The sequence below is a fragment of the Saccostrea cucullata genome, unplaced genomic scaffold (assembly GCF_032062105.1).
Source record: "Saccostrea cucullata isolate Sc308-1 unplaced genomic scaffold, CSIRO_AGI_Scuc_v1 ctg482, whole genome shotgun sequence".
In the NCBI taxonomy this organism is placed as follows: domain Eukaryota; kingdom Metazoa; phylum Mollusca; class Bivalvia; order Ostreida; family Ostreidae; genus Saccostrea; species Saccostrea cuccullata.
The window spans coordinates 253,370-314,317 of record NW_026932110.1 but is presented as its reverse complement, the minus strand read 5'-3'; the positions used below and the strand labels follow the sequence as shown (position 1 = coordinate 314,317).

The 60,948-nt window shown below is 34.0% G+C and overlaps 2 protein-coding genes across 8 annotated transcripts; both read left to right on the top strand.

Moving 5' to 3' along the window:
- The first annotated feature begins 654 nt into the window (after positions 1-654).
- LOC134234466 (hexokinase-1-like) lies at positions 655-24,591 on the top strand. 6 transcript variants are annotated; one of them, XM_062716538.1, is made up of 12 exons: positions 11,894-12,162; positions 16,655-16,817; positions 17,504-17,643; positions 17,950-18,165; positions 18,618-18,705; positions 18,929-18,940; positions 20,956-21,035; positions 21,309-21,421; positions 21,649-21,804; positions 22,137-22,276; positions 22,723-22,859; positions 23,061-24,591. In XM_062716538.1, the coding sequence occupies exons 1-12, from the start codon at positions 12,013-12,015 to the stop codon at positions 23,178-23,180; spliced, it is 1,515 nt and encodes a 504-aa protein (XP_062572522.1). In that variant the 5' UTR covers positions 11,894-12,012; the 3' UTR covers positions 23,181-24,591. The 6 variants fall into 6 exon arrangements, with proteins under 6 accessions (XP_062572524.1, XP_062572522.1, XP_062572521.1 ...); XM_062716537.1 differs by lacking the exon at positions 18,929-18,940 and adding an exon at positions 18,786-18,797; XM_062716540.1 differs by lacking the exons at positions 11,894-12,162; positions 18,929-18,940 and adding an exon at positions 655-793 and having other exon boundaries at positions 18,618-18,717.
- Positions 24,592-29,787: 5,196 nt separating this feature from the next.
- Positions 29,788-40,661, top strand: LOC134234469 (mitotic apparatus protein p62-like). 2 transcript variants are annotated; one of them, XM_062716546.1, is made up of 9 exons: positions 29,788-29,947; positions 30,255-30,352; positions 31,175-31,297; positions 35,001-35,091; positions 35,400-35,563; positions 35,656-35,694; positions 35,879-35,970; positions 36,310-36,337; positions 40,531-40,661. In XM_062716546.1, exons 1-9 carry the CDS (start codon positions 29,917-29,919, stop codon positions 40,585-40,587), a joined length of 723 nt encoding a protein of 240 aa, XP_062572530.1. In that variant the 5' UTR covers positions 29,788-29,916; the 3' UTR covers positions 40,588-40,661. The 2 variants fall into 2 exon arrangements, with proteins under 2 accessions (XP_062572530.1, XP_062572531.1); XM_062716547.1 differs by lacking the exon at positions 35,656-35,694.
- Positions 40,662-60,948: the final 20,287 nt, after the last annotated feature.

Sequence of the window (60,948 nt, the reverse complement as noted above, 5' to 3'; positions counted from 1 at the left end):
AATGGTAGTTACGGCCTTGAAAATGGTGCGAAGATCCATGCATATCGAAAAATGATATTCTAAGAGACAATAATCTTTTTTGCCAGGTCTGAAATGTAAACTATGTATGCTATTTCATCAGTTCATTGACAAATCATAAGGGACCAGGCAAAATTTATCACAATGATGGGACAGATGTTTTTTCATCGAATAAAACCATGGGACAAAACCATTTTTAGCATTAAATACTCATGGGACACAAACTTTTTTCTCAATGACTTACAGTACTAAACCCAAGAGAAATATTCATTATAGTTAAAAAAAAAATCGAAAAAAATCATATCTTTGAAACACCAAGATGTAACCATGGGACAATAACTTTTTCTATAAGTCTCAAGGCATGGGACAGATATTTTTTTTTAAATACCAAAGCCGTGGGACACGTACTTTTTTGAAATAAGGATTTTGTTTTGTACTGGTGACTCCAGGCAAAATTTATCTCAATGATGGGACCTGTTTCAATTAAATTTAATTTAATTGAAACAAAAAACCTATTATATTTAGGAAAATAGTTTAAGAGAAATCGAAAGAAACTTAAGTAAGTTTGTGGATTTTAAATTAATACCCCCCTCCAGTTTCAAATCGGAAAATTATAGATCGACGTTTGCACTGATCAATTATAATTTTTGTTGCACTTCCGGTCTGAGAGTCTGACCCATTGTTTACAGGGATGTCGCACGACAAAAAATGTTCCAAAGGAAAAAGACCGGCATCCAAGAAAGGTTTTTTCAAGCAACCTGTTGATAAACATTCGGTAAGTGGTAAAATGTTTCAGATTATTCTTAGTTGTTCCGCATAAGCAATGAAACATTCCTTGTATGTAAGGAAGACGTGAGCGTTGGCAGTCGGCACTCCTCTATTTTTCCTTCAAAATTGTACAACGAAGTATATCGATTTTCGTAGGAACTTGGTTATTAAAGTGTTGAAATTCATTTAATGGAATAATTTGATGGGATTAGATGGAATATTTTTCTGTTTTGCTTATATATTTAAAGTGTATGAACACTACCCAAGCTATTGAAGTACTTGACTACTTGTTTAGCTGCTAGCTAACAAGTTTGTGAGCATGGGAAGTTTTGTAAACATTCCCAATGATATGAGGAATGTGTAGTCATGACTTTGTACATCTAGGCTTGGCTTTATCCCATTCTGGATTCTGATTACATTTAGTAACAATGTACCTTTTGATAAATAATTTTAGAAATGTAAATTTTAGAAAGCTGGCTGTTATATGTAATGAAGATATTAATTTCAGAAAAATTGAAGTATCTGAGTATTATATAAAAAAAATCTAAACTAAGTTTAACTTGAGTGGTTTTGTGTATGGAAAGTCATGTGAACCATGAACCCAACTTCATGAAGAATTAAAAAACCTCATGTAATCATGTTTAATGAAATGCTGAAAAAAAGATAGGATGAACAAATTGTATCATAAACTAAATCATCAGCCAACCTAATCATTCAAATCATCTGATCTTGGAGCTTATAAGTTTGTGTGTAGATATGTGTATACATGTAAGCACAGACACAGTTTACTTTACTACATTACACAAAGTCTAACAATGCTCCATCGTCGCAAACTATGGCCAAAATGTATGGATCCTCTCCCATTCTGACCGTGGTTGAATGAGAAGAGAATATTTCTAACTTCATTAAAATATTGACCAATGCGAATCATGCATAGTCAGAAAATGAACTTTGTCGTGACCTTTCAATACCCAATCGCAGTTTATGAAATATTTTGGTGTACTGATGATTTCAATTGAGATGGAAACAAAATATTGTCATTGGTTGAACATGACATCATAGCATATATAATAGGTGTAAATATTCAAGATTACGACAATTTATGTGATCAAGCAACCACGGGTAGGAGAGAGCTATCTATGTGAACTCCGAACTGTGGCTTGTGACACTGACAATGCTCCAAAGAGGGCCAGTCCCTGCACTATATATGGAAGAAGAAAACTCTTTTTCCCTCTCTCTCTCTTTCTCTCTCTAAAAATAAATAAAATGTTTGTTTTTTTTGTAGTAATGGTTAATACATTTACAACAACCAGGGAAAATGGAAAAAATTACTATATATAATTTTAATAACTAGCAGTGGTACATGTAATAATTCATAAATGTTTACTTCATTGCAGTACATATAATACTAAAACATGATGGTGAATTACAAATGTTTTCCTTCACCCACACAAATATATTTTTTATGCTTGGTTATATTCATCAGAAAAAATATAAAATGCTACAGGATAATAATAAGTTATTTTCCTCAAGTTTTTAAAGCATTTGTTCACAAGAGTGTTGACGCTAAAATAGGAGAGCAATTGTAGAATGGAAATGGACGGAAGGTCATGTTTTCATTCAATTACTTGAAATAGCATCAACCTTTATAAATTATTATTATATATTTAAATCTGGCCTACTTGAACTATCTGGATAAATTCATTTTTATCCTTTCTTAACCTGGTTATAACTTGTGCCCCTGGAAATATATGTACTTTCTGTAAATTTATATGTCATCTTCTCAAAAAACAAAATTACTAATATCTCTAGTTCACCGTGCATAACCCCACATATGGGGGCGCGGAATGGTGGTACCCGGGGGTGCGGAATTTGAAGCGGAATTTGCAATGTTCGTTGACCTGATTAGCTTTCCTACAGTGATTGAGATGAAAATAATCCTAAATTCACTTACGGCGGAACACAGTGATATCCCAGCTTACTGTTACTCGTTTCCCAGCTCGGAACTCGTACTAGAAATACATGAACACTTCTGCAATATCTGGAAAGAGCTATTGGGAACGCAAATTTGACCATTTCTTTGTGAAAATTGGTGCTTTATATATCACTCAGCTTCATTTGAATTATGTGAGGGACTTCTACATATAATTTTGCTCCAGACACTCTAATGTTTCTGAGAATTCCACCTCAAATAAAGGGTACAGACTTCAATTTAAGTGTGTGGCACTCGGGGGTGAAGATTTTAGTGGAGACTGGGGGAAGGAATAATTTTTATTCATTGTATATCAATCGCAATTCTTAGAATCTACTATGTTTTAATTGTTTAGATCCTGGTATATAAATTAAAATTGGGGCTGTCTTTTTTAAATGAATCGACAAATAGTGCTTTGTACTGTTCATTATCTCCACATGTTCCATGTATATAGAATTGATTTAGAATTATATATAAGCGTGTTCATGCAGTGAAGTTAATTAAATATACTGACTATTGAAAGAAGATGAGCTAACAAGGCGTTCAGAATACCCATAGCTTCAGATATATAAAAATCATACTGTATTCAATTTGTGAAAAGAATTTAGAGTAAATTTTTATTATTGAAATTAAGATAAACAAAACCTTTCTGAGAAAAATTTTCTCGAAAAAAAAAAAAAAAAAATCCAGACTTGTTATTGTAAATGGTATTCGTGGGGTTGGAACCCCTAGCAATAAAAACATAGAGTATCACCACAGGCACTTGTGGGCTGGACCCCCTCCCCCTTTTCCCATTTTTTTTCAATCTGGGATTGACACACTTTTCGAATTTTTTTTTCATATATTGGTAGTATGATACGCATTACTTGATACATAAATTGACAATGTAACCCTTTTGTTTCTATAAGCCTTTTTAAATAAATCGTTTAACTTTTAGACTGATACAGTCGAAAATGATATTGCTACACATCTCCTGATGAAAAGTGGAGTGGACTCTTAACTAAATGGACTTAGGTATTTATCCGAAAAAAATCGAATGTTGTGTCATAGAAATGTATTCTAAAGGATAGTGGGTTTTTGTTAACCAAAAATGTATATTTTACGCAAACTTCCTTTTAAAAAATGGAAAAAAGGCCCATTGTAATCGAAAAATTGTGTTAAAGTATGAGAAAATGATCCCTTTTGGCCTCTTAAGTGTACTAGCATGTATGCTATTTTATTGGCAAATAATTTCAATCTTTGTAAAAAAATTTCAAATTATGGAGATTCTTCAAAAAAATTAATAATTGAATTTTATTATTTCACCTTCATATATGTCACACCGTAGGATTAGCTTGCCATATTCGACTATTTTCCGAAGTAATACAAATGACAATTCAGCTTAACATAGATCTGTTGTTTAAGAATTTGGATAAATATTATAAAGTGTAATTAGAATTAAGTTTCTCGGTTTTTTATTAACTGTATTTTTCATGTATAAAAGTTGAAAGTACGCGCGGTTTCCATGTGAAATCTGTGGAAAGACTTACTCAACAAAATCAAAGTTAAACAAACATAAAATGTGTCATTAATCATCTTATTGATCATTCTGGTAAAATCTTTGCTACAACAGGCACGTAGCAACAGGGGGGGGGTTCCCCCTTTTTTTCACATTACCTTTACTAATGAAAATGTCCATTGAAAGGTTGGTTGGACCCCCCCCCCCCAATTCTCACCACAATATATAGTGATATCAAAGAAATGTAGTATTGTATGCCCCCCAAAAATTGTCCACTATTCCCCCCCCCCCCCCTTCCATGAAATAGGATTTTCAGTTTGTTCAACCCCCCCCCCCCCCCCCCCCCCCCCCCCCTTTTTTTTTTTTTTTTTGCTTATCAACTTTTACAGGTAAGTTAAAATTTTTCTTCTTTGGTTGCCCCCCCCCCCTTTTTCAAAAAACGATGCTATGTTCCTGTACAAAGCACTATTTGTCGATTCATTTAAAAAAGACAGCTCCAATTTTAATTTACATACCAGGATCTAAACAATTAAAACAGAGTAGATTCTAAGAATTACGATTGATATACAATGAATAAAAATTATTCCTTCCCCCAGTCTCCACTAAAATCTTCACCCCCGAGTGCCACACACTTAAATTGAAGTCTGTACCCTTTATTTGAGGTGGAATTCTCCGAAACATAAGAGTGCCTGGAACAAAATTATATGTAGCAGTCCCTCACATAATTCAAATGAAGCTTAGTTATATATAAAGCACCAATTTTCACAAAGAAACGGTCAAATTTGCGTTCCCAATTGCTCTTGCCAGATATTGCAGAAGTGTTCATGTATTTCTAGTACGAGTTCCGAGCTGGGAAACGAGTAACAGTAAGCTGGGATATCACTGTGTTCCGCCGTAAGTGAATTTAGGATTATTTTCATCTCAATAACTGTAGGAGAGCTAATCAGGTCAACGAACATTGCAAATTCCGCTTCGAATTCCGCACCCCCGGGTACCACCATTCCGCGCCCCCATATGTGGGGTTATGCACGGTGTAGTTGCAGAGGTAAAATTTGAGTGTTTGGATTCATTAAGAATTACAATTTTCACAAGGAATGAAAATATATGTCATCATGTTATTTAATGGAATGATTTTTAAATGATGAACTAACCTTCTTAAATGACTTCTTGCAATAACAATTTGAGACTTAAGTCTTACAGATTATAGTAAATGTTCAAATATGTTGATCATCCATTTAACTTTTTAAAACTCTATTCGCAGGAAAATATGCTAAGGTACTATAGGGCAATTCATGTACATGTGACAATGTTCTTCAGGGTCTTGACATCTTGCAGGGAATGTAAAATGAAAGTGGCCATATTAATGATAGCTCAGGTTTATTATAGCTCTTCAATTACATGTACAACTAGAGCCGAGCTCGTTGCAAAGCAACGAGTAGGTCTTCCATCCTGTTTGACCGGAAGTAACTTTTATTTAAAAAAAAAAGAGAAATGACGTCTCTAATGATTTAAATCTTCCAAATCTATGTTGAAAATTGCAAAAGTAAGCCATTTTTGCTACTTCCTGTTCGACCGGAAGTAACGCCGACGGATGGAAAATTAATTTTTATGCTTCCAGTGACAAATATTTCTCAAAAACGTGTCAAGAATGTCAAAAATATGCAAATGAAAGCCTATAAATTTTCGTTTAAAGGGGAATAACTCAAAAGCGGAAGTAAATTTTTGAAATTTTAGACAGCATTCTGATAGAGTTTATTAATGTCTATAACATCTGAAAGTTTGAGCAAAATCCATTGAGAAATGAGTGAGATGTGAGGCCTCAAAGTTGGCGTCTAGGAAAAGGAAAAAAAAAAAAAGAATAATAAGAATAATCTTAATCATCAGAATCAGTAGAAGGTCTTCTGTTGGAAACGGAAGACCTTAATGAAACACAATGTTTTAGGATTTCTAGCTGAGGCTCCCCCCCCCCCCCCCCTCAATCCCTTGTACCTTTGAAAATTTTCACACTTTGCATACTGACTGTGAAATGTTTATATTTGTCATTTAAAAGAAATGAAACAATATCTGCATGCTATATATTTTCCTAAGACTGATGATGATGTTTATAAAACAGTTTGCAAGAGAATAATCTGGAATGTTTTGCAAATATTAATATGATCCATTATCTTAGTGTAATTTATGATTAAGTTGCCCAGAAGGTGTGCAATATTTCATTGTCTTCTGATTAAGATTAAAGCATGAGCAACAAGTGATATATATGCTGTTACACATACTGAAAAACAAGGTAAATTTCCCCCATGAAAAAAGAACTGGTAGAGTCACAGATGCGTTTATGAAGGAACTTGCATTATTCTTAAGTACATGTAGTACATGCGAGAACACCCCCCCCCCTCCCCCCCCATAAAAAAAAAATCTTGATATTCTGCAAAAAGTTTTAGTTTGTTTCTGCAAAAACACTATCCACACATTTTTCTAACTGTATTGAAAAGTGACAAACTTGATATTTTGTGTAAATGCAAATGAATTGAAACAATGTTGCCTGCTTAAAGGCTTAACTTATAAGAACTGTCTGGTAAAAAATTAGTTCCCCAACAAAGTGTGTTTTTTTCAGAAGCCTGAAGGAAGAAATTAAAGAAACAAACTAAAAATGAATCGGAATTGTACTGAAAAAGTTAATCTGCGTCAAATATTAAAAGTACTAGGTGTTAATGTGTAGTACATGCTTGAAAGTACCATTGTTTTGACCCTACATGTCAAACTGATTTTAGAATATAGACTGGAGGAAATACATTTTTTTTAATTTGAAATCTTTGATACTATAGAATGCCTTAAGAGTCAAAAGATTGTTACAAAAGATAGTTTAAATAAAAAATGTACCATGAAATTCTATTTATTTCATTTGACTTCATTGGAGTTCATTCCTCAAATATTTGGTTGACATTTTATGACTAAACTAATACAAACATAATTTAATGTAAAAGAAGTATTTATACACAGATAAAAGCATATACACACACACACTCTCTCTCTTTCTCTCTCTCTCTCTGCCTGCTTTGGCACTTGGCCCCAATTACCTGTTTACAAACAATCAGATTTACATAGTACTCATAATAACTCGTACATTTACCTGGCTTCTGTACAAAAGGTCAAAAAAAGGTGTTCGTGACAACACCAGCGTTAAACTGATTCCATCAATGTTGTAAGTTTAATGCCGATTTAAAATTTGAGACACAAAAGACACTTTACGTCAGTAAGTTGGACATTTGCCTACCAGAATAAACATATGACCTTCACTCAAAAGGGCTAAACGTCTGTTCCAATTTTTTTTCAACTTTGGAGGCAGTGCGCGGTCAAAAAACTGTGACCCAGAAAGGCATTAGAGCATGTCAAGAAGGCTATTATAAGTACCTCTCCATATTAATATGGAATATCAAGACAATGTGACAGTTATGATGCTATTGATAGAAATAACTCATCTACAATAGTTAATTACCGTAACCAAAGGCATGAAATTAAATGTTTAACATTTTATATTTGTGATTTTTATGGAGGGTTTTCCCCCTGAAAACTCATCCCTTACAGGTACCAGTTACCAGGTTGGTTTTTTTTTTCAAAGCTGAAGGAATAGTCATTTATGGAAAGCATTTGTTGAATGAAAAATTCCTAACTACATTTGTTGCAAGTCCATATAATACAGAATCATAAATTTGGTTATTAGTACTCCTGATATAGATGATTAGTACTCCTGATATATAGATGTTTAGTACTCCTGATATAGATGAATCTTAGTTGTGTCTTACTGATGTAAGTTAATAAATTTTTTAGCCAAAATATAAGATATTACTACTACAGTACTAATATGATGAAACCAATAAGAAATGTTTCTTATGTCACAAAGTGAATCAAGGCTGCATGGGGAAAAAACACAATCGTGATAATTAAAATGTGATTTCATCTTCTAGTTCTAGAAGGAAGATCCTTTCTAGAAAGAATTTAATGATTACTCCGAGCAATCGATATATTTTCCTGTGATGACACCGGTGGATAAAGAACCCGACGTAAACAGGACATTTTCTGATGCGTAGAAGTTTGTTATCACATTATATGTCTACAAAAATATTTGCAACTTCAAAAAAGCTTGCACTGCAAATAAGGTTTTATTAAATGCCAAGGTTGCACAATAAATAGTGAAACATGTTGTACTTATATATCTCTATACATAGAAATAATTATTATTACATGTACCATAGGAATTACAAATTGCTCAGTGGTCATTAGAGTTTGGCCAGTAATTCAAAGGTCGCTGGTTCAAGCCGTACTGTGGGCACTTCTTGTTAGGTGTTGTGTTCTTAGCCATTGAAGGCCCTTCATCTGCATTGTCTCAGTCCACCCAGCTGTAATGGGTACCATCTTATGCTGGCTTGCCAGACAGGGGTTTGTCTTAAATGGACTGTCGTAACCCACCCATGGGGGACTCAATGACTCATCCACTAAGCATCAATGAAAAAAAAAAGATATGCACACTACATGACCTTATGAGCCTCATTACTTGCAGAAAAACAAATTTCTTAACATTTATTTGTACATATTTACTCTGTAAGTGTTCTTTATATAGAATCGACACATATTATATGTACAAACAAATTACAAAAATGCCATATGCCATGCAGCACAGTAACAAAGCCATATACCGTAGTCCCTTAAATTGGTATAATTAATTGCAAAAATTGGCCAAAAATTTGAACCTGGTTCTAATTACATACCAGATTACTTTGACTTATAATGGAAAGAAATTTAATTTACATGCATTTACATGTACTATGTTTTCATTGTATATGGAATGAAGCATAAAAAATATTTATGAGAAACAGCAATGATTTAATGAAGGTGTTAATTGTATGTATTAACTTTGTTTAACATAAATATATTTTTTCCAGGAAAAAATCCCATTACATTTGCACTGTACACATGCTATGAAAAATCAAATGATCAAATACATAGAGGGATTTAGGGGTAAAATGATAATATTCTCTATCTGAAGGAAAAAATGAACTCTATAGGCCTGCCTTTAAATTGAACATCTATTCCCCATTTTCAAAAGTGAGTTATCTCCCCTCAAAATCGGAACTCTTCTACACTAGCCTAACTTCCGCGGACTACGCAATACGATAATCCAATAAAATAGTGATCAATTTACACGCTGTATTTAAAAATTTTAAAAGAAGGAAACGGTTTGCATTTTTTTAAGATAATAAATTATTTTATAAAGGATCTGTTAGCCCCCCCCCTTTCTAGAAAGCTATACGAATTAGCCAGACACGTAGCATCGTCTTTAAAAGTGGGGGGGGGGGGGGGTAGCCAAAGAAATATTTTTTTCTTACCTGGAAAAGTTGACAAGCAAAGAAAAACTTTGCCCAATGTTGAAAAAGCTACTTATTTCAGTACCAGTTCCTTGGCATACAATACTACATTTCCCTTATATAACTTTATAGTATTAACTGTGTGTGTGTGTGTGTGTGGAGGGGGGGGGGGTGGCAACCTGTCTATCGAACATTTTCAATAGAAAAAGTAACATTGGGACGAAAGTGGGGTTGGGGCTAAGCCCCTTGACCCCCCCCCCCCCCCCCCCCCCCCCCGTGCGTACAGACAGAGAATGAATACTAGTATGTAAATGGGTTGAACAGTTGAATATGAACCATAGTTGTGAAAATTAAAAATTATTAGAATTATTGTGAATTCAATAAAATTACGTTACATATATTTTTTTCACAGATGTACATGTATGTCAGTTACACGGGGTTGCATCAGTCTCTCTCTGTCTCTCTGATATTGTTTTTTACACACTTTGCAAAAAAGAATAACTTATGAAAATAAATAGATGTACTTACACTGAAAGGATTTAAAAAAGATAAATAACACTTGAGAAAAGAATGTTTTCCGTTAATTAACGAGAAATACGCTAGGAAATTATTGTATCAATTTCGTGTTTCTGCTCTCAATTCTCTGATCTAAAACAAGATGTGTATTTTACTCGGGAATATACATGTACATATGCTTAGATCCTTCTCTAAAACTTTGATTAAATGCAGCTCAGACTTTATACGACATATGTAACACGAATTCAGGTCAATGCTATTTTAATTAGTCTTTCTTCGTTAGATAAGGACATGAGATTAAATCATTCATTTAGAATTCCATTCAAAGTTTTAATACTATATAGTGAATCAATTATTTTACAAATAAAAAATTCTACAAACACTGTTAATTCAAATGAAATAGGACTTTAATTGTCACCAAATGTGTTCTTGTAAGTAAAAGTTCTATGTTATGACATACAATCGAGCAAAAAACGCAGTGCCTTGGTAACTGCTGTATATGCAGCAATTTCAGAGATGGACATGTCATCAGTCACCAAAAAATTCCTAGAGATACAAAGAAAATATTGCTGAAGCAGGCTAGATTAATTCGTAAAAACTTTATAACTAAAAATTTGTTCCGCACATTTTGTAAAAAATGATGAAATATCCACTACCGAAATTTAGCTTATTAGTTTTTTTTAATAGGCCTATTCGAATATGTATCAGCATTTTATCAGTAATTTGTTTCATTTTTTGTAAGGGGGGGGGGGGGTCACACAGCACCTTATTATAGTACTACACAGATTAATACAAATCCAGAAAGAGACTATGAGTGGGCAATTTGAAAAAAATACGAATCAGTTAAGATTTCTTTTTATTCACAAACACAATAACATTTTTCCATATGACAGAGGCATTACGCCATGAACATGTTTACATCAAGAACGTCCGCGGAAGTGACTTTATTAATAGCGCATGCGTATTAAACACAGTAAAAGAGTTCCCTTCAGGGGAAATAACTCACCTTTTGAAAATGGGGAATAATTGCAAAATGCTTATGGGATGTACATGTTAGTCCAATGGAATAAAGAAATGAACTGAAAAAAATACAAATGATTGGTCAGTTTACTATATTACCCAATATTTAATAAACAGTTGTGGTGTGTAAAGTCATTAAATATTTTGTTAATGAATTGAAAATAAAAGAGTCATTCATTTGTGTATCAATGAGAAAAAATTGAATAGAATTTATGTGTCTTTAAAACTTATCCAATGTTCAGTTTATTTCTATGAGTGAGCTTATACAAAGAAATAGCATTTACACCTGCATTTAAAAAAAAAATTCTCCAATATTATGTTGAGGTGAAAGCAGGTACAGAAAAATACAGTTCAATTTATGTTCCTAGATAGCCTTTAGTGTTAATTGTCTCTTTTTGAAAGTTACATGAAATATTGCTAAGACAGTTAAACAAGCATACCTGGAGATCTGCAGGTATCAAGATCACATGACAGGAAGATTTCATTGCTTTTGTGTGGATGAGTAAATTATTGATCAGACCTCTCAATCTCCTAATTGATTGTTTGATAAAGAAATTGATTTTTTCTGGGTTTTGTAATCTTGTGTGGCAGTTTGCTGGCAAACATCTGTGTAGTGTGTTCAGAGTTTATCATTGTACTCAGGATTTATTATTACGACACATACAGTATATACAGGCTTAGCTGGTCATGTGACTATTTTCTGTGACGTTTTTTAATTGTATACATATAAGGCACATTGCCCACTGGTAATCCTTCCTTTAAATAGAAGATTTACTTGGCTGTGGAGGTCTTAAAACATTAAACCGAACACCTTACTGAAGTGAAACTTTATTGGAAAACTTATACAAGGAAACACAAACATGTCTGGAAGTGTAAAAGTCGCCAATGAACAAGCTACAGATCTGAAAAGAGAGGATGTGTTACATGCCGCGAAGAAGATGATGGGGAGGGAGTTCCAGCATGTGCTGGCCGCCCTCCTCAAAATCCTCCCTGACTACGAGGATACTCTGGTAAAGTCACAACAAATTCTCTTCCTCATCTCTTCTTTAGCTGTTTTATATTTTATGTACTAAAAAGTGTTAAATGGACATTTCTTGCATTAACATTAGAAACACATGCATGCATGTTTATGTTTTGAATATAATACCTATGACAAAATTTAGTTGGTAATATAAGGATTAAAGATAGTTTTTTTACACTGATATATGCTTTATATGATATTCTATTTGTCAGTTATATGTAAAATTTCATAAAACATGGCATTTCAAAATGTCACTTGAGGAGGTTGACTGACAGATTTAATGTGCTGTATGTATGAAAACCATCTGTTGCTTATGTTAGATCAGCTAGTGTATATGCCACAATAAGTATGAGTTAGGATTGGTTATTTTATCATTTTTTCAAAGATTCCAAAGTTCATATTCATAGGCTCTTGTGAAGAATTTAAGACATGCTTGTTTACTGTTGACATAAGGTAAATGGTTGTTGCCTGTTTCCTTGAATTTGATTGGCTGATATAGGTGGGTGCGTCTCGATCATTGTTCAATGCAATATTTCCACATCTCGGCAGAGCTGACGCAAGGAAGTATTGATTAAAGAAAACGCATTCAATATTGATGTAAAACATGCACACACACTCTCTCATGATCCAAAATTCTTGCCAAGTTGCTTTATTTTATTATGCCAAGCAGATAATTGTGTGTTTCATAATCTTAATTGCATTCTGATATATATATGTAATGTTGTGAAGTGTCAATGTCTTAAAAGATATTGCTGTTTTTGGAGTCCCAGAAGTTTGCATGGGTTGATACTATAAATTCTTTTTTTGTTTTTGCTTCACTGCATTTTCTATTCAAGAAAAAAAGATGAAATTATAGATAAAATGTGATCCTACTTTAAGATACTTTAAGGGCACACCTAATGTGAAATTAATGTACTTGAAATAAATCTGTTTGAATTGAGGCAGAGTTGAATGACAAGGGGAAAAATGTGTTATGAAATATCAACATAAAATGTACCAAAAATATTTTCATTATTTTAAACTGTTTCTCAAGTTTCAAATTTTCAAAGAATTATTCATGTGTATTGTGACACACAGTAGTAAAATTTTAATATCTTGTAAAAGGTTGTATTTATGTACTGTACACACACAACTAGAAAAACTCAATATTCTTGACCAGGAGTTGAATTAATATCTTTAGATGAACTCAGTTTTCAGAAATTTAGTTTAATTACACTGTAAAACTGTAATTTATTAGATACATATACTACGTTTGTGATATTTACAATTATCGTCATCTAGCTTTGACGTAAAGAAGTGGGTTTATCGAGAACATAGATGAATTATTCGACTTAGGATGTAATGCTTCCTGTTTATATGACAAGCCTTACAGTACATGTTATACTTAGTCCTGTCTTAAGTGTACACACATGTGTAGCTAAAATTTAAAGTCACTTTAATACCCTTGGGATGTATTAAACTGTATATTTTGGATATCTGCTTTGTAAGACCTGAAATGTCAATAACTGAAATCGGCAAAGGATCAACATTCTGTACGGTTGAACGATTTTAAATACATTGCGTCATCATTTCAGGGAACTGATTTTTAAAAGCTTTTTTGGGTGTTATATCAAAAAGGAACTAGCAAGGTGTACTTGGTGTCGAATTCCTGAAACTGTGGTTTGTTTTGGTAAATTTTAATGATAGTTCATTCCTATTGATATAAAAACCAGGAAGTCTAAATGTATAACTGAAATGAATCGTGATTTGTGACTAAATTTGGACATTCCACTTTTACAAGGAAGGAATGCCGGGAACAGCAGATTTACTCCCCAAATCCTCCTCCAAACGGACTCGTACGGTAAAAGCACGTCTTCGTGTTTCTGATTTTATATTTCTGATTCCATGTTCCAATGCCCGGTGTTTGACTCTGAGGGTTTATATTAGTTTTTTATTTCCTTTTTGACTGTTTTTAACCTGTTTACTTTCAGTTTTATTTACAATGTTTATCTTGACCATTTTATCTTTTCTTCTTTTGGAGCTTGTTATTTCAAACACAAATGTGGGTACAATTGAACCTACAAAAGACTTTTCAAGCATAATCAGTTACAAGTATTTTTTTCTGCAATTAATTGGTCTCTGGCCAATATGATTTGCCAAAAAACCCAGACAATAATAGAGATTAGCAATTGGAAAACCTTATCAATGGAAATGCATGCAGGTTTCATTTGTGTGTGCAAATAATGTAAAAGTCAGGTACATTTGTACTTGTTACATATATAAAGGACAGTTTATTTAGACATTTATTTTGATTGCAGAGAAAAAATTAAGAGATAATTTAAAATGGATTGTATAAAGAAAGCAATCCAGAATAAATTCCTACCTTTAAAATAGCATATTTGATGAAAGAGAGGTTAATTATTATGCATGTTATGGCTTACAGTGACGAGAGAGTAGAACTTTTTCTGGATGTTCTGTAACTCATTAAGGAGATTACTGGCAGACTGCCAACCTATACCAGATCAATATATAGCAGCTAGAAATTCCTCTGTTTATTTGCGAAGGTCACCCTGCCAGGACATCTCTTGTATCTGTTCTGTAGCGAGGGGATCATGGAGTCTTAGATGGGGGGTCAAAGTGCACCTGTTCTCTGTCAGGCAAGATATGTGCAGTGCAGTGTATAGTAGATTCTTCGGTATGTGAACCGGATATTGTTTATGACTAACCTTGCGCTCCAAAGTTCATTATTTGTAAACCATGTTGCCAGAGACAAATGCTCAGGTACCGAAGCCCGGTCCGAAAAAACCAGCCAGGAAACGGTCAACCAAGTCTAAGGACCGGAGTCCGGCCACTGTAAGTTCTCTCCACTAGGTCATTGAAGGTTAGCCACTGTGATAAAGGAAAAAGATATGACTGTGTGTAGGCCGGTGAATTTGTTGTTGATTTATAAGTGTACTGACAAGAAGAGTTAGGGGAGTATGTATAGTTATTCCAGGTAAAACTCATTAACTATCTAAAGTACTAGACAAGAATACATTTGAACATGTTGAAAGATGAAAATGACCTAATTGACCCAGGTGGAGTTTTTTGGGGAGTTTTTTTAATGCACTTGTTTACCTGTTGTTTAGTTTATCTGATGTAATTGAATTTCAGTGTGTCAACAACTCTCCTAGGATTTTGGGCAATCCTTGTGTCCCAGATTTATAAGTATTTTTGAGTTTATGCTTCTTTGGAGGTCTAAACGTGTTATAAATTACATTTACTACAGGTAAACCCCAGGCCCACTGGACAGGAGGTGTTATAAATTATACTGGTACAGGTAAACCCAGGGGCCACTGGCCTTGGCTTTTGGGGGTCACTGAACAAATTTTTAGGACATCCACTTTGGGGGTCTAAACTCAGGTGCTGTCAGATTCTTTGTCGCTGGATTAATTATTGTACTGGCATTATTTATGTCTTGTGTCATGTGAAGAAGGGGTCAGTGTGTATTTAATGAATCCATTCAATTAATTTTTAACAATAAGTTGTAAGATATGAATTTATACTAAAACTGAATGAAAGTTAATGTATATCTTTTGATTGTAATACATGTACAAAATGTCATCACTTTTGAAGAGAAATTAACCTTTAGTTGTGAATCATAGTCACACAAGTAGATGTTTATTTACTAATATGCATAACTTCCAGAAGAGCAGTGATTAATTAAATTCTTGCTAATATTCAAATCCAACCTCATTAGCATTGGGAACCTGTCTTTGCATATAAATTTCTAGTTGTGTACAAATTCAATGATTGTGTAACTGTTTACAAATTCGGTGATTGTGTAACTTGAAAGCCTTTGAAGTTCTTAGCGGAACTGTGTTGACGTAAACAGATTGTTGTTATTTGTCATGTCACTGCCTTTCCGTTCCTCAGGGTGTCTGCGACATGCAGTCTCTCGGCTATAATCGTTTCTGCATTACTTCTGGTGATTCTTGTCGCAGTCATTCTTTGATAAAGTACCATAATCGATACTCGCATTCATACCACAGTTAATTGATCACCGAATCTACTATTCCAGACTTTTCTTGCAGTATTCTCATTGATTACTCGAGAGAAAAATTAGAGCAGGCAAATTCATCAAGTCTAGAGGCTGAGAATGAGATATTCTTAGCTGTTTTGCTGTTGAATAATGGTTCTTTGGAAGTCAAGCATAAACATTTTTACAGCTTTAAATGTTAAAGAAATAAACATTTACATCAAATAAAACTTAGTGTATGAATTGCCTGAAATCTTTCCATGTAACATAAGAGAAAAATACCAAAATCTTTGTGCTTATGTACAGTTCAATGAAAATTCATGTTAAAGACAGTTCAATGCCAAATTTTCATTTTCAATTACAATCAAGGTCCTTATATATATTTTAAAAATATGTTTCTGTAATGGTCATGAAAGTGGCTGTTCTTAAGTTACCTATAAGACTGTGTAAGAAAGTGTTTGAATGGTTTTCTTTATCTTTTTAGGTAGAAAACCTTGTCAGACCATTTATTCTTAAAGATGAAGACTACAAGCACCTCATGGATATCATGTTACAAGAATTTAACAAGGGACTGGGCAAAGACACCAACCCCACAGCCAAGGTCAAAATGTACCCCACATACGTCAGGGACGTCCCCGATGGGTCAGGTAAGGCTAGATATCATAAATTGGGGGTGTTTAACAGACCTCCACAAACAATAAATTGTATAGATAGAAAAAAATTTATAAATATTGATAAAAAAGGTTGTTTTAATTGATATAAAATGTAAAGGGGGTAGAGATACATATAGAAGACCCTATACATGTATATAGAAATATAGAGGGTCTTGGAAGCAGCGTTGAAATTTGGGGTATATCTGGAGAGAAAAAAATTCTTTGAAAAGAATACTGTACTTGATAGAAAATTTGGGAGAGGGGAAATCTCAAATAACTTTTCCTTTTTTACTTCCTAGAAGATGGGACTTTCCATATTCTCGGAAATAAAATATTTGAAAAAAAACATACAAGAAGATGAGATACATCAAGATTTTATGAAAGGGAGGAAATACACTTGAAGATATGAACATGTTTCTACTAGTTAGCCTCTTTTGTATTTATCTTCCTTTTAGACTTGAGCTTTTTTTACGTATTTGATATTCAGACAAAGTACGTTATATTTATAAACTTTATTTCAAGCAAATGCATGTTAAATATAGTGCTCTAGTTATTTTATGCCCAAGAATGTGGTTCATAGATCAAGGAGGACATATTTTTCAAATGTAATTTGTACATCATATCGTCATTCATTTGAATCCTTTTATGCAATCTGTTGATAGTTCCATTTTGTTATTTAGAGGATGGAAATTACCTAGCCCTGGACTTGGGGGGTACAAACTTCCGAGTGTTGTTAATTAACCTTAATGGTCAGGAAGTCACCATGGAGAGCAAAATCTACCTTATACCCCAACACATAATGACAGGAACCGGTGTACAGGTTAGTACTTAGTACTACAGCACCTAATGACAGGAACCGATGTACAGGTAAGATCTTAGTACCCCAACACATAATGACAGGAACCGGTGTACAGGTTAGAACTTAGTATTACAGCACATAATGACAGGCACCGGTGTACAGGTAAGAAGTTAGTATTACAGCACATCATGACAGCCCTGGTGTACAGGTAAATACTTAGTACCACAGCTTATTATCCTGTGATATTTCATTGAGCAGATTAATAGATTGGTGTTAGATTTTCGTATTTGCTAGGACTAAGAAATAATTTCTTTGTCTTTTTTACAGCTATTTGATCATATAGCAGAATGTATCTACAAATTCATGAAGAACCACAATCTCCTAGACCAGAAGATTCCCCTGGGTTTTACGTTCTCCTTCCCCTGTAAACAGATGGGTTTGAACCACGCCGTTCTGACGCAGTGGACAAAAGGCTTCAAGTGCGAGGGAGTGGAGGGGGAAGACGTGGTCAGACTTCTACACGAGGCCATCAAAAGGAGAGGGGTACGTGTACACTGAGGGGTGGGGGGATCTGTCAAAGGGAAATCTTAAATGTTTAGGTGTTTTAGCTTGTCTGAGCTGAGGTGGCCCAAGGGTTCTTATTTTTAATGTGTCAAAATTACGCATGAAGTAGAGTAAAGGCTATTTAATTTAATCAGGAATTAGCCTACTTCATGTTTGTGTATTAATTCTTTGTACTTAAATCTCTTAATTTTGATTTAAAAATAATTAATGCATTCACGATTGCACCAGATTTGCCTTTACATAAATACAAGGTTTATAATTACATTGTATTTGAAAAGATGACCTTCAGTTTTCAAAACATTTTTCTGATGTTGCAATTAAAAACAATGTCATAATGGTATTAAATTTAAGCTGTATAGATATTTTGTTTTGGGGTCCTTGTCAATTGATGGTATGTAGGTATTTTCTATTTTGGTCCCGTATTTTGACAGGATTTAGACGTGGAATGTCTAGCTGTGATAAACGACACGGTGGGAGCCCTGATGTCCTGTGCCCACAGTGACAGAGAGTGTGCAATAGGTCTTATTCTAGGTAAGTGTATCCCCCTCCCTACCCCCACCCCCTACAACACACACGTAGTGACAGAGAGTGTGCAGTAGGACTTATTTTAGGTAAATGTATCCCCCCTCCCAAACCCCACAACACACACATAGTGACAGAGAGTGTGCAGTAGGACTTATCTTAGGTAAATGTATCCCCCCACCCCCACAACACACACATAGTGACAGAGAGTGTGCAGTAGGACTTATCTTAGGTAAATGCATCCCCCCTCCCTTCCCCCCACCCCCCAATCTCCCCTCAACCACCGCACCTCCCCACCTCCACACATACACACACATTTTCTTGAGCAGAATCTAAATTCATGCATTTGTCACACCAATTTTTGTCTGTGAAGGAGACAACATTGACTGATGGGTTACTGTAAATGTATTGTATTAAACGTGTACAATATTTGGCGGAAATTGATTTTTGAACAAGTTAGCGTAGATTTGATTTAGCGGATATCTTAATGATATTATTTATGTGTATATTTACAAAACATTTAGCGTTGTACTTGAATTAGCAGTTCCTTTCCGCCAAAAAGCGCAAAAAAGAATACACACTCAGCCAAATGTAATATGTTTACAGTAACTGCAAGTGGTGTAACATTCTTTTAAACATGTGAAATTTTTTATTTAGTCAATAAAACACCTCCAAGGCTTGCACTTTGACAAAGTGGGACAATGTTAAAAAATGTTAGACTAGGAAATTCCACTAACAGCTTACATATTCATTGTACATTGTAATTTTTTTTTTGATCTTTCAAGAATTACTCAAAAAACAAATGTAAGCATCAAACATTTATCATTATTCAGTAATTTGCGACATTAGTCATAAAAAGAGAACCATAAAATATATATTGATATTTTATGAAAAATCAATACATGATTAGAGCAGTGTATCTTGTACATAATGCATATGCACTATAAGCCATTCATCTCTACAGAATTCTCTATGAAAAAAATCCAAGATTGTCCTATACAGGGTCTATATACGGCATTTGTTTTGATGTCCTTTATTTATATAAAAGTGAGAGCCTGCTCTATCTTTGGGCAGCTGTTCACATCTACCTACTCGTAAAATTGTGACGTACATTTACCTCAGCCTGTGTATTGTCAGAAAATATAAAGCTACATTGATCCATTTCTCGTTAACATCTGGTGTCATAATACACATTTTGTATGTAGGGTTTAATTTGTGTTATCCACAGGCTGACTTCAAAACCCATTGTGCCCTTTCTGAATAAACAAATTCATGGAAACAAAAGAATAAGGAAATAAGATATAAATAAACAATATGTTTTGTTTTGTGTTTTTTTCAGTACACCCCAGATCAGCTGACTGGTGGTGACCTCTATTGGTTGTTTTTGTTTACATTCTTATCATTCAATTTTTAAAAAATTTCCCGAATGAGACCGAGCGGACCATTAATTTAAAACATTAAATTACGCAGTTAATATTGATACACTTGTATTTATTAGTCTCCTGAATATGACTTCCTCACTAAAAAACTTTTCCTGAAGAATGTTTTTTTTTAAATTCATTAATGAAAACCAGTAAGTTCACTTTAATGATGTTCTGTTGTATATGGACACAGATCCGAGAAATTCTTATCATCAGAGATGAAACAATGAAAGCTTTTAAAATTTGCTCTCTGGTGAAATTTTTTTATCACTAAAATAGGGAATAATGCCCCTCCATACACACATAAAAATAAATTTTGTTTTCAAAAAACATCTTGTAAAGATATAAATATTGAGTTGACCACTATGAAATAAAGTAGTCAAAAAATAAAATGCTAAGAATATTTGAATTGAAGGCAAATTGATTAATGCACCATAGATCAAAGGGCAGATCACTCCAACTGCATAAAAATACCACAGAAGTCAAGCTGTGCAAGTTCTAGAAGTTCCTTTAGTTTTTTCATAGCAAATCACCTGTTATGGCCCCCTTTCAGAGAAATCTTTATTCCCAATTAAAACCAAGCAAACACAAATTCTCCTTTTTGCACTGATAAATTGTCAACATAGGTAGGCTAATTACTAGAGAGAGGAGAAAAGAAATGAAGAACACATGCAGTGAGAAAATGTGTTTTTATTCTCTACAGAAATTACTGAATACTTGTCTTCCAAAGCCATTATATAATGTTTTTTTTTTTTGCCTCAACCTATTGATAACATTGATAGTAGATTAGTTTGCTGTCATCTTTAACTTTGTACTCTGATTTCAGGAACAGGAACTAATGCGTGTTACATAGAGAAATTAGAAAATGTGGAATTGTGGGATGGGGACGATAAAGAACCCAGACAGGTATTTAATCTTGCACAGATAAAAAGTTATTTATTTGCATTATACTTTCTAGGTTACATTACAAATACCTGTAACTGTTTGATAATAATGGAGAATTCTAGAAACATTGAATTTTATTTACAAATTATTTAATATTGTTTAATCTATGTACTATTTTGCTTGAATTTGCTATAAAAATTATTATTTTCATCAAGGATTGTTGACCTAAGATTATATACATAATGATATACAAGATAATATAATTTTTGTAAGTTAATTGTTCTCGTTGCCCAGGTAATGATCAATACAGAGTGGGGAGCTCTGGGGGACGACGGGTCTCTGGACTTCATCAAAACCGAATACGACAAACAAGTCGACAAACACTCCATTAACCCCGGCAGGCAAACGTAAGTCAGGGGTCAAGGTCACACAGCTAAAGTAGATGTCTGATCTTGTCAATTAAATCAATTTTATGACATTCACATCATTGTACATACATGTATCTTAATTTTTTTCAAGTGTGCAGTAAGATAAAATATACATCTAGATTTCTGTATGTCCACCTGCATTTTTACAAAATTTTAAATTGTTTAGTTACTCTCTGTGTATATTAATATATGTGTTTTTTCTTCAGATATGAGAAAATGATTTCTGGTATGTACATGGGAGAAATTGTGAGACTAGCTCTTGAAAAACTACGAAAGAGTGATCTTTTATTCAAAGGAAAAGGATCAGAAGAATTATCCACTAGGGGGCGCTTCTACACCAAATATGTATCAGAAATTGAAAGGTAAGAGTCAGGATATTGCATAACACTGAAAGAAAGTAAATAATGGTATTTTTAAGCAATCTCTGTTAATATTCAGGGAATTATAATATTAGCTCTCATACCTTATTCAAAAGTTCAAGTGAGCTTTTATGATCAAAGTTTGACTTCAGGTTGTACATTTAAACAAAAAATAGTTGGTAACAGTCTCAGAGAGAGATTTTTGTCTATTCCTTTGTTTGGACAGTCGTGCGACTCAGGTGAACTCTGCGGACTTAGAGCCTATTGTTTCTTTATCAAACTAATTCAGCTCATTTATTGAAGATTTGTACAACTTTCTGTTTTGTGAATTTCAGTGATGTAGATGACCACTTTAAGAACACCAAACAAGTGTTTGACGAGTTAGGACTTGAGAAATATTCCGATGAGGACTGTAGGATCGCCCAGTACGTGTGTTCTCTGGTCTCAACGAGGGCAGCCTTCCTAGCATCTGCTGGTACGTACGCTCTTATCAGGACCCTAGACACAATGGAGTTGTCTGATATACAGTATAGATACAGGCACTGTATAATGAAAAAAGTTGAAGAAAACATCATTCAATCTCCAGGGCTCAAAATTAACATTCATCCAGCTCATTTTGTGATTGGAAAAACCATCTCCACAAACAAGTGTGAATAAAATTTCCACAAAAAGTTTTTGGTCAAGTAAACTTTGTAGGCAACTTGTTCAAAGGACGAGTGGATATTTTTATCAATATTTAGCCATAATCTCCTTATTTAGCAGTCACATTCACTTGTTCACTCAGAAGCCAAAGGAACGTATTGAAAATGAAAATGTCAGATTAACACAATTGTGTACTAGATCGAGAGACACTTTCTAAATTTTAGTTAATCTTTCTGGTCTAACACGTCCTTATATCTAAAGTTTAACATTCTTCTGTAGGTGTCGCCACTCTTTTGAACAAAATGGATCGACAGGATGTGACGGTAGCTGTTGATGGTTCCTTGTATCGCTTCCATCCTCATTTCCACGATCTCATGGTAGAAAAGATCGAGCAACTCGTCAATCCAGGAATCAAGGTACAACAAAAAAGATAACCTCATTTTTAACAAAAAATGGATGTAATTTGAAAATGGAGATAACAAAGTCTTTGTTGGATGAGTGCATAAATAATATTTGTAAACCAAGATATTTTACATGTAATTTTCAATACTGAGAAGAAAATCTAGTGCATTTATTTTTAATTGAGGTTTATTAATCTGATATTTGTTAAATTGTAGTTCAAACTGATGTTGTCTCATGATGGAAGTGGAAAGGGGGCGGCCATTGTAACAGCTGTGGCTCATAGACTACGAGAAGCTGAGAAAAGTAGTATAGGACAAAATGAGATAGAAAACTGAACATTTCATCTCTGTTACCCTCGTACTTCTTAAAACACAAACCAAAATCAAACTTTATAGGTTTACGTGGGAGGATCCTTTCCTGCCAGTATTTGTAGGAAATGGATCGCTTCCCATTATCCTATATCTCAAATGACACTGGTCATGTTGTCGACTTTTTGTCAAAGGGTAAACTTGCTTTCATTTTTGGAATTTTAAGGGATACCCATGCAAAGGCAATTATTTTCTGGAACTGTAATGCTGTTAAAATTAGTGATAGAAGAAGCAGCAAAATTTTATTTTAGCTGGTATGTTAGCTATTAAAAAGGGGTACATTCTGTGGTTCTTAGAACTCAGTTGTTATGCAAAAAATGAATACAGTTGCTTATATGAGCAGTGTACTTCAATATAGGAATAAAGAAAAGCATAATAAAGTTTGCTTTAGTTTGTGAACAGTTAAACCAAACTTCAGATGGAAGTGTTTACATTGTTTTTACTTTCAACCAAAATTCTGTGTTATTTATATATTTTTAATGCCATTTTTTTTTTGTTCAACCATTGCTATACATATATTTCATGATATTGGAAAAAAAAAATTTACACTAGCTGCTTTTATTGAGATTGCAATATTATTTCCTTTTGATTAAAGAAGAGGATACTTGCTTATAACAAACAGAGAGATAGATAAAGAAAATGTCCAGAGGAAAAAAAAAGAATACTTTGTCACGTCCATGTACTTAACATTCATATAAGTATAATAGAAAGGAACAAGCTTTTTTTCTATTCAATCTGAACTTCAGCCTTTCAGGTTAAAAGTCAAAAGTCTTTTGACTCAATGCTTTTCAGCTCATTGTTGACACACATTTTTTTATGTGTCTTATATTTCATGTCATGTCTGTGCTTCTAAATGCATATAAAAGTAGAAAATGAAGTTATTTTTCATTTTGTTTTTTGAAATTTTGGCCAGAGTGCTTTCGTTACCTCCATAACTGGTTTGCTTTTACTGTGAATAAGAATAGTAAACTGAGAGGGTGTTATTACTATAACACCCATCCTTGGTCCATTGTACTGTTTGTGGTTCATTGTAGTCTTTTCATCGCACTGTCTTCTACAGAATTCTTCATTGGGGGCATTAAATATTGTAAAGTATTTAATTTGAAATCTGTAAATTTTTCTTATCTTCCAATGAACTTTTCATGAATTTGAGCAATTTCAAAGATTGTATTTTTTACAAAGTGTTAAATTATGTTATGTATGATATGTTTTATCTCTTACTTTATTATACTTGCCCCTCTCACCCGCTTTCAGAGATAAAACATTACTTTTCATTTCTTCATGCCTGCTGTGTGTTCATTGGTCAAGTCATCAGTGGTGGCTTATTGTTAATTTAAACATGAAGCATTTTGAATAAACAGAAATATTGAATCTCAAATTGCTTATTGTTTTCAATAGTCATAAGGCTTTGTCATATTGAAATGGCCAGGTATTTGGTGAGAAGTATACACAATATGTCATTAGAGCGTGCATGTACAGATATAAGAGATGGGGTGTTGGGTACTGTATGTATCATGCAAAGACTTTGTACTGATATTCGTTAAAGGGAATTTCTCTTGGGAGTAATCAGGGGCATACATGTAGCCAGTGATGTGTATACATACGAGGGGGGGGGGGGGGCTGCCAAGATTATGAGGCCCCCATAAGGTCCAAGGTGAAGGGGTGTTCAGAAGCATAGGGGTTGTACCAAATTTCATTCATTTTCCTGAAAGAAATTGCTATTTCACTTTCCCATTGAAAATGAAAGACTTGATTATATTGTTGTTACCACAAAGTAAACACTTGAACAATTGAGACTTATTGAAAGGAATAATGCATCAAGATTCTAGGCACTGTGAAAATGAAACTAATTATTAGGGCCCCGCAAGGATTTGCGGATGCCCTATAGTAATCACTCTGTCTGTCCATCTGTCTGTCTGTCTGTCTGTCTGTCTGTCATTGTTTTCTGTTTTTTTCTAATAACTTTTTTATGGTTGCCCAATCAAGTTAAAATTTGATATGGTAGTTCAGTAGGCAAAAATACATATTTTGATGCTAAGTTTGGTTCTCTATGTCTTCTGGTTTGGAGCTGGGGTGGTGGGGTAGATTCCTTAACTATGCATAAGAATGAATGGGCAACTTTTTTTATGGTTGCCCAATCAAGTTCAAATTTGGTATGGTAGTTCAGTAGGCAGAAATACATATTTTGATGCTAAGTTTGGTTCTCTATGTCCCCTGGTTTGGAGCTGGGGTGATGGGGTACATTCCCTAACTTTATATAAGAATGCATTGGCAAAGAGAGATAACTGCTGAAGATGTTCCCATTGTAAACTGAATGCTGCTATATGAGTCCCTTGGGATTTTTCCTCCTGAAGAAAATCCAGAGCATTATCTTTATCTGTCACATTGAGATGAATTACCACCTCTGTCTGCAAATGAAGTTTGTTTTGAAGTTAAGTCAATTTGGAATGCTATGAACACTCTGAAATGTGGATTTGAATATAAATTTTCATAATTTATTTTTGTTTAATTGTTATGATTTCATTGAATTCTAAAAACAAGAAATAGATTAAAAAAGATTTTTTGATTTACTTTTGTTACTTATGTTAATTAAAGAATATTATTAATTTTTAAGGTAGTTGTATAAAAACCCAATTCTATCATTAATACTGAAAAAGTTCTTAGGCCATTGCAAGTTTTTTCTCTGTTTAGCGTCCACCTATCTTTCAAAAACCTACCTACCTATTCACAAAAAACACACAAGCCAAAACATAAAACGCAGGCTTAAAAAGTCATAAAAATCAAACCCTTCAAATGATTTGATCTAACTAACCTGCTTTAATAGAAGAAATATCTATTCTTAAGCAAAAACAAGGGATTAAATGCTTAAAATACACCCAATATAAGTTACTGTACAGAATTATTTGGAGAAATTGACAAAATTCTAAAATTTCGACTAAATTAATCAATTTCAGGACTCCTGATTTTGTTTGTTTTTTCTGACATGGGGTGTCAAAAACCAAGGCGCACGCGGACGCTAAACGTAGAAATAACTTGGTATGGCCTTATTGTAACTTTAAAAGAAAATGATGAGAGAGGTACAATTAATCCCTTGGGATTAATTATCTAGCCTGCTGCAGAAAATTTAGTAGGCTTTTCTTTATCTGTCTTTAAGATTAATGAAAACCTTTGTCTGCAACTGCTGTTTGTTTGAAGTTAAGGTCAAGCCTTCATGATATTTGCATTCATTGAAGGCTGGATTTTATGTAACACAAGCTTCATAATTGTTTAAATATACATTCAATGTTAAGTCATTCTTTACTGCCTAATGTAAGTACAAGGATATTATTTTCAGGTTTTTGAATGTTCAGGAATTATCTGACAAACCAGGATCAGTGAAGAGGGGGGTGAAATTTTAAGAATACAGTTGCTGTTGCTTATTCTTCGTACATTTTGAATCATTCCGTAAGCTGCACCCTTTTAATTTTACCCCATGGCGGGGCCCTTGCTGACTGGTCAGTTTTCTAGTTGTCAAAGTTTTTCATGCCTCATTCTTGTTTGAAGGGAATTTGAATACAAGTTGACCAAAACGGTTTCACTTGCCACTTTTTAAGCCAAAGGTTCAAAGGATTTTTTTTATTGAAAGTCTGTCATTTTCTTTGTCATATAAACTTTTTACTTGTAATCCTCTTCTCCAAAACCACTGAGCCTATTTTAATCAAACTTGGCAGAGAGTACTGTAGGATGAATGGGATTCTACATTATCTAAATGAAGAGCTTTGTCTAATTATCTCCCCTCGGAAGAAGTTGTTACCTTTATTTTGAATAAACTTGAATCCCTTTTACCCAAGGATTCGCTAATGCCAATTTTTGTTGAAATTGCCATGCAGCCGGAAAAGAGGATGAAAATGTGAAAAGTTTTTGACAACAATGACAGAAAAGCTAGCTTGAGCCTCCGACGTAGGCTTCATGCATTATTCGAACCCCACCCCACACCCCTCCATAGCTCAATTTATTCACTTAAACACCCCTCCATATATATTACAAAATTTTTTGAAACCAACACAAATAATTATGGTGGACAGTCTTGTTTATATATATATATATATATATATTATATTTTTTTAATATGTAATAATAAATATGATTACATGTATATTTCATTGCAGTGAACTTGGTATTTTATTATTATTTTTTTGTTTCTTCATATTGTATTATTATTATTATATTATATGTAATGCTTATATTTCATTGTGAACTACCCTGGTATATCAGTACTTCAAATCTGAGAACTTTCAAGTGAGGATCAAGTCAATTTTGTATTGTTATAATCATGATTATATTATTTGTTTCTTAATTGTGTATATGCCCCCAGAGGGCCCTTGATTGGTGAATAAATGAATAAAAAAAAATGAAAAATATATTCTCATTATTTATGTAGCTGCACAGTTAAAATACCATGGAGTCAGCAGTTGACAACCATTCCGGGGTTGAGGAGTGGGGGGGGGGGGTGGTACATGTACAATATTTACTAGATTTAGGAGGATACTTTTCTCTGCAATGTAAGTCAATTTAAACGCGTTGGTTACATACTAGATTATTTTCATTTGATACAGAATGGGTAAAGAATTTATTTTTCTCAAATAATTTTGAAGATCCATTTTCCACTTTTAAATGTGATTTTAACAATAAATTATCGACCATTAAATTATTCACTAAAAGTAATAAATGGGGAGCGTTATTAAAATGACATTAGCGAAAAAAATAATTTGAAATAAAAAGTTTGTCCATTTACTTTGAAAATATAGATTGTCTGAGAGCGGGATATGTCCTCGCCTTATACATGCCCCATTCTTTCTCTTCCTGGCTCAATGCCGACGATATTTATTAATGAACCGTGTTAATAGAAATTATATGTAGATCCTATTTACCCATCAAATGCTACCCCAATCTTATTTTAATAATAACACAGAAATTTTTATTAAGTTGCTCAAGTCTGGGAGTAAAAGTTAACGGAAACAAACCAAGCATATACACAGGCAAAAGTGGCTCACATAAATTTCATGTGACACGAAAAACAAGACATGTGAAATTTATGTGAAAAATTCATGTGATTTTTACATAAATTTCATATGAATTTTACATGAAGAGCATATCACATTTCATGCAAAGAAAACTTCACATGAAAGTTAAAAAAAAAAAGATTGGTGTGAATATCATATAAACTTATATTCACATGATATTCACATGAAAATATATTTATATAATTTTCATAATAATAATAATTTTCACATAATTTTCAAATAAAAAGATAATCACATGAATATCACGTAAGCCACTTTTCCCTGTGTATGGTGAATTAAAATTGGTAAGCCCCCCCCCCAAAAAAAAGCAAACTTAAAAAATAAATGAATTACAAATAAAGCAAACAAATAAACAGAAGAAAATAAAGATATAAGACTGATAAATGGCTTTTATCCACGATGCAGAAAACATTCTTGCTTTATAGACCATGAACCCCACCCCATCCCTTTTCGTTTATTAAAAATGTGCTAAAACCATAGACCCTACCATATATTTTGTTGAATGACTAATAAATAGACCTTTTATAGTAATTCGGTTATTTTATAGCACAGAGTAGTCCCGTAAGCCTACAAACCATGATCAGTGAAGAGGGGTGGGGGGGGGGGGGTCATTCTCTATCCAGAGTTGTCGTTCCCGCTTCTCTCCCACATACACCTCTGTCAACGCTTGTTATACAAGATTCTTGGAAAAATTGTTTTTGATTAAAAGTTGTATTTATAATTGTGTGAAATAATATTTCTTATCGGAAAACATAATTTATTTTAATTTGTTACACCTTAAAAGAATTTTTTAATTAAGATTTTAATTTTTACTCCGCAAAATAGTTTCCTAAAATCTTTGAAAATAAGTCGTTCTGAGTGATTATAGATTTAAAATAGATAATGAATTACAGTGTATCATCTTTATCAATATTTACAGTAATTAATATCATTTAAATTTCGAATCTTCGCTGTTTAAAATTTGTACAAGAATCTTGTACAGATTAGCTTTGACAGATTTTGTTAGCGTTGCGAACAATTTCCTGGAAATATTTTTTGTTTTATTTAAGTGAATGAATTTAAAATTTTTTTTCCATTTAAACGTACGAAAGAATATTAAATCCGTTTAAACAAACCCCTTTTGTCCTTGGAAATGGCTTCATTCCGACACAAGCTTTTAAGGTTTTTGCAAGCTGTTTACTTTTTTGCAGTTTTTTGTTTGTAAAAAAAATTCTAAAGTTTGATTTGTTGGAGACCCCACCCCCCTCGCCCTCGGAATTTTTTATCTTTTCAAACAAGGAACCATTACTTTAAATATTTTGTTTGGAACGATTTCCTTGAAATATTTTTTTGTTTTACATCTATTTGTCAACTAGTTTGTAGATACACCCGTTCAATCTAAACGGTTGAGAGAGAGAGAGAGAGAGAGAGAGAGAGACTCTTTATTGCATTTGGTTTGAGATTTTTTATAATCCCACGTGTTTGTGTTGACATTGAGCATACGGAATTCCTCCGGACTTTTCATCTTGGTGAATCCTACAAGAAGAGGTCATTTTCGCGCCACATGGTGATCTGCACGAGAAATTCATTCGAACAAGAAGCAGTTTTGTCGCATTAGGCCACGACACACGGACAAGGGAAGACGTGCAATAAAACGAAAGATGGCAGACCAAGCAAAGGAGTATGTCTGGGGTAAGATAATAATAACTCTAAAAGTTTAATATGCTCTAATTTTTAGAATTTCCAATGTGAATTTCCTTTGAAATGAACAGACGACTATTTAGCATCGATGAGTCATACATTGTTGATGGAAAATGTATTTTGCCTCTTGATACAGCATCTAAAGATGGCACAAACCTCATTTTGTTGTTGAAATAGTTATATAATACGAAAGTAATTTTAAAATGCAGAACATTTTAGAGGGATTCATTACTTAACTAGACTTCGTTATTTGTATAAAACGGAATTCGTTTTAACTGTGGAATTCTTTGATTTGCAGCATGCGAACTGAGCAAGGAGAAGCCAACTTTTGTTTTCTCATTCAAAGAAGAGGACGAAGATGAAGACTACCTCATCCACACCTTATTTCTTAAAACCGTAAGTCATGTTCATTTGTATACACATGGCTGGTACAATCACCAGATTCATAACTACAGAGCTTGTTAGCTTGTACAAGAGCTTTATTTGCCAACCCTAGCTTTAAAAAGCCATCTTAAACAAACTTATTTCTTCACAATTTTTTTCAGAATGTTTAAAAAGTTGCACTTTGATGCAGTGATTATTTTAAACTTTTGAACTGTTCTGAAAACATTTTATGAAAAAGATACTCTTGAAGATGTGACTGTCTTCAATGCAATGAAGATGTGTCTTCAATGTAATTGCAACCTAAGTCCAAAAAGATTTGGTGCTTATATATACAACTGTTAATTTGTGACCACACAGTTTCTTGTTGAATGAAATTTCAAAAGAGATTCGCTTGTTTAACATGAGAATTGGTAATTATAAGTTACATAATCATCTTTATCCTTGCCTCGCTGCATACAGTTAAGGTGTTGTGTGCAATGGAAACAGCTTTTAGCATTGATGCTTAGTTTTCAGAAGCAGCAATGTTTAAATTATAGTTTAAGTTGATTTTTCAAAACTCCCTTGTCTAAGTATTTGTGATTTTTTTGTCTTAAATAAAAAGCAAAATTAAGAAATCTGGCATTGAAATAACTAAATAGAGCTACTAATACTTCAAGAAGCTAAATAAAGCTGTGGTGAGTATAATTCATTAGCTAAGTAGCTATAATGTACTGATTGATTGTACTAGACATCTACACAGAATGCTGAATATTTATGAAGGAATTGAAATATAGTTCTTTATTTTGTCAAGTTTACTTACAACCACCATACTTAGTGTTCTAATTTGTGTTATAGGCAGTCCTAGGGATTTCAGCAGTAGAAAATGAAAGAAACCTCATACAAATGGAAACAAAAGACTCCTACAGAAAAGATCTCAAGGCTCCTATAGCATCATTAACTCGAGGAAAATCAGATATGGTAGGTGTTAACATTGATTATGCCTCACTTCAAAGAAGTAAGGGCGTATTGTTTTGCTGCTGTCTGTTGGTTGGTCTTTCGTTCACAATCAGTTTCATTCATTTTCTTTGCAGAGGTTACACATATTGAAATGAAATTTGGTCAGGTCCAGTCCAAAGACTATTTCTACCTACGTAGCTATTAATAGCTACCTAGGTATTAAAAGCTACCCAAAGTAGCTATTTTTACCTACTTTCTGCTTTACTTGCATTTTGTGGCCAAATGTAGGAACGGCGCAACATGGTGAGCACAAAATTTCTTTATACAGTTGCACTGATGATGGATATGACAAAAATTTGGCCAAAAAATGATTACTTCGTATATTATCAATTTTGCATAGAAACTAATGTAAAATTGCCGATTTAGGAAGTAATCATTTTTTGACAAAAATTTTGTCGTATTCATCATTAGTGTGACTGTATCAAAAGATATGGTATTCACCATGTTGCGCCATTTGGTCTTTTTGCTGCAAAATGCAGAAATTGTAAAAAGACTAGGTGAAAATAGCTACTTTGGGTAGCTTTAAATACCTAGGTAGCTATTAATAGCTAAGTAGGTAGAAATAGTCTTTGGACTGGACCTGTTGGTATAAAGATTTATCATAAGAATATCTAGGCCAAGTTCTGTTTTGGGCACAATCGGGCTATTTTCTACAAAGTTATGCCACTTGGATTAGGATTAATTCCAATAATTTGCCGTTTCCATTCATTTTCTTCGCAGAAGTTGCACATATTAAATGAAATTTGGTATTAAGATTTATCATAGAATATCTACAGTCCAGTCCAATTCGAAAATTCGTAATATTACGAAAAAATGTAAGATTACGAAAAAGCGTAATATTACAAGTTATCGTAATATAAAACTTGTATTACAATTTTTCGTAATATAGATAATTACGAATACGCGTAATATAGCAGATTGTAAGAGACTACCGTAATTTTCGGATAATAGGTCATACTTTTTTTTCAGAAATTCGCCCAATAACGAATTCGACCTGTATAAGGCATTTACGAAAAATGCCCCAAAATCAATAAAATTTACGTCAATTTTAAAGCAAATCGTTGCCACTTTCATAACTTTTTTCATTATTTTACGCAGAAAAATTATTGCCCAGGTAAACAATAAAATATTTATTCTATAGCTTTCTTACAAAATAAATTGCATTAATTATCCATTGATGACAAAGGAAAACTACATTGCTTCATCTATTAAATAATTCCTCAATGTATTATCCATTAACATCATGCGGTATCCATCTTGTGAAGTTAGGAAGTCTACCGTTTACTAAAAGTAAAACCTTCAAAATTTAAAATTTAAAAATTTTTAAGATCACAACTGTAGTGTTTTTACCATTTATTAGTAGTGATAAATTGAAATAGTATATTAAATATTTTTTATTGTCTTAAGCAAAGAATTAGCAATAAATACGGGTGACAGAAATATAATTTACATTGATTTACCGGCATACAAAGATTGGCTTCTAACAGAATTTTAATTGTCTGAAAGATAAAGGGATTTACACTGTGTACGCAAAGGTGTAACTCCTGTGTTGGTTTAAATGCCTGCGGGGCATGATTATAACAAACCCACGTGCCGTTATAGGGTATTAGTGTTGCACATCATTGAACAAACAAAGCCGTGAAATTCATGTTGACAGTCAAATTGTGAATGTACTCTCAATTAAATTTATAAATTAAACTTATTATAGAGTGTTAATATGATTTCAATTCTTTACTGTTGCTTGATATATACATTCAATGGTCATTTGCGTGTTTTAGCGAATCCCTGGAGAAGAAAAATAAAAATGGCGGACATCGAAGTAATTGTCGTCCACCGGTAAATAATGTCTGAATAAAATTAATAGGAATGTGTCCAAGTTGTTCTTAAATCGGAATTACTATTCTTTGGTCTCGGGTATTTCCCGAATATTATAGCTGTAAAATAATAATGTATTTACATGTTATTTATGCCTTTGATTTAACAACGGTGTGAAACTACGGAGGCATTGAACAGGCAAGTTGGAAAAAAATAAGTAGTAACACAATTTAAAGAAGTTTTAACTACTTTTTTAAAAAAAAACTTAATTTAAATTCTGTACTCATTAAAATACCTGTTTCATTTCTTGATACCTTTATGTCACGGAATAAACCCCAGAAATTCTAGGGGTTTACCTGTTCTGATAAGTTGTATCTGCGTAAGAATCTTTAGAAAACGGGAAACAAAGCCTCGTTCTATATAGTAAGTTCGTCCTATCTTAGGATTTTTCAAAAATTAAGGCTGAAATTGAGCCTTTCGACCTATATACCCCATCGACCTATAACCCAAAAATTACGGTATATTACGAGTTTTCGTAATCCAAGACAAATTCAAGCATTACAAGAAATTGAGTGGTGGGTAGCAAAGTATGACGTCAGTAATATATATCCACGGCTACTGATAGCACGCGGTCAGTTTGGTCAGTTACGCCTATCAGAAAGCATGGAAATTCAAGAAGAAAGTACAGTCAGCGATGGGTGAGTGGACAATTTCTTTTATTATTCTTTTATAGGAATTTTCCCAAGGATAAGACCAATTTTCCAGTAAATTTCAATATTCGCTTTAGCATGTCGCATTGGTCTATATCACCCGAACTCCCTACTTTTCTTGCGAAGTCTACCCTAAAAATCACACCCTCGTCTCATAATTCAACTGTTCGTGCAATTCTTATTGAAATACACAGAATTCAAATCTCAGTAAGTCGTACAAGTTATCGCCCGTGGCATCTCGTATTTTAAAACGTTTTACTTTGCTACCCGCCACTCAATTTCTACAATGCTTGAATTTGTCTTGGATTACGAAAACTCGTAATATAGTCTCTTGCATCTGCTATTTTACGCGTATTCGTAATTTAACTACATTACGAAAAATTGTAATATAAGTTTTATATTACGATAACTTGTAATATTATGCTTTCTCGTAATCTTACGTTTTTTCGTAATATTACGAATTTTCGTATTGGACTGGACTGATCTAGGTCAAATTTGTTTTAGGTACAATATCGAGCCATTTTTGACAGAGTTATGCCCCTCCGACTTAGAAAAATTCCAATTATTTGGGGGAAGGGGGGGCATAAGTGTTTTACAAACATCTCTTGTTTCAGTCTTGTTTCAATCAAGATTTGTTTTCAGGTGATAATATGGAACTGGTCTTTGTTCAAGGTTTCAGGTGTTACTTAGGGTGACTCCAGTGATCAATCAGTGCAGAAATTCTTAAAGAAATCATCTATGCATGTCTAAAGAAAACAAAATGCATGGTTATGATGATATACTAGATAGTTTCTTCCAGAATTGTGGCACTGTGGTCAGAAGATTTGATGTTTGGGCGGGGCTCTGTTAAGTGAAAAGGCATAAAAAATCTCTGCCCATACATACATTTAACAGAAAAACTTAAAGCATGATTAAGATGAGCAAGGGTGCTCCTCAAAATTGTGAGAAGATTTTCACAATTCTTATATAGATCACAACTGTGCCACTAGTTTGATCTAACACACATCAAATCCCTTAAGACTACTGTATTCTGAACTATACTGTATACTACACATTGTTTGTTTTATACCAAAATGCATTTTTTGATTGCATCATATCAAAAATAGTTATTTTTAACTTGCCTTTTCCATTGTTTTTAGTGTGCCCTAGATTTAAGTTTTGGTGAGGAGGTGACATTTCGACTTGTGGAAGGAACAGGTCCCGTTTTTCTCTCAGCTCAAGAAATTGTGGGTAAGTGATGGCAAGTCTAGTTTATATTCAGAATATAGTAGACAGTTTATAGGAACAATGAGAATAAGTAAGAATAAGTCTATAGACTTCAAGTTTTATTAAACTCTAAAAATTCAATTTGGAATTTTGCAGTTTCATCAATGTTTAACTGAAGTTCAAGGATTTTTTTCTCCCCTGCTTTCTCAGAAAGTGAGGGATAATAATATTGGTCGGATCCATCTCTCTGTAATTCTTCCATCATTCTTCCTAATGTTTGGAGATGCCAAATATGCCATTGTCCAATAGCATTCCATTTCTCTTATGATCAGAATACCCGGAAGATCCCAACATGAGTCAGGATGAAGACACAGAAGATTACACAGAGACGGAGGAAGAGGACCTGAAAGAAACGGAGGAGGAGGAATCGCCAAAAAAAGGGGCGAAGAGCAAAAAGAGGAAGGCCTCCACAGGCAAAGCCAAGGGTAAAGCTAAGGTAAGTTATACCACAGGATTAAACTGTACAGACACAATCCCAGAGTCAGATCTGGTCACCTTGTCATAATCGCGTTATTTTTATCACTTCAGAAAAAAAAGATGGAGGAATCAGAAAGTGAAGAAGAGGAGGTGAATATTGTTTCATATTTTGGCTTTATCCAATATAACTGTAACTACATGTCTCCTCTGAATTTGTAAGTGATATTCAAGGTGATCATCTGCTCTTCATATTGTGTCTGATATCGTATTTATTACTGGATAAGTCGTCTGTCTTTTGATTGGACGCAGTGAATTTTAAATTTGTTGTTGTCAGTCTGAGGATGAAGATGAGGAGATGGAGAGTGAAGAGGAGGAGGAGGAGGAGGAAGAAGAGGAGGAGGAGGAAGTCAGCAGCCCAGAAAAAAAGTAAATATAACACAACTCCCTCACACCCCCAAATAATACAGATTCATTTCTTTACCTCACTGGAGAGTGATTTTAAGATGAAAAATTGAGACAATTTATCAAATTATTAAGAAAAGTTTGAAAATGAAACTTGTATAAATTAATTATAAACAACAAATTGCTAGGAGATTGATTTTTAGAATTAGTAACATCAGTAATGACTGTAAATTGTTAGGCTAAGGAATCAGAATTGGAACTAACAGAAGAAACTGTACTTCAGTAGAATTGTTTGAGAAAGTCCCTGGTAGAGTTGTCTTTCTTGTACTAGCATTTAAAATTTGATTCCTTTTCCTTTTGTAGGAAGAGCTCAAGGAAAGATTCTGCTAAGGTAGGCCATTTTACCATTTTGTTTTTTTTTTTTAGGAAAATTGACATCTGATATATTTTGTATTTCATATTTGGAATAAAATTTGACTATATAATTAGGATAACATTGAGAGTCACCTGCTTCATGATACTTCTCTTGAAAATATTGTACGGCACAGTTTCTCAAACTAAGGTCATTTATATTTATGACAAATTTATGCAAAGTTAAAAATCTGGACTATTTTAATACTGATTTATGGAGCTAAAGAATTGCGTGATGATCAGTACCAAATTTTGAATTTTTTTTCAAAACCATCAAAGAGTAAAAATTCATTATTTGCTGTGGGCGCACAATTTTTGTCAACTTTATAATTTTCATTTTTTATTTTTCATAGAAGGCAAAAGTGTTGGAGGTCTTGCTGGATATAAGTATTTTTGTAGTCTAGACAATAATGATTGACATGTAAGTGTCTGCCGCTAAATGAAATTGATTTTAATGAGGAAAGAGTACTTCATAAACTTGTAATTTTTGTCCTGAGCAGAATATTTGGTAGCTATAATCAAATAACAATTCAATTGCTAGCAAAATTACAAGCTCATTTTGAAAAATAGGGGATAACTTTATGCAATACCCTAACTATTGGTTAAAAATTTGGAGCATTCTGTTGATCATCCTTTCTCCATTACAATAAACTCTAGCTGAACTATAAAGTAAATGGAACACACAGTGGCAAATCTTAGTCTAAAATTCTAAGTCTGTGAGATGAATTCAGACATTTCTGGGGTAGATGCATTACTATGCACGAAGATTAAAGACTTGCATACCTGAATGAATTCAGGTTGATAACAGATCTAGGAATGCATGTAGAAATAAACTACAGACTTGCGGACAAACTGTATAGCAATACCTCATTAACCCTTGATCTGCTCAGAATAGCTTAGAATATTTTACAGAAGTACATGGAGGATAACAAAATATGTTGAAAAGAGCATTTGAATCAAAACTGTACAAATAGAATTAAATTGATATTCTGTGTCACTAAACATGGTAATGTTCACATAGTGGGATCATATTTTAAACAGAGACTTAATTGCATGCTGCTTGAAAAAAACATGAATTCAAGTGAATTTTTAGCAATTAATTTCACAATGTAATTATATTAATCATTTTGCACAGAACAGCAGATTTACAGATTTAATCACAGGAGAGAGTTTATTATAATTCCAATGATGTAAGAATTAATCCTTGAATCTTGGTATTCATGTATAAGTCAAAAGAACTTTTAAGCCATAAATCAGTCGTCAGATTTGTTTCCTTTTATGTCTGCCATTCCTGTATGTGACCAGGTGCTGCTAAATCTGGCAGAGGGTATTGGTAGGAATGAGATGCAGTTAGAAAACTTCTCATAAAAGTGAGAATAAACAGTATCGGGGTCCTAAGTGGATGTGAAGAAGTGGTCCTCCATTTATCTGAAGTGGGGATTATGGGACTGTTGAAGGTCTGCGAGTGTGGCTAGGAGGGCAGTCCTCGTGCCTCAGGATCAGGACTTCAAACAAACCCCGCCACTTCCCAACCTCTTGATGCTCATAATTTACAGGTTCCTTATGAGTGTGTATGTTTGTTCATAATTCCTCAACAAGCAATGTCATTTGATTTTACCTATTCCCGATTTGGCTCTTGGATTTCGTATTTACTTTGCTTTGTTCAGAAGTAAAATTAATATCTGTGGTAAAATTTTCACAAATAATGCATTGTACAGCCTGCCTACATTACCTAATATTTTTAAATAATTGAGAAACAGTTTATTCAAAGTTCATCTAAGACTCGATCATGCACTGAGTGTTACCGGTATCTTTGTTTTCCATTTTCATAAAAAAAGATTCCATAGAATTTTATATGAAAATATTAAAATTTATTTCAAATGATTTAATAGAATTTTAAAAATCTTCATAAAAATCTTTTAAATTAGCCTAATGTATAAGACTATTACTTTGAAGTATTAAAACACCTGCCCCAAATAAAGAATCGGTGTCATAAGTTGAATTGATACCGTTTAACTTGGTACCAGTTTTAACTTTGTCACGGTAAAAAAAGTCGATAAGGAAATAATTTGTTATACATGGAGGAGGAATTTTTTTAAAAATATATATATAATTGAAATTTAATAAGATTCATTGATATATGGTCTTGGTACAGTCCTTCCCCAAAAAAATGACATGGTCTAGCCCCAAAATGAAAAATTGCCAATTAATGGCACAAAAACTTTTCTGTCGTGATAATTATTCCATGTTGATGATACTATAAAGCATCAAATATTGTAGATAAATCATTTGGTACAGCTACGTTACCTTGAGCAGAATTGACTATTTTAAAACAGAGTTTCCTCCCTTCTGCTGTTAAGTGAAGATAAAATTTAATCTGCTCCACTAACATAAAAACACAATGTGGGGGGTTGTGGGTCAATATTGACAGAGTGGCTGGTACCCATCACTTGTCTCTCATTTGAAGTGCATGATGGTCATTTAGGAGGGACCTCAAAAGCCGACAGCTCTTATTTGTCAACTTTCACACGTTAAGCAGGTACCCTAATTATTTACTTAGCCTTTTCCTATGATGGCACATTGTTGAATTTAATCTGTCATACACGAGGTATTAAAAGCTAGATTGTTTGCCCATAAAAAAAGATAATATGAACTCATTTGAAAATGTTGCTAGAACACCTTTATTGAAATGCTATAATATACTTCCTGGTAAATTAAGATGAAAAATTAATTTTCAAAGAAAATTTTCTTTTACGGGAGATTCCCAATTCTTTTCTTAATAATCCTTTTTTCTGATTTTTATCTCTGAAAACAAACACAACAAAGTTGCACTCAGCCAATAAAAAGTCCTCTTCAGATTATGCATTACATGGGTCTGTTGGTTTTGTGATTATCGGTGTTGAAAGATGAAACAATTGAAGATATTCTCTGTCAATATTTTGAGACATCTGAGAGGGGGAACTCCACAGTTATGATGAACTTAAAGACTTGGTACAGTCTGTAATTACAACCTTGGGGGTAAAACTCCTTGTCTTTCTCTTTGTAGGGGAACACTGAGGACATCCACTTATTGCTGTAGCTAGTTAGGAGTGGGTGCCATTCCGTGTCAATGCATTCAGCAATCTGTCCTGTCCAGTCTCTGTCAGTTCTCTTTTAAGAAGGATTAGGACAGGTTATGGTCAGATGTCTGTAATTTTTACAGATGCTTTAGAGCATTAGACTTTGATGTTCTCACACTCTAAAGAACCTGAATCTGATGCGATTGACTCACGGTTGCTTAATTTTATGCATGTCTGTTCCTTTGTGTCTGAATTTTCATAAAAAAGTATTCATAAATAGGTTTTTGATTAAGGTCTGTAAATTGTGGTCAGTCTATCAGATTTAAAAGATCTTGCACTAAATATGATGATAAAGGTCTCTAACCATTTCCAAGGTCCTGTCTTCCCAGAAATTTAGGTCACGTTTAGAGTTTGTGATTTGTGATATAGTTCTACCTGGGAAAAAAGTCCCTGGTGGTCAAATAAGGGCTTTGACTTAGATTTAAAACAGAAACCTCTGTCAAGGTAAACATGAATGAAAAGGCTTCCAAACACTACAAGATAGCACAACAAAGAAGCTAGTTTGATCATTCATTCACATTTCAAACTCAAGCATCTAATCTTAGCTCACCATTCAACAGAGTGCTCCAATTGTGTTTATCTTGACCCATAGGTCGCAGAAAAAACAACTCTGTTCTTCAAAATGATTTCCAATTTTAAATTTATGAATGAAAATTTTCAATTAAATGAGTACCAGCCAAGCAACAGTAAAATGTTGGTTGGAGAGAGAGGGAATGGGGTCTAAATTAATCTTGGCTGTCGCTCCCCTGCGCCTCCAGGTAGGAACAGGTAAAATGGGGGTCTGATTAATGAAGCGGGTGATGAGACCTGGGAGGAGGTCGCAGCAGATGTGACACACCAAGTCCTCACCAGAAGTTCTCTGTCTAAATTGGCAGGTGCCCCCTGTAGGGAGGAAATGGTAGCGGTGGATCTTACCACTCCTAACTTATTGAAAAGCCTATCAATATAGGAGTTACCTTGATTTCTTGTCACATGTATACTAGGATATAATGCTAAATTAGTTACAGTATGTTTTATGTATATTTTAAATTAAAAATATTTATCTTTTTATCAGGGTGGAAAGAAAGCTGTCAAGAAGGCATCAAAGCCAGTTAAAAAGGGCAAGAAATAGACTGAGGTTCCAGAGAATGATCTTTGTATTAGAATTGATATCTACTGCTTTATAATAAAAGTGCTCAACTTAAACCTTGGGTTCTTGGTAGTTTTATTCAAAATGATTGCTACATTGCATAGTTATACATCTTGGACCATGAGAAACTCAAGAGTCGGTTTCTGAATGGTGGAGGAATGAGATTTAGAAATGATTTTTCCTTAAATCTGTCGGGGAACTGCAACTGCAAATGCAACGTCATAAGCGAAATTCAAAATTTTAATGATAGATGTTCGAATGCTCTATCAAGGAATGTAATTTAATAACCCTTACGAAGAAATTTTGAAATAGAAATTACCTTTTGTAGGCAAGGCAGTGTGTTAAAACTGTGAATATATAAGGTCATCTTTAAAAGAATGTTTGCCTTCTTCCAATTCAGGGTAAACGAAATAGATTGGTAGGTGGTTGAAATTTTCTTTCAAGTTGAAAAAAAAAAAATGGAGTCGGATATTTTAGCCAGTCGGTCTAGAGAGAGCAAACAATTCTTTTAAAGATGGTATAAGCATTGAATTTTTTTCTGAAAGATTTAGTGTCATAACTGCAACAAATTGTTGCAACTCAAGTTGTGCACATCTTAGCAATTGTATTATGAGAGAACTCTTTAAAACGATAACATTTAAGGTTGATATGTTTTCCACAAAGTGCATTGCAATGATCATTATTGTTAAATGCAAGTTATTTTTTGGCTTGTGAATTTCTGAAGAACAAAAAAACTAAATATACTAAGTCTTGGTTTTACTTAAATATCACTTGAACATTTAGTGAATGAAAATGACGTGATTTTCTAACATTTCGACTTATTTGACGTTATGGATTGCATCATTCTTTCCATATTCTTAAATATTCTTCGACAGTGGCCAAAAAATTCACGTTTTTCAATATTCGTCTCTATTCCAAAATACACAATAATGTAAGGATTTAACTTAAAAAAAAAGAACACGTTTTATTAATTTAATATATAAATATTTTGGTGTTTCTCAAATTTCAATTCTTCGCTGAAGATACGTTTTTGAAAAAAAAAATGCTTGGTAAAGACATCAGGGGCCCGTTTTACAAAACGGACTTTCGACTAAGACCAAATATGATTTTTCATATAACTTTTTAATAAATATACCGAAATTTATTTTATTATTTTTAAAAGAAATGTGGTGAGATATTTTTACACAATTAATTTTGAAGAGACATTAATTTTGCAAAAAATTTACAATCATCTGAAGTTTTTGGTCTGTGTCGAAAGTTCCTTTGTAAAACGGGCCCCCGATTCAAGAAACAAGAAACCCATGGGCCACATCGCTCACCTGAGCACTGTGCTAAGAAAAGAAGCGAAAATAAGTTCAGTACTGAAAGGTTTAGATCTACAAGTGGTCCTTACTTACCCATGACGGGAAGGGGGTATGATTTGAACAAACTTGAATCTTCACTAAGAAAATTTCTATGACTACATGTACCTGCTTAACTTTGAACTAACATTAATTGCCAGGTCCTATGTAAAACTTTGATTGTCTATTGTGGCCCACCCTACCCCCAGGGGTCATGATTTGAACAAACTTGAATTTACACTACCTGAAGATGCTTCCCATATAAATAAGACTTATCACGTCTTTGCTGTTCTCAAGAAGATTCTTAAAGATTTTCCCTATACATGTATATTCCTACGTATAAATTTGACCATCCATTGTGGCACAACCCTACCCCCGGGGGTCATGATTTGAATAAATTTAAATGTACACTACCTGAGGATACTTTCATATAAACATGACCAATCATGGCTTTGCTGTTCTTGAGAAGATTTTTTCTCTATATTTCTACCACAGGTACTTGTGGACAGGACCCCCCCCCCTCCCGATATTCAACCCCGGGGCTTATTTGACATTTTTTTCACAATTTATATTTAGTACACTTATTCAACATGTTTGCAATATGAGCAAATCGTCAAAACCCCAAAATAATCGCTCCTCAAAAAAATACCCCACTATACATTATAGAGAAAGGTCTGTCTTATAATGTATAGTGGGGTATTTTTTGAGTAGCGATTATTTTGGGGTTTTGACGATTTGTTCCTATTGCAAACATGTTGAATAAGTGTACTAAATATAAATTGTGAAAAAAATGTTAAATAAACCCCGGGATTGAATATCGTGGGGGGGGGGGGGTCCTGTCCACAAGTACCTGTGATTTCTACATAACACTTTTATCGTCCCTTGTGGCCCCGCCATACCCCCGGGGGTCATGATTTGAACAAACTTGAATCTACACTACCTGAGGATGTTTCCACATAGGTTTCATCTTTCCTGGCATAGTGGTTCTTGAAAAGATTTTTAAAACATGCGAACGAATTTTCACCATTTCTAAATTACTAGTATCCCCCCTTGACTGGGGGTGTAGCCCTTCATTCACAGGGACCAGTAACATACTCTATTAATTTTGATTTTACCTAATCAAAAAGAGTATATATGGTGATTATGTAAAATCAAATACCGGTATAGTATGTTTCCGGCCCCTGTGTCTTCATTTGAACAAAATTGAATCCCCTTCACCCTTTGATGCTTTTTGGCAAGTTTACTTAAAATTTGTCTACTGGTTCTTGGGAAGAAGTTGAAAATGGAAAAGGTTTACAGACGGACTACAGACAAAATGTGATCAGAAAAGCTCACTTGAGCTTTCAGCTCAGGTGAGCTTAAAAAGAAGCCGTGTGGCATATTATTTTTACCCAATTCCAGGCCTTTCTATTTTCACACTCTTTGGATTATCATATATTTAAAACTTCCATATCAGCGGGGTCATTTGTGTCTTTTCTAGGTGTCACACTGTTCTTCTTGCAATGGTAACATATCTTGGTTGACCTTGAAATAACACTCCCTGTACATTACAGAAGTGTTGTGTTGTTGTGAAAGAAGAAATGCAGGCAAGACAAGTCAAGATGCCTATAGTTGTGTAATAACAGCTCCTTGTGAAATGTATTAAACTGTTAAGGTCTCAACGACCCCAGCGTGTTTGAACTGTTCCTGAATATTTCTGTAAATAACAAGCATATGCCAATAAAATCTATGACTAGAATAAAGAAAAAAAAACAGAGGTTGAAAACAATGATCCAAAATTGGATTGAATCAGGCGTTACCAAAATAAAAAAAATACTTGTTAATGATTGAGAATTTGAATGAAAGTGACTTTAAGTTGGACAAGAATAAGTCTTTTTGGTTGTTAGTATGGGAATTAATATTGCAGCTGTTGCAGAAAAACAACATAATCTGCTTACACTTATTTTGTCTGTGCAGTGACTGCTACGTTAATATTCATACTATCAAAAGGACATTTATATTTATATTTTTGTCTGTATAATTTTTTTATTATTTAAATTCAAATCCAGTAAGTCAGTATTGTATCACTGATATGTTTCATTGCTGCTTAGATCGCCTACGTGTGCAGTCACTGTGGTTATACCTTCACTAGCCAGAAAACCCTTGGCTAACCAAGTTGCAGTGGTTAGAGCATTTGCTCTTAAAGTCGAGGACCCTTATATTGCAGTATCGAATTCTACTGCGTGACATATGTTGGAGACGAGGAGTTCGGATGAAACCGTATCACCCAATGTCCCGTGTCGAGGGACGAAAAAGTTCCTTCACTGCTCATTGGCCATACGTGTCCCCGGTAAGTGCCGAGTAAAGGTCGATGCAGCCCACCATCTCCAAGTAGCGGCATCTCACTAAGTGAAAAATCTCAAAAGGGATATAAAACAACTTTCACTTTAAAGTGTCGAGGTCGCCCGCGTGGCGCAGTGGTTAGAGCGTCTGCTTTAGAGTCGCGAAGTAAGGAGTCAATCCTTACGTCGCGGGTTCGAATCCCACTGGTCCCGTGTCGCAGTAGGGGCTGGCACTAAAAAGATCCCTCCCTGCTCAATGGCCCTCAGTGCCAAGTATAGGACAAAATTTGCAGCTTTCCACGGGCAAGTGGTGGCGTCTCCATATGAGTGAAAAATTCTCGAGAGGGACGTTAAACAACATTCAATCAATCAAAGTGTCGAGCACTTGGTGAAAGAATAGTTGTTACTTTTTTTTATCTTAAATAATCGACTTAGTTCAGTCGCTGCCGTGATTCGAACACACGGCCTTCCGATCGCGATCACGTAATTCGACTTCAACTTGATTGATTGTACATTGTTAACGCTCCTCTAGAGAATTTTTCACTCATATGGAGACGCCACCAATTGCCGATGGAAAGCTGCAAATTTTGTCCTATACTCCTATACTCGGCCCTAACGGCCTCCATTGTACAGTTAGGGTTCTTTTTCGTGCCAGCACCTACTGCGACATGGGACCTCGGTTTATACGGTCTCATTCTAGGGACCAGTCTCCACGTCCCACAGTGGGATTCGAACCCGCGACGTAAGGATCATCTCCTAACTTCGCGACTCTAGAGTAAACACTCTAACCACTGCGACACGCGGGTGACGACTTCAAAAATACGCATTAGGCAATATTATTCACAATTTCATGCAAATTACAGGCCCAAGTAATTTTTTTCAATGGAAAAGTGTCCATCGTAACGTCATTTTTCATTTATTTACTTTCACATTTTTCTCTTTTATCCTGTATCATCTAGTCGATTTCATCCAAACTTGGAAAAGATGCATCCTTGGCTAAACGGAATTCAATATTTTTCAAATTTTTCACTGGGTCACAGAGGGTACAAGTTTTGCAAAAAATGGCAAATATGAAATCTTGTTACCGTGATCAAGAGGTCAAGGTTCGATTCTCGTCACCAGCATTGCGTCAAACGGTACTCAAACCTAGAAACGTACAGGTAGTTTCTGTTGTTTGTCCAAAAACGTACAGGTAATTCCTTTTCCTTGTCCAAAACGTACAGGTATAGTATACCTTCTCCAAACGCCGTTGGAACGTTGAAATATTTTCACAGTCAAATGCAGAGTATAGGTCATAATTTGAAGTTTTTCACGGTCTCATATGAATGAAAAATTCTAATAAGGGCCAATCAATCTTCAGAACAAAAGGGTCATAAACTCATAATGAATCAATATGATCATACTTTTGTCTGGTAAAGAATCGTTTATTTTTTCAAATTCAAATTAAGACCCCTGGAGCAAGATCGCAGGTGCAATGGGCCTAAATTTTGACAGTAATATAAGGAATCTATGAAAATCTGCAAGAGATCAAGTTCACAATTTAAGGAATATTGATAGTAATTTTTAAGCTTTTACATGGTGTATAATCAAGAGGTGGCCAAAATGACGACACAAAGTTTTCGCCACAATTGGAGAGTAAAGTTTTATACAGAAATATATCGACATATGGCAAATTCGAAAGGTGACTTCAGACTTCATCCAGTAAACTTAAATCATTGACCGTGATTTGGAAGACGATAGACAGAAGTTTCATTTAATACATGTTCAGATGAAATATGTTGTGAGCCATAAAAATTTTTTTTTAGAGGCTGAAATGTTCCATTATCCCATAGGAGCAACGAACAAGTTCTACAAACAAACAGAGAGCGAACGCTGAGGGAGACGTGATGTAGAGGGCGATTCCAATGCCTTAGATTGTCTGAACTTTTGTTGCCCGTGTACTGGATATATTCACATCACAGGAAATTGTTAGTTATGTATGATATATTCATCATCATAGCACTTGGAATTAAGCTGTGTAATTTGTATCGCCAAAATTCGCTTCAAGAAGAGGGCGACTCTTTTTTACAGTATGTATGATATATGCACGAGGTAGTTGTTTGGTAAAAATTGAACGAGACACAATTTTCAAAAAGTTTGCTTACTTGTTTTTTGGGATCCTACCCCCCCCCCCCCAAAAAAAAAAAAAACCAAACAAATTCAAGATTTTTTTGCATGCAGGCTGTCTTACGCAAAACGCAAATTGTTTTTCTCACAAAATAAATTGGTTCTTATACCTTCAAGAAAAAGACGACTATTTTGGATTAAAATTCCTACTGTGCAACCCACCGCAAAGTCAAGCGATTGAATCTTATGTCTGCAACATCATAACATGGAAGGCAAGTAAAAAGCATTTAGATCTATATTTTGGTATGAAATATATGGAGATAACGAACAGCATTAAAGCTCAAAATAATGGCCAAACAATAGTTTGAAAAACACCAGTCATGATAAGGAAATGACATCTGAAAATTAATGATAAATTGAATTAATGATAAATTGTATTTGCCAACAAGGTCATTGTATCCACCATAGAACTTACGAAATGTTGACATTAAACGAGAGTGCTGATATTCTTGTTTCACCAACTTGTTTGTCAATAACTTATCTCTTTTCAATTGTGAAACATGATATTGCGTATCGAATCAACTGAGAGATATAAACTTCACATGCAGGTGATAAGGGTTTATATTTCTGCATTAGTATAAGGGAAGTTGACGATTGAAAAGTAAATAATTTTTAATATATAATTGTGTCTTCAAGAACCATTTTTTCTACAGCGGCAATGCACATGAAAGGGCATCTTTCTTTAATGTACATATACACATACATGTTATTGAACATTTGTGAAAAGGAATGGGATAGGGTTTTTCAAGGGAATTCTTCCAGACGCTTTTTGATTTCTGTCGTATCTATAACTGAAGGGTAAAACGACCAGACGCAATTATGATTTACATTTCTCCACAAATAGGAATGTAATTGTAAAACAAAAAATTCGCCCTTTGGTTAAAATTTGGAGAAAAGGAAGAATGTTAGTGATGTACGCGTCGTCCAAAATGTCCCTCGTGGTGTAAATTAATGCTTCCATAAACCATTTTTATAACGTTATGGATTCTGATTATACCGGGGGACTACTACAAAGGACAAATTTAGCTCAATGAATATCAATTGCTCTGTTTGATGTCTATTACTTTGTGATAAAGGCAGAAAAAGTCCAGATTAAGAATCTGAATTCCTTATTTTTGTTCTGATTTACATACGTGATGTCCTTATTTATTTAACCTTACCATTGTCTTTGGTTCTTCTCAGAGGACAAAAATATGTCATTTTAATTAAAAGTTCAGCGGAGTCTTTATGTGACATTTATAGGTTTTCACATCCATTGCAGTTTGTAACAAGCCCTCTCCGCCCAAGGAAAGTGCCACAGTTCTCCAAGACTAGACCTGCCCAAAGGCTTGTACTCTAAGATTACCCACTTTTCTAATTTACTTTAAATGTGTTGTGTCCGTTATTTTAAGTCACGTTTGAGACGTTCGACAATTGGAATGGTGGATTTTCCTTGACTGTTTGCTTTCGATTTCTTTAAAATAAGATGACTTAAAATTTCTCTAGAATTTCAATAAAATAAAATAAATATAAAATAAACACTTTTGTTTAAAATGTTGTGTGAAAAAAAATTTAAACCAAACATAGATAATTTGGATTAATTCGTTTCGGTGGAATTCACGTGTAAAAATAAGTTGCTATATTTCAATTAACATGAAATCGTTAGGAAATGTTACTTTTTTGGAAGAAATGCATTAGAATTGCTCACGGATACAGATGGGAAGAAACATTGATTGAAACAAGTGATTGATAACTAATGAAAAGCCAAGTAATTACTATGCGACTGAGAGACAAATGCACTAAGACCGAACTTAAAATCTCTTGTCAGAAAAAGCCAAAAAGGGTGTTCTTTGTATAAAAATATCTTCCCCTTGTAGTCTTGTACAATCTAAAACAATTTCGAGGTAATTCAGTAAAAAATTTCAATTCGTTTTCATTGATAATGAGCTATTAATCTTTTTCTCCCTTAAACAATTTTTTTTCAGTTGAGTTTTTTTTTTAAACCTACGAGAGCCAGAAGACGTGCAGCTAAACGATCCATTCCATGAGAGATAACTTAAACTATAGGTTCAGCGTAATAAGGCACAGCATCCGGAAAAGGCAAATTCTGCTTACTAAGGAAAACGTCATTGTCAAATGAATGAAAGAAAGGTAAAACGGTTAATTCTACTCTCTGCACTTTCTTGTAGTTGGCGTATCGAGAAGATGATGTTGAGGTTGCCGTTTCAGCCACGCTGCGATTGTGGATAAAGTCTTCTACCAGAAGCTGTAGTCCAAACAGGGGGAGACCTTCAAACAGTTTTCCAGCAATGCTCAGGAGGGAACCTCTGAATATGTTGCACACTCCTGCGGTGGCCTTTGTTTTTGTAGTGGGTTATGTCCTTCAGATAGTTGGTTGGGTGACCCGCCCTCTTCCCAACAACTGAGCAGGAAACTGTGCAATAATATTTAAAGATATGAGCATAGCATAGCATAGCTCAGAATAGCTTTCCATCCATTTTGTTAATTGTTTGGCTCTGTCTAATACTCAGTATTACTCGTCTGCATGATTTTGGCTTGAGTGGTACCAGATTAAGCTCTGTTTGGGCCAACTGATTTGCTGTACAATAGTCCAGAGTCATTGAAAGACTTCAACTTGATTCCTTGCTGATTGCGGCACCGTTTTACTGGCATAAGCCTTGAACTCTGAAAGGCCATCCGTATAACTTCACTAAGAGGGTCAAACCCTTCAAAGTTTTCTGCGTTAAATCGTTTACTTAATTTTTTCTTTCTCAGGCAGGAAAATTGTACTTTAAATGACACAAGGTTTTCCTAAAAATTCTTTTGCAGGCAAACTAAATAAAGTATATGTATAATATGTAACAAAATCTATTATTTTATTATTATGCCTGTCTTAATGACATTAACCCTTGGTTTTCCCAGATTGTTTAGGATTATTTTGCAATGAGTTTGACTTTTGTGGGACACAAGTAAATGGTAGTTTTCAAAGTCGACACTGTGGTATTTTCTGGTGATTGTTTAGCTTTTGATAAACCTACGCCTAGTGCTAGCTGGTAGCGAAGTCTCCATGACATACCGATACGATGATGTCTTGGTGTCGAAGAAGGTGTAATACAAAGGGGTTTACTCCATTAGCTTTGGCTGAACCACAAGTTGTCCACAAAGCAGTGATGATGGTGTAATCTAGGTTAATTGGTAACAGGACTTGTTCACACGCCGCTGGACCGTGGATATCGCATACGAAGGGTCTTCAGCCACCCTCAACTGGATATCCCCCGCAGTCTGTGAGAACACTGGCAAACTCTTAAGAGCGGTCGTTGTGGCTATCAATTCACCAAGGAGAACAGAAGCTGTAGCTTATGCTTCATATCCATTCAGCAAGAGAGACGCCCGGTTCTTACTTTGTCTAGTCCTGATTTTGTTGATTACGAAAAAATAACACAATCTAATATCATGCATAATACCAGCAATAATATAATAAAAGGATTAAATAAATCATTAAAATATATGCAACAATATACCTTCATTACCTGCATACTGGGTTTATATATCTCAGTTGATTCTATACACAAAATCATGCTCTACTTATGTACAATTTCTAAAATGAGGTATGCATTGACAAACAAGTTGAGGTAACACGAATTTTAACAGTCATTGTGTAAGTTCTATGGTCGATACAATGACCTGGTCAGCAAATACAATCTTATCTTTTAGGCACATGCTGACCGACGTTTTTCATTCTAATTGTTAAGCCATTTTCACACACTGAATTGTCGACGGATTTTTCTGTTATTTCCAAGTCATGACAAGGAGCACACGGCGGATTTGACCGGGATGCTTACTCCTCCATGGCACCCGATCCCTCCTCTGATGTTTTAGAGGTCCGTGTTTGCTCTGTTGCAAATTTTGTATTTTTCAATGGACCTTCAAGCTTGAATTCAATACTGTTCGTTATCTCCATATTTTTCATCCCTGTATAGCAGTTGGAGTGTCATCAAGCCCAAAATGTGTACAAAAATAATTTTCTATAAGCATATTGCATAATGGAGCGAAACCTTCATCACCTTTATTATAGTTTGAAAGCTACGGGTGAGAGAATGGGGCTAGCAACTCCCTTACACAACAGTGGCGGCCCTTCAAAGCACAAAGATCGGGGCCTCAATATAAATTAATGACATTCATTGCTTGAAATGAAATATTCTCAAAGAAACTGCTAACATTTGTTATGTTAATTAATTTTGAAGAAAAATCTTGTCCTATCGTTTGAAGTGTATAGATTTTCTCACGATAAGAAGAAATTTTTGAAAATTATAAAGAAATGCATGAATAAAATCACCGACTTTTTTTTTCTATACCTCTCTGTTGCTCGGTACGAATGTGATATGATTCATAAATAAAGCATGTTTATGTTTTGGTAAATATTTCCTTGAGATTAATCCAAGAGTACACTGGCCTTTGATTCCTAAAGGTACAAGACTAATTACTTGATAAATAATGATGTCGAGATTGCCTGATGCACAAAGTGCGGAAATTGTATTGTTTGATAACATTTTATTTGACTTGACCACATTGTAAACAATACAATCGCGTGTAATGATGGTAATATTGTCTGCACATTGATAGTCCCCCAGTCCGGGGGAGTTTAGGAACATGCATGGAATTTTTTATCCAAACAAACCTTGGCTATCAGTGCCCTGCTGGAGTTTGACAAGCATTGCGGGTAGCCATCAGCGATATCTCATCCTGCTGAGATAATTGACAGTCGACGAGAGTGACGTATAACGAGATGACAACGAGAGCACGCGCTTACTCCCGGTCATTGTCTGGCGGCCTACAGTTTTGCTGACATCATCGTGGAGGTGAGCGGGGGAACCAGATAACTCACAGGGTCCCGGGTAAAAATCGTGCCCTACAATGGTATCGAGTATCTTGACATGCTACCCTTGAATATCCGTCTACCTTCTCGGCATGTGTCTCCAGCTTTTCTGGTGGAAGGATGTCGACGTCATAGGGGTCTACAAACAACAAAAGGACGATAAAAAGGATCCCCAGTGCCATCTATTGACCTTATGCCTGTGCATTTCCGCTCCGTAATATACCTCACCGATTCAATTTTATATCCTTTTTTGGGAATGCACAATTTCCCAGGATAGTTTAAAGAGATTGTTATCTTAGAGCTTCATATCATATTTTTGATACCCAAGAAAAGTCCATTTAAGAGTGTAAGTTCTGTGATGAATTGCTTTGACGGAAATTCGAGAAATTACAAAAAAATCCTTTTCTTCGTCGTTATCTTCAGAATCAAGTTTTATGCTATCAATAAATAAGACTTGAAAAAAGCTATGTTGTGTTACACAAGACGTATAGCATCTGATATCCCGGCTTTAGGTGTGAAGAAACGTGATTTGTAGTTTTTTAAACAAATTGTAAAGTACTTCAGGTGTTGGTTTGAAGTTTATCACTTAATTGAAGCGAAGTTCATTAAAAATGCCACGAAGAAAGGTTTAGTGTTGTCTTTGTATTGTAGTCTCCATCTCATCCCAAAGCCAGCCTTCAATCGATGTGTTTAGAGTTCAAGATAAAACATACTTATTCCAAACGTTTATTAACTTCTAAGTAAACAATTAAGTTTGATTCCTGTAGCGAAGAAATCCCGTAAAGCATACTTTATTAATGTGTTTAGTTTAGCCATCTCTGCTCTTCTTATATGCACTCTTATATTTGTTGAAATCAGTGCAAATTCATTTTATCACTTAGTGTGCATTTTTGTTTGCTGGTGCTCTTCAGAAAATTTTTTAAATTATTGAGAGGAGTGTAAATAAAGACCTTCTAGTTTGGCTGTCCACCAATATACATGTATTAAGCTTAGATCTGTAAATACGCTACTATTTATATATCAGTACTCACCCTACTTTATACTCAAATATTTATCTACACCAGTCTACCTTTCATATATAATCATTATACTGTAAATATATCGGTACATGTAATCATACTGTTGTATGTATACCTTACTTTATACATTGGTACTCAGTCTACTGTAAATTCTCATGTAATGAGTACTTGTACTTCATCATTTTTACATCTGTACTCAAACTACTGTTTAATTATACTCCACCATTTACGTATATATCTCTGTGAGTGTGCCCATGCTACTATAAAGACTCCATTATTTTTGCATCGCTAACCATACTTCTGTTCAGATCCACTATTTATACCACTGACAAATAAGCTAGTGTTAAAGGGGTTTCTACAAACAAGTACTCCGAAGTTTAAATCAAAAATTGACGACATCTTTGTCGTATTGGTGATCAAGTATTCCAACAATCCGTAGGAATTCTCGCGAGTACTAATAGGGTTCTTTATTAGCAAACAAATTTCTTTTGCTGTTACTTTCAAAGTAACATGTAAAAAAATCCTTTTCAGTTTCAACATGCACGTATATCAAAGATGTTAAATCTATTCTTACTGAGTATTCATAATCATTCCTACATTGATTCGATATATCCTAGAAAACTTGAAATAGAAAATACCACGGAATATGACATATCTGTTTTTTTAGCCGGGCTTATTGCTCAAAGAGCAATTACTTTGTACTGTTCAAGGCAGGAAGTCAACCCACATAGTCGCCATTTTAAAGTTACGAGTAAAAATATAGTTCTTGCTATCATATCGCTTTTGAGATAATACAAACGCTAAATAAAGCAACAAAAATAAAACTTTTATCTTTATAAAACATAAGTAGTAATGACTATTGAAAACTGACAAGTAAGTTAATGTTAAAGGGATTTCATTACCGTAAGGATTTTTGTACTAATACAGTGTTATTTATTCTCTACAAACATATGAAACAAAAGTATTGTTCTGTTGCTTTCAAATCAACATATGGATTTATCAACGACGTTTTATCTATTCTTACTGAGTATTCATAATTCATTCCTATACGTTGATTCGATATATCCCAGTAAACTTGAAATGGAAAATACTACAGAATCTGACATATCTGTTTCATATTTGTATATTTTACTAGACAAAGACGATAATGGTTACCTATCAACAAAACTTGATGATAAGCTTGATGACAAACGTTTCCATCGTCAGCCTCCAATTCTTATGTATCAATAGATCCTCATCATCTATGAAGTTTATGTCTTTCTATTTGATTGAATACATAAGAGCATGCTCTACGTATACAAACAAAACGTTGATTGATAAAAAAGAACATCAACAGGCTGAACAGCCTCCTTTTTGCATGAATCTGTAAATTTTATGGACGATACAATAATTTTGTCAACAATACAATTAATCTAACATTAAGTCAAATGCTGACTGACGTTTCACATACTAATTGTTAGGCCATTAAATGTATTTGCACTCTGAAATTCTACGGATTTCTCCAATCATGACGAGGAGAACACGCCGATAGTGACCGCGGTCGATAGAGATGCTTATTCTTCCATGGCACCTGATCCCACCTCTGATGTGTTTAGAGGTCGTGTTTGCTCGGCTCTTCATTTGTTTCAATGAACCTGATTACTGTTCATTTTCTTCATATTTCATCATAATAAATTAGTACCGACGTACGATAAAAATGAGTACGTGTAGCGAGTAGCATGTCTACTTTGGTCTTTATTAGTTTATTTTCGGACAAATGATGAAATTATGAAGATATTTTCAAGATAACGAACAGTATCTAGGCTCAAAAGTCCATTTAAACAATACAAATCATGAGGAGAGGAAAATGGACTTAAAACATCAGACATGGGGTCAGCTGTCATGGAGGAGTAAGCATCCCCTGCCGACCGGTCACACCCGCTGTGTGCTCCTTGTTATGATTGTGAAAAATCCGTAGACTATTCAGTGTGTAAAAGAAGGACATAAGAATTCGTTTGAAAAAAACAGTCAGTCAGCATTCAAATAAATGACAGATTGTCTTCGCTGACAGGGTCGATGTAACGGCTTTAGAACTTGCAAAATGATGCATGTAAACGAGATTGTTGTTATTCTTGTTTCATCAACGTGTTTGACAACAGCTTGTTTTGTTTTAGAAATTGACATTCGAACATGCTGTTGTGTATCTCATCAACTGGGAGACATAGACACAATATGCAGTTGATATAGACATCAGTTCAACTGATGGGTATGAATAAAATATATTTTAAACTATATTGCTACATAAGAAAGGGAAGTTGACGATAGAAAATTAAAGTCAACACGTTAATTACAAAGTTTTGTTTAAAGGTTACCATTAACGTCTTATTCTAGTAAAATATCCAAATACAAAACAGATGTGTCAGACTTTGTGGTATCTTTTATGTCAAGCTCTCAGGTTGAAAGCCACGGCAAATGTTTTCTTCTTTTAGTGCACAAGGTTTGTGAGGGAATATAATAGCATTTAAAGATATGGTAAGGTGTACCTGTATTAATAGAGTACTAAATTATAAAAAATGTTGCAGACAAATCTCAGACATCTTTAAAACAGTATGAATTTGTAAATAGGGCATAAAACACGGACCCCTGGAAATTCTAGAGATGGGATCAGGTGTCTAGGAGGAGTGAGCATCACCTGTTGACCTTTAACCCCTGCCGTGATCCTTTTGTATAGATCAGATAGACAGAGTATTTTAGTGAAATAAAGTAAAAAAAAATGTAATAGCATCTAAGGAAAGGTTTTATTGAAAAAGATAAATATCGCAAACAGTACTTTTGAGCACTAAAACACAAAACTGGAAGAAATTATTGTGTAGCACAGATTCATTTATTGTTATTTATCAATATTTCTTAGTGATAAAGTATCAACATATACTGACCAAAACCAAGTGTCATTGAAGTCAAGTATAACTAGAGATACCGTTAATGGAAAAGCAAAGTGAGTTGCAATGCACTGTAATGTTCAATAATTTGATTTCCTGTAAGTAATACTGCCTGTGCGGGTATTTTAAATCTGTAGTAAAAACTTTGAATAGATAGTAAATAAAATTACGAAAAAAGACCGGTGTGAAGACGCATTTATCTACATTCAGATTCTTAGGGAACTGGCTTAAATTTTAAATTGGTTAAAATTGGTCGTTTTAGGCAAGCAATGAAAGAAATGACCTTGTTTGGTATGTGAGATATAGGTTTATCTGCGCCAATTAAACAGTATTCAAAAGTTGTCCATGCATAGAATGTGCTGTTTTAATTAGTAGTTACAGCAAAGAGATGACACTGTTACTCGTCTGGGTGGTCTGATAGATATCGTCTGCTTCGTAACAAGAAACATGTTATACTAAACCGTATGTCTTAATTATTTTCATCATATGAAACATTTTTTTGAATCTGAGCATGTGAGAAATTGCATCATTATCTCTGAACTTAAAGTTGGAAGGAAAAAAAATGCAGACGTTTTAATGGCCTACCCAGATGTTCCCGAGGAAATGCGAGATGTTAACCAAGTCTTTGTTTTCCTTAGATCATCTTACTGCATTCATTCAGAAAAATAAAAATGCTGAATACTCCTCCCTTATAAGAATCATAAATTAAATTCAAACAAATGATAAAGCGGAACAGCCAAGAAGGTAAATGGCAAAAGGATATTGTCCAAATCTATTATGCCGAGGTTTGCATTTGATTTTTGTCCTCTCTGATATCACATGTACAATTATACGCTATCAGATTCTAATTAATATCTAGAACATATTTAGTGGAGTGATGGATATTTGCACAGGGACGTGCAGACCTGTCGCAGACGACAGTTTGACAAATGAAAGTCGGGTAGATTGCCGTGAAATTGACGATGGCGTTTCAAGTTTCTGTATATTTGCTGTTTTTGTTATATTTCCAAATTCTTTGAAAAAGTTCTCTAGAAAGTTTTTTTTCTCAGTAGGGGGTTGAAATTGTAGAAATTCTGTTCTTTTAATTTTGTTTTTCACAACATTTGCTTAGATGACGAAACACAAATTCAAGGTCAGGAGTACGCTTTTATGTCATGGGAGAATCCTGCTCGCAACAAAGATCCTTCCTTTTCGGATTCTGTCTCGTAAATCAGAACTTTGTGGTATTTATTTACAACCGTGGAGGGAGACATACAATGAAACCGTTACAAAATCTTTTTTCACGACACAAATAAGAATACATCTTCTAATCCCATTGTATCAAATTTGAAAGAAATCCCAAAGTAATTAGTTTTTTATTGTTGCATTTTAATCTTCTAGAGATTATCATAGCTAATTGTCATAATATACTGCTTAAAAAGCATTGTTGTGATATGGAGGCAATAACTAGATGACCAAACATAATCGTTCAGGACATCACATATGTAAATATTTAGTAACAACTAGCGCATTTGGGAAAGAATCGGTCAAACTTAATGCTTCAAAAGAAGGCAAACACAACCCGTCTTAAATTTAACGACATAGTGGAGATTTAGATTTTAATGTCAACACTTTATTATTTTCATTAAAAGTTGGATAAATATTGACCAGCGATATATTCCAGAATTGCTCTCTCAAATAAACCTTAGTGCATGTACTTTTTTTCCATACGGGCACCGAAAGTATGCAAGATTAAATAACAAATGGCAGGAACTTCTTTTTGACTTGTAGTCTTACACGTAAACTATCCTGAAAATTTAAAAAAAGTTATAGCTTTTCTTGCTTTTGATTAAAACTTATAATTTTACAGAAATTACTTTTTAGAATGTCAGTCGAAATGTTAGGATAAGGATGAAGGAAGTTCACAGAGAACCACACCTTTTACAATGCCGCATTATATCTTAATTGCGTGCTTTTGATTAAAAAATATTATTTAAAAAAAAGCTTGACTTAGAGAATCTTTTGGAATGCAAGAAAAATGAATGAAGGAATTCACACAGGAACCGCAGATGGCAGATTAGCTTAATTAATTGTTTTTGGAACATGGAATCTGTTTCTATTTAAAATCTTTGTCGAATATGTTTATCAGAAATATAAATTATTGTAAAAAGAAAATATGAAAAAATTGGAAGAAGTTCAAATAACATTTTCAAGCTGGTATGAAAATATCTGAATCACTCTTTCCAATTCCGAGGTCACCTGACTGACCCAAAAGGGCCAATCAGGAAACGCGAGACAAAAGGTATGCGATATCAAAGGGATGCAACAGATTCTTACCAGATGACTTGCGTTCCCCTAAATGGAACAGTTTTCGATCAAAGAAAAAACACAGGTATTACCCGCCTTCATCAGGTGTAGAAACATGCCCGGTCAAAATCAAACATATCAATGCAATATTTTAAATACGATAATTTTGATAACTGGAAAATATCTAGTATATGTGCACAATAAGATATAGAAACTGACATGAAATGCTATTCGTGAAAAGATAGAATTTATACGCATGGTATGCCTTTTTTATCTAATTTATTTACGACGGATTGGGTAGATCAAATGAAAAGCAAAACACTCTCCATAAAAAAATTCAGTGATCCAGAAAAGACTGACACTATGAGATTGATACAAATATGTAATCATGTCATCAAGTTTGACATTCCTGAATATCATTCATCATTTTCCTCACTACCTATTTACTACAGTGTTCAGTTTTTATAATATAAATAACATAAAAATGACAATGTCTTATATGAGCATTTAGAATACCAAACAATTTTCACTATAAATAAACACAAATAAAAACTGAGTTAATACGTTTCGTATTTAGTAATATTTGCATTCTAAGGTTGTGTAACTTATAAACTATACTTTACCAAACATTGACATTCATTGCACTCATATAGACATAAATGTACACAATGAAAAAATACATATGGACCTAGAAAATTATATAATTAAGCTTATCCTCAATATTCTTCCGGTTTCTTGAAATTATGTGAAGCGTTTTATCCGCCTTGCCCTACGTTGATGTACGAGCTGAGCGGTGATTGGGGTCCTATATACAAGCAATATAGTAATGTGACAAAGTTTATGGCGAGGACAACAGAGTAGTCCATTGTTGGTGTCTATGTATTTTATAAGTTCTTCCGTTATTTTGTATGTTTAATTTCCATTTAAAAACCTTTATTGAATGCATTGAATGTTTCGCATTCTTGTTTCGATAACAAACGGGCCATCTCAATGTCTATAGGTCATCCAATTTGTAAGAGAGAGAGACAAATTAAAATCGTTTATTCTTTTCACAAATGGGCATCGCTTAAACATCAAATACCCATGAAAATTCCATCAGTGTTTGTGAAATAACTGGAGAGCTAATACTGTAAAGTTTCGAGTCTATTTTGACTGGCCGAGTAAACATGATAAAAGAAATGTAGCATAAATGAAATTTTACTCTTTTTTTTAAATTACCATTTTACAACAGTTAATTTTGCTTGATAGCATAAAGATTTTTTTAAAATATGACTTTATTCAGATAAACAAAATTATATTAGATAAGTGAATTTGCATTGAAAAACTGCTTTCAGCAAAAGAAAGTGATATTGCTTGTTATTGAATCAAACTAAACAAACATTTCTCATTAAAAAGAACAAACTAACATAAAAAAAATTGAAAATATTAACGGGTACCCAACTGAATATTTTATATTCTTTCAGCATGTCAAAGACCTGAATATTATCTGTTCAAAATGATATAAAAGTCAGCAAACAATCTTAAACAGCCTTGTATTAGTTAAGATGAGGTCTTAATACGGACAAAAATGATAAGTATTGCTATGGCCAGAAAATAAAAACCTGAATCTTGCTTTTTATGGAAGAAAAGAGGATAGGATTTCTTAAAGTGTACATTAACATTTTAAAGTTGACATTTTGATTTTTCCGATACGACTAATGTGTCCATTAGAAGAAACTAATACAGTTGTCTGTGATTATCAGCTATTTAAAAGAGAAACCTTATATCGGACTAAAAATGACGACGGCAAATCATACGGTTATAAATTTTTTTATTCCGCATCCTTGAAAACGCAAATATGCTTTATGCATGTGAAAATGAAATAATTGTAATCAAACACATTGCTTCCTTTAAAAAAATCGTTATAATATCGGAAGTATTCTGTTTCGACGTTTCGATTGCAGCAAATTGATAAGATTCGTGGCTTGTGCATCATTAAAGCACCCGCAGTTTCGAATATCTTCTCATAAATTAGTTGGGTATTAAAGGATTTCCAGCGGATTTTCTGGTAATTTGAATAATCTAGGCTGAAGGAATGTGTCTTTTTAACGCTTGATAGACAGAATTGAGTATTTGGATTTGTAATTCAAAACGATATTTCTCATCCTCAAACTGTGATCAATAATACTGAAATAACTATTTGTTCGATACTCAATATCTAATCATTTATAATTGTCTCATCATTGTTCATGAACTTTGTTCATTTTTTAAAAAATACATTTACAAACTGAAGCGTTTGTTTGGTTCTATTTTTGAATTAACGGCGATAATCTGAAGAAACGATTCATCATTTCCTTTGGATTGCTCATTGAGATCCTTTTTTTCAGAAGATTAAAAAGTGACTAAATCTAACCAAAAACCAAGCTAAAAGTGCGTTTTTGATAAAGTGTTCCTTTGTCGAGGTAACTGATGAAGCATGTTGTATTTTCGTCCTCATTGTAAAGCATCTGAGTGAATTTGATCGATCTGAAATTGAGTGAGGTCTGCGGTTTATTTAAAAACTAGGAATGATATAATGATCTGCACAAAAACAGCAGCCATCGTGACCTCATGACTAATTAGTCTCAATATCTTGTCATTTATGATTCACAGAAATAGGACGATGTAAGAGACAAGGCCACTCCCAGCTCTGTCAGGCAGAGTGTTTTCAAAGGTGTCTATTTAAGTTTGCCTGTACCTGGTGCTTGTGAACAATAAAAAAATTAAATAAGCAGATACAGATATTTGTTTTCAAGCTTATACTTATTTAAAAGTATCTTTTTACCATTTCATGTAAAATAGTATTGAAATATTATCTCTATTTCTTGAATGCACTTAATACAAAATTTTTCAAACAACGCATTCGTTTTGAAAAACTGCTGATGAAGACTAGATGCTGTTACTGCACTGAAGTGTTTGCCTCTAATTGCACTTACCTTTATATGTGGACAAGAAAGCCATAACAGTTCCATTATTAACAAAAAATTGATTATGTTTCAACCCTCAATCGTCCCGAGGATGAAACTTGAAATGAATATCAACATACCCAGAATTTTTCCAAAATATGAATGGTTACTGTGAAAAATCTAAGAAAATTCAGAGAACTAGATAAAAAAAACCCAACAATTTTAGGCCTAACAGTGAAAATCCAAATTCCAAAAACTCTATTGCACATCAGCAGGAAACCACCAAACATATTCCAAAATATGTGTTGGTAGAGTAAAAATGTAAGAAAAGATCAAGGTACCAGTTTTTGGTATAAAAACACTGATTTTCGTATTTTCTCAGGGTGATAATTAAAACTTTAAGACACCTTCAATCATATTAAAAATATGAATACGCTACTGCGAAAATAAAAGGAGTTGAAGAAACCCGTTTTTTGTAGACAACGACGGCTTTTGACCCCAAAACCCCAGCCTC

Coding starts and splice junctions, on each gene's coding strand:
- LOC134234466 (XM_062716538.1), top strand. CDS start 12,013: ATGTCTGGAAGTGTAAAAGTCGCCAATGAACAAGCTACAGATCTGAAA. Junction 21,422..21,648: donor ATTAACCCCGGCAGGCAAAC/GTAAGTCAGGGG, acceptor TTTTTTCTTCAG/ATATGAGAAAATGATTTCTG. Junction 22,860..23,060: donor TCGTCAATCCAGGAATCAAG/GTACAACAAAAA, acceptor GTTAAATTGTAG/TTCAAACTGATGTTGTCTCA.
- LOC134234469 (XM_062716546.1), top strand. CDS start 29,917: ATGGCAGACCAAGCAAAGGAGTATGTCTGGG. Junction 30,353..31,174: donor ACACCTTATTTCTTAAAACC/GTAAGTCATGTT, acceptor TTTGTGTTATAG/GCAGTCCTAGGGATTTCAGC. Junction 35,092..35,399: donor CTCAGCTCAAGAAATTGTGG/GTAAGTGATGGC, acceptor TCTTATGATCAG/AATACCCGGAAGATCCCAAC.